The following is a 72,089-nucleotide window of genomic DNA, read 5'->3' as shown; positions in this document are numbered from 1 at the left end:
TCGTTGAGGAGTTTCCATTTTCGTCGACAAACGGTGCGCTTGGACTCTTCGACGAGTCCACGTGTCTCTTCGATGAATCCCTGCCTATAAATAGCGAATCCTTTCATTTTCAGCAAGGATTTTCTACATGTAGCCTCTCTCTCTCTCTCTAGAAAAAACGGACCTCTCACCTTCTCTCTAGGTTTCTGGTCTCATTTCTCCTCGGTTCAACAATCAGAAGCTGCCACGAGATTCTTGGGAAGATTCTCTGCAACATAGGTGGAGTAGAATTTCGAATTGAGAAGTTTGGGAAACATCCCAAAACCAGGGTAAGTGAGATAATCTAAAATTTTATTATTATTTTGAGATATATGAAACCTAAGAAGTATTAAATGGGTATTTTTCTAAGACTTGAGAAAGTTGGGAGTTTTGGAATATAGGGTCTCGTTTTGTTCGGTTTAGGTAGGAATCCCGAGGAGCAAATAAGGGGAAATATTTTATGCTAGCATTTTTATTAATTTTAAATCGGCTAATTTTGGGTATAAATTCTACATATTTAAGTATAATTTTTTGAACCGTGCAGGTATTGAAAATACTATTTTTATATATATAATATTTTGGAAAATTTTGTGTGGCATGAAAATAACTTTGATAATTAAATGGCTGCGGATGCTGCTTGATTTAGATTGATAATCGCTTGTGGATATTGTTTGGATTGTGAATACTGTTTGGTTGTGATGCTATTTGGATGATTAAATTTTGTGAATGGAAATGTGTTGATGTGTTTTCCTATACTGGATGCGTATTGTGCTGTGGTTTATATAAAAGTGTGACATAACGTTGGTAGTGGTATGGGAGGTCATTATGTCGTACCTGAAATAAATTACGATATAACGTTGGCAGTGGTATGAGAAGGTCGTTATATCGTACCTGATATAAATAGCCATATAACGTTGGCAATGGTAAGAGGAGGTCGTTATATGGGCGTTTATATGGGAGGTAAAACATTGGCAGTGGTATGAGGAGTTTGTTTTACCTATTTACCCTGAACAGGGTTATGTGTGTGTTAGTGTGAGTGTGAAGGAAGATTGTGCGAGTAATTCTATGAAGACTGTGATACTTGCGTAGCTATGGACCCTTTGTGGGTGTGATTGAGAAGCTTGTGTTGTAACATGTGTGGTTAAGAAGATTATGTGTGTATCTTGTGTAGATTGGGTGTGGTATTTGTCCATGTGGAATTTGTGAAATGATTAGCGTTGGTTACGTGTAACTTTAATTGTATAAGTATTTATGGTAAAGTAGATTACTCCACCTGAGAGCTTGCTGAGGAAGGCGAATGCTCTAGTAATTATTTGTAGATACCAGAGCAGAGGGAAGCCACTTGTATGAGTGGGTGACCTTCCCTATTCTCGGAGACTTTTCCTGAATACATAACCTGAGGGCTTACTCACCCCGTCGATTTATCAATCTTTTCAGGTCTTCCTGGAGATCGAGCTTAGATAGCTCTAGGGCGGGGTTAGTTTTTGTGAGTTGGATATTGGAACATATATGAATTTAGTTTTATGTTTAATATATTTAATTCTAACTTCGTAATATGAAGAATGAGATTGTATTTTATGGGTTTGCAAATGTAAATATAGAACTCTAGTATTTTGTTTGAAGTTATTTAATTAATTCCGTTGTGTGAATGGTATCAAAGATGTGTGTTTGGTCTCATAACACTCCGGACCCCACGTGGCGGGTCCGGGGTGTTACATTTTCCCCATAATATTTCATTCATAAATATTTGATTGGGAAAAACTCTTGCGTGGCTTAAGATCTTGCATCCTCATTACAAGTTTCATAAGCTCAATTTGTGTTTTGACGAAAACATCTTTAGCAAGCTTAAAAACCCTATTATATACTGTGCTTTATATTTGAGAAATATTTATGTGATATTTGTTTAGGGTTGTAGAGACTATTTGATTGTTTCCACAAGAAGCATATTTGTTTAAAATCAAAGGAACTCTCACACATACATTGATATACATTTAGTTGAGAGTTAACACATGAGTTAACAAAATCTTACTTGAGCTTAATATCCTATCATACGTGAGTGCATTATTTAGTTGAGCTTATTGGTACATATCTGCTTAGGGTAAGAAGCATTTTACGTGTACGCAAATTATCGAATAAATTTGTTGTATTCTAGGCATGGGCCTGAAGAGGGAGACTAGCCCTATTGAATAGTTCCTGATTGACTTAGACCCGGTTAGGAAAGTAAGGTACACCATTCTGGTAAGATGTAGGTTGAGGTCAGCTCCGCTAATTGACCTGGTTGTAACTGGTGTCGTTCCACCCGTTAAGTGAGCCTATAGTGTAATCCTTGTGCTGGTGAGTCAAGGTGGGGACGTAGGCAGTATTAGTTGAACCCCGATAAAATTTATTGTGTCTGCTTTTAATTTCCACATTTTAAATTCCAAACACTTGAATGTTTATGTTTTATTATTGAGATTGATTGGGTTTATAAATATATATAGAAAGATCCTAGGTTTGCGTAATACTGGTTGTGATTTTTTTGGACCAAACCTAGGAGTAATTTTTAAATACCCAATTCACTCCCTTCTTGGGAATACACCAATTCCAACAATTGGTATCAGAGCCTCTAAAACGCCCCGAACCCTTAATCCTGGGTCCGATGCGTTATACCTAATAATCCATAATTAACATAACATACGCAGCGAAAAACATAATCATAATTTCCATATAACATAATACCAGAGTTTACTAATTCTAACTATAATTTATAATAAATCATCCAACACCTGCATTTCCATAAATCCACATAACTCCCAAAATAATTCAGTATGTTCACAAATTTTCTTTTCTCCACAAACTTAAAATATAAGGACGTAAAACATAAATTTTTGCATCTCAAAATTAACATAGAAATATACCCTTTACTTTTTATATTCCCCAATAACGCTATAAAAACCTCGAGCTCTCAAAGCTCGATCTCGAGGAAATCCTGAAAAAAAAAAATACTTTCATATTCGGGTGAGACACATCTTAGTAAGGGAAGAAACCATATATTAAAGCAGTATGTGGCCAACGTGAGTTTATATATAACATAATATTTAACATTTGAAAATCCTTAACATAATTTTCAAAAGCATTCCCTGATCCTAATCAAACACATGCGAATATTTAACTCACGAGATTTCCCGAAGATAGGGGTGATTACCCGCCCATACAAGTAGCACCCCTCTGTTCTGATACATTTGCAACCCGAAGGTCACAATTTAAGCATACCAGGGCACTCACCTTACTCAGTAAGCCCTCAAGTGATAAATTAATCTCGTACTCACGCATTCAACAATAGTTTAGCGGCAAAAGTCCTAAGGGTAGGGAATTCTACCCGCCCATACAAGTAGGTTCCCTCTGCCCTAGTACGTTATGTGGCTACTGCCACATCTGTAGCTACTAGTGCACTTGCCTTACTCAGCAAGCCCTCAGGTGAAAGGTACGCCTCGCCCAATCGTAACATGTTCTACGTACATACGTACTTCTAATATCATAATATATCATTATGTTCTGTCATTATACATTCATGCACATTCATTCCTATTCATAACTTAACTTTGCATTTCGTTTCACTTTAAGTGACTTTTTCCCATTTACATCATTTGCCTTTGTCATTTCATTTCATTGCCATTTCATCAGTTATTTCATTGCATAACATTTTATTTCATTACTTCATACTACAGCTGGTCTTTAGCCATCATCAGTTAGTCTATGTAGAAACGTGCTAAATCTGCTAACACAGTTCCTTTTAGCTGTCATCAGTTAGTCTACACAGAAGTGTGCTAGATCTGCTAACATGGCTTTCTTTCAGCTGTCTTACATTTATATGGTTGCATTTAACATACACAGGCAACATTGTCTATATCATATTTTATTTTTATTGCTTTACTTACTTAGCCTGCATCTCATACATTTAACATATATTTGCACAAAATCTTATGCCACACAATTTAATAGTAAAATTTATACATTGCCTGTAAAATAAGCCAACCAACATTTAATGTTTATATACTAAAAATACCTTTCATTTTTTACTTAATTATCCTGAAAATATTTCCCACTTTCATCAGTTCATTTTCGCATATACATATATAATAAACAACCCTAAACTCGAAAGAAATATAATTTAAATGGCGGGCATTTTACCCATACCGAAACATATACACGTACATATAACACAATTTATTTTTCCATTAAATTCATAAAAATTCTGATTTAATATATATTTTTTCCCTTACCTGATTTCTTGAACTACGCCAATAGGGACTCCGAAAAATACCTGCGGCGCTCACCCGAATCCTGAAATTAAATTCCTAGTTCCAATAAATTATTCATGAATAAAATATTAATTTAATACTTGCTAGGACCATAATTCTTAAATAAATAATAATATCCTTAAATTTAGCCAAATTCTCAAATCCCACTCTCGCTTTGGAGTAGGGCTTAGAAAACCCCAATTGACAAATTACCTACGTCAAAATGACGATTACGACGACTAGGACCCCGTGGTGGTGTCCATTCGTCGATTTAACCACATATTAACGGCGAAATTGAGAAAATAGAGAAAAATTACTTTCCCCAAGGAGCAGTACCTAAGCCGTTCTCATGAAAAATCTGCTCCAATAGAAATGTCGGCAGGGGAACCAGGAATCCAACAGCACCTTCCGCTTTTCGATCCGCTACTAATTCGCCGAGTAATTGAGAGAAGAAGAGAGACGGACACGGAGCGCCGCACCGGCGTACGCAGGAGATTGCAGAGAGGGGGGGTGGCGTCTGACTATTCTCTTTCTTCTTTCTTCTTTCTTCTTTCTTCTTCTTTACTTATCCTTCCATCAGTACTTTATATATATATATATATATACATATATACATATATATATTTATATATTATATTAACCATATATATATTTCTCTTATTTCAATTAGTTTTTTTTTTTTAAATCCAATGTAAAAATATTTAATTTAATAACTAATTATTTAATTATTTAATTTATCTTAATTTAATTTAATTTCTTTAATTTTAATTTTTTTTTCTTTTCCCACATCATTCCTTTTATTTATTTATCTGTTATTTTATTTATTATTTTTTTTCTAAATTATTTTAATCCTTTTTAAATTTTCGGGTCTTTACAGCCTCGTTGCACTAGGCTTAACATCTTTTATATAAGATCGCAATGGTTCTCATTGGTGTATCCCCATTCGGAGAGGGACGATCACCTTCCAGTCTTCCATTGTTTTGTGGTGTTAACTACAACCACTAAAAAATTAGAATGTGCCTTTTTATAAAATCTATGGATTGGAGGGCCTGGCAGGTGATTAATAAAGGAATTTGTATGGCAGTAGAAAATGATAATAATTTGATGCATGCAAATTCATATGTCATGGACTTCCATATAGCTCTTTAGATTTTGATATTTTGCTTGAGTTTGTGACCTGTAAGAGTGCACAGGAAATCTCAGTTGAGCTCGAAAAGAAGTATGGAGTGACCCAGGAAAATGAGATTGTCACTCCAAATGTTCTGAGCCAAAATGATTTGGTAGTGGCCAATCATGATCCAATTGCATTGGTAAACAATGAGGTACATGATTTTTTCTCGGCTTCGCTTACTGATTCGTGCAATATTTTTTATGATGCATGTTGTGATGATTCGTATGCAAAATTATGTGACACATGTTATGGTGAATCATCTGTTGATAATACTGCCAATAATGCATGCAATGATTCAAGCAAAAAATATTGCAATTCATTGACTGCTAAATCGTCTGACAAACTTTGCGATAATCCTCTAAATGATTCATGTGATGTGTATTGTGATAAGTCTGGTGATGAATCACATATTGAAGTTATTGATGAATGCATGCCCTCAAATGGAGAACTAGATCGTACTTTATTTAAACTGCATAAGTTTCTAGTTAAGTTGTCTAAGCAGAAAATAGTTTTGAAAATTGAGAATAGAAGGTTGGCAAAACAAGTAGAAGACCTAAGAAAATATCATACCATTATAATGAAGAAAAAGGTTAAGAAGATATGGAACTTCATCTGTCTAAAGGAAGAGATAAAGGAGGATAAACCCTTAGAAATCAATAGAAATAAGTCTTTGAAAAAGGGTTCATACTTTAAATCCCACAGTTATAAAAATTCAAAAGCCTCTTCTGAACAAAATAAAACAAATAAGCAAACACATTCGTATGAATGTAATGCTCGCTTAGGACACATCGATTTTGCTTATTTATGTAAGAGTGTCAGAGGTTTAAATAAGGAAATGATGTGGGTAATCTTGGTAGCAAATTCCTCAGAGAGAGAGTGTGACAACCCGAATAAAAATGGAATTTAAATAATAAAGAGGAAGGGAAATGGAAAACAGTAACAGAAGGAGGAGGTCGACTTCTTTGACAAGGGTATAAGAGAATTCGTCGACAAATACAGGGGATTCGTCGACGAGAGTACAAGAGAATTCGTCGACGAATACGGGGGATTCGTCGATGAGGAAATATCGAGAGAGGTTTTGAGCTGACTGAATTTCGTCGACGAGGACTGAATTTCGTCAACGAAATTATTAAAGGATTCGTCGACGAATGACATGGCTCATCGATGAATTCCCTGCTCTATAAATATCAAAATACAAATTTTTAACTTTCTAATGAAGCTAACACTTTTCTCTCTCTCTCTCTCCCCTTCGGTTCTCTCTCTCTCTCTCTTTCGTCGATTTTGGGCTAAATTTACGCTAGATCGACAATCCGAAGCCACCACGACGCTCTTGGGGAAGTTCTCTCCAAATCTGCCGAAGCGGATCGTTGGTGAAAGCAAGTTGGAAATCATTCCTGCGTTAAGGTAAGGCTTTTTAAGCCAAATTTGGTCTTACGATAGTTATAGGAAATGATATACACGTGGAAATACTGAAGTTTAATACTGGGAGTTTTTATTTTCAGGGTATTAGCCAGGAAATCCTTCGAGTGTTAGACTAGAATATTTTGGGAGTTTTCTCAGTAGCCAGGTAAAGGATAAAATAAGCTAGTATTTTATGAAAAATGTATGTATATTATTATAGAATTTGATCTCAGGGAAATGAATATATTTATATATGATTTATATTTGGGAAAATACGGTTAAAATGATGATATGTTAAATATGCGGAAAATCTGTTCAGTGTGGCATGAGTATAAAATGTTATGAAATACTATTTTCTAGAATGGGATTATGATACGGATTTTAAAAATGTGTAATACCGGCGTACGGGCCGAGATTTTTATATATGTTTGTCGGTGTACAGGCTGTGCTATGATGTGATTTGTCAGCGTACGGGTTATGCTATGATGTGATTTGCCAACGTACGGGCTGTGCTATGATGTGATTTGCCAGCGTACGGGCTGTGCTATGATATGTTTGCCGGCGTACGGTCCGTGCTATGATGTGATTTGCTAGCATACAGGCTGTGCTATGATTTGCCGACGTACGGGTCGAGCTATGATAAAATGTGTAATACCAGCGTACAGGCCGATGATTTTCATGGTATACGTATATATGAAAAATGATATGATTAATGTGAAAATTAATGATATGAAATATCCATGTATCACAATTTCAATATATGTTATATGGTATCAGAACCTGGTTGGCTTGGTCTAGGCTAGCACTTGCACGATACCGTTGCTATGTGTCCATGGTCTTCGTGATCATGATATTTGTGTTAACGCCACTGTACGGAGTGGTGTGAGATTGGATGGTCGATGTGGTTTTTAAGAAGTGTGTGATTGCCCATGGTGTACGGACCAGGTTTGGCAGACCCATCTGACTTACATACTGTACTTTTGACTTGATAGTGGTTGGCCAACCATTGTCAGGCTCTGCCTTCGAGCCACACCATCCAGTCATGTGAGGGTAATACATGACAACAGCCAGCTAACCTACCAGGAATGTTTTTGTATTATATTTTATGAGATGAAATATGATTATGAAAATGCAGTATGTTCTACCATGTTTTGATATATATGTTTTCCCGGATTTGACAAACAGTTACTGAATATGTTATGTATGGTATATATAGAACACGGAATACTCATGTTGCCACACAGTGGTATTAGTTTATTTCCCTTACTAAGAGGTGTCTCACCCCAAAATTTCATAAACTTTTCAAGAACCCCTGATAGGAGAGCAGGAAAGGCCCCGTTGATCTAGAGCTGTTGTCTGCCCTTTTTGAAGGGTAAGTTTTAGTAGGGACAGTTGGATTTTTGTGGGAAGTGTCCCTAGATTTTATTTCTTTTGGGATGTATATACTGAAATACAGTGGATGTAGTGACTCTAGTATTTGTAATAATGTGATGGATGTCTTTGTATTTATGATATTGTGATTGTATGTTTCCCATTACTTAGGCTTCCGTTATGTGTTCTGAGGTATCTCTGGTACCCACGGGTCCAGGTAGATTATAATCTGCTAGTCTAGGATTTGTGATATTGAATATATATATATATATATATATATATATATATATAAAGAAAAATATATATATAGAAATTAAGTAGGTCGTCACAGAGAGGGAGGAAGAAATCAAACTGAGTCATAGGATAAGCTATAGTGGGGTAGATGTAACTGACAGCTTGGGAAGTAGTCAGGCTTAGAAAACATCAAAATTGATCCCCCCCCCCCCTAAGTTGAAAAGTCATGTGTTACCCTGAAAGAAAGTTTAGGTCAAAATTTGGTAAAAATTGAAAAGTTGACCGAGTTCGGTCGACCATCCACAAATGAACTATAATCTTCGATCAATCATGCAGTTGATTTTGACTCTTTGGTCGACCGACCATTTTTCAACTGGCAAACTTTAGTCAACCAAACTCACTTCGGTCAACCCCTCGGTCAACCAAACTTGAAACTAAATGCTCTTCGGTCGACCAACCATTTCATAACAAAATCTTCTTAGTCAACCAATCCTCAAAAACCGAAACATCATTTCAAGTTTTGGTCGACCATGCCTTGCTTTGGTCGACCGAATATGTACGGTTTGTGAAGAATTTGAAGTTTCAGTCGACCGAACTTCCCCCTGATCAACCGAACCTCGTGGGTCTATATATATTTTTTGCAAAAAGAAGCTCATTTTCACTGTGAAACTAAGAGCTTTTCCTCTATTTCTTCAGGCATTCTCTTACATCCTTACTCTAGCACCAAAACTACTTCTACCAACCTCCATGGCCAGACCAGATAGGCGTGATGATGCTCAGGATATTGCCTACGCTCAGGATAATTGGTTCCTATCAGAACGAGCTAGGATTAAATACATGCGGGAGTTTCGCCCTGAGGAAGTAATATTGGGTAAGATTCTCGACCTTCAATTTATGGAACAATACTTTAGCAACATTATGGATATGTTCTGATTTCAGGGGTAGGATTCATTTATCACATATCAGCCCAATGGGCACTATCTCACATTTGTTTGATTATTTTACGCCAACCTTGGAAATGATGAGAATGGGTATTATTCTAGGGTTTTGGAGACCAACATTAGATTCGACGCTAAGTATTTGTCGGATATTCTGGACATAGGGCGGGGTGATTTTGAGTGCCCTGATTTAGTGACCTCCTGGATAAATGAACAGGAGTTTACTCTTGCGACATTCGCAAACCTAGCTATTACTGATCCACTTGCTGCTAACCCCAATCACCCTCCAAACTACAGATCCTTCATCTTAGAGGCCAAGATAGTTCACCACCTGATTACGTACAATATTCTGCCTAAGGCAGGATCCAGGGTGCATGTTTCTTTTCTTGACTACTTCATTATGTGGTGTCTGTTTGCGCGAAAGAAACTTGACATGCCCAACTTGATGATTCGATGGATGATGGCCAAGGCTATTAGGCGTAGGATCATTATGCCCTATGGGGGAATCCTGAACAGACTATTCTTAGTAATAGACATTACCCGATCCAACATTGTTGTGCTAAAGAGGAGGAAGAGCGTAGACATGTTCTCCTCAGTTACCCTAAGGTTGATGGGGTATAAGCTAGTTGGCAACATGTGGTTGCCCTCGGGTGCTAGGAAACTAGCAGATCAGGAGGAGGCCCCACAGGAGATGCCCCCACAGCCTGCACAGCTGACGAACGCTGATTTGATAGCAGCCATCACTGGGTTTACAGGCTCTTTTGCTCAGTACTGAGATTCTTAGTCTCAGATTACTCAATCCATTCAGTCAGGCATCAGGGAGCTGAGGGACATGGCATCGTCATCTAGTGCTTAATACTCTGTTCTTCGTGATGAGTTTAGAGAGTTCTCGATCTCCTTAGAGAACAGGTACAAAGAGCTTGAGAGGGTCACAGTTGTTAATTTCAGTGAGCTAAATGACCGCATCCATGAGTGTTAAGATGATAGAGATCGGATGACGATGGACTTTGACCTGTATGGAGGAGATGGCACTGATGATAGGGGTGACATATAGACACCAAGAGAGCACCATGCAGGATCAGAGATTTTTTTGTTACTATTATCATTATTATCCCATGGTCTGTATCTATAAACAACTTACCTTACTTTTATTTTTCTTTCACTGACTACACTGTACTCACACCCACTATCTATTTTGGTTTCTTCTGATAGTTGGGTCATTTGCAGCTATTTATATTTATCGGTAGTTATTAGTTGAGGGGGAGCACTGGTTGTTCATGATTGATGCATTTTGTATGCTCCCATGATCATGTTATTACATATATATCCGGCAACTATTCTCTGTTCTTTCTATGTATACTTCTTGATGGATGGCATATTTATATGGATTGTTGACTACCTGATTGCATGCTTAGTTTAGAATGCCTCTTGCATGATGGATGCAGTGGATGTGAAATTGCATGTTGGTAGATGATCATAGGTTCTCGTATGCTCAAACTGAGATATAAAATGCTTGTTTGAACTTTTTAGGTACCTGTCTTTATGTTAAAATGTTCAAACTACAGACGATATGCTGCCAAAATTTTGAAAAAAACTTTCCCAAAATAAAACAAGTACATTGAAATGCATTGTGGGAAGTGCTTATTTGTTTTGATTATTGAATATCTTCAGTGAAAAATGTAGGGACTTGAATCCGAAAAATAAATAAAGAAAAAAGAAGGGAAATTAAAAAGGATAAAACAGTAGACCTCGTCAACGAGACTCCTTTTCTCGTTGACGAAGTCTCTTCTGTGGCTCGGCAACGAGACGCAGGGGCCCATCGACAAGAAGATATCGAGAGATTTTCAGAGATTTTGAAATCTCGGGCTCATTGACGAGGTCACTCTCTCAGCGACGAATGCCCTTCTTCGGCTCGTCAATGAGAACTCCAACTCGTCGACGAGGCTGGCCAGGTCAACCTAGTTATAAACAGAATATTCATTACTTCATTGCTAAGGTATCTTAAATCTCTCTCTCTCTCTCTCTCTCTCTCTCTCTAAGATCTTTTGTCGTCTATTGCCGAAATCAACGATCCAACGTCACTACAGATTAGGAGGAGAATCTCTACAGTTATAGAGGATCAAATCTTCGTTTTGAGGATTTTCAGGTTTTTCCCTAAAATCGAGGTAAGGATCTGATTTCATTTTTGGTTCAGTAGATATGTAGTAGCTGGGATTGTAGTGAAGTATTGTTCTTCGATTTTTAGGTTTCGGGGATCCCGTGTCGTTGTTTTGGATCGATTCGTTCGTCTTTCGATTTTCAGGATTAAGATAAGGGGATTTGTTTACATTAGTTGTTTTTGAAATGTAAACCGGTAGAACGGTAGCCTATGCTATTATGTATGTTATGACTGTTTATTTGTAAAGTTTCACCGGGTAGATATGTCGGTTCTTCAGTTTTATGATTTTTGGCAAAAATGAGGTTTTTGGCATATGATCCCCAAATTTCTTAAAATTACTTTATTTGCATTAAAACTAAAGTAGGAGATGCTTGAAACTCTTAATAGCAGCAGAAATGATATTTTACGAACCAGTTTATGTGAAATGTATATTTGACCAAATGAGTGTGACGTATGATATAAATTAAATCTATACTGAGTTGAGATTTATGTATATGAACTATGGAAGCTAAGGTTTCAGGTGGTTATCAGAAAATGCAGAAAACAAGTGCTGGTTAGATACAGTGCCAGGTATGAGAAAAGGGTAAAACCGAGAGGTTACGAGCCAATTTTTACCACAGAATGAAAGTACGCATGAATGAGATTGTGAAAATATTAGAATTGCACAGATTATTATGTTTTAATGTAAATCATATATATGATATTGGGACTACAGCTTGTTACCCAGAGCATAAGAAGCTCAATAGTATATGAAGCCTTAAAAGGCTTATATTATGTAAGCACGGTATCGTTGCTAAAACATATAGGTACAGTGCAATCACACGCAGTTATTTTTCAGTATGGGTATCTAGTAGTCAACTTGGTATGAAGGGCCACTAGTCAAAAGGGATCAGGGTGGTGATGGTCAAGTCGAGCTATAGTATGTTATGATGTCTGACAACACCAACACGAACAGGGCTCGATCAGTACAGTTATTGCACAACCCTTGCTACAAGGAGTTACTAGCATAGTTATGATAGTTTCAAGCTGGACGGTGTTCTAAATATGCATATACATGAATTAAAAGCTTTAATGGGCAAAGTCACAGGTTTGAGTACCAGGTAGAGGGACTGTGCAGTGTATGGCCCTGTACCCTACCGTAACCTCGGGGACTCTCACTTGTAATGATGTCGAGTTATCTATTATCAGGAATTGATATATGTACTATATATATTACAGTATTGAGAATGTGCAATCTATGTAGCTGCTTTAAAACAAGAATAAAACTGAACAGTCACACACTGATATAATATCTTCCTCTTTACTGAGAAGTGTCTCACCCCAATCTTACAACTTTTGTTTCAGGAGTTACAGGGAGTCAGTCCTAGTCTTCTAGAAAGACTTTGGAGCGTGGAGTCTGGTTAGCTGACGTAAGTTTTGTATGAGTCTTGGGTTTTTAGCCATGATAGATTTTTTTGGGAATGTAATACAGTTTATGTTTTATGTACGGATGAATGTATGTAAGGAACAGTTAGATACTCTGGTACGTCTACTAGAATCTATATGAATGTTTATATTTTTACGCAATATATGAGAGTACAGATCAGTATGATATACCTGTATGTCCCTGTTTAGGGCGGGTATTTGATGTATATTATTGTACATGTTATATATGTATAGTAGCACTCTAGGGTCGTACAAAGGGCCGGGCCGTTACAAAAAATATAATACTTGCCACAGTCATCTAATTTGCCACATGATTTTGTATGTCATTGTTAACTCTTTAGGATCACTGTGGTAGTGCATTTCTAGTTATATTTCTATGTGCTTAAGTGGTAAACCAGAAAATTTGTATTTGCCTACATTCAATTAAAGTTTTTTTTTAGCAAGCACACCCCCAGTACTTCTTAATTGCAATTCAATTGGAATATACATTTACATACATATATATATACATATTTATAATTTTATCCAGCAAGAAATAGTTTTTACGTTAACTATATTTTTGTTTCTTGCTTGTGGACCAAAATGCTATTTTTTTCAAAAAGGGGGAGAATTTCCTTTTGAACTTATATGGCTAGCAGGGGAAAGTATTTCAAATTGGGGGAGAGTGTTTTTTAAGCTAAGGTTTACTCTAAAATGAACAACTATTTTTTTACTTAACCGTTTTGCTGATGCCAAAAGGGGGAGAAGTTTTCTTAAGCAAAATGCATGTCTTACATTCTAAATGCAATTAATGTCATTTTATGTCTTATGTCTTCTTTATGCATATTCTTAGGGGGGGAGCCTATTTCAGGCTAGACCAATTTTACTCATGTATGTTTGTTATCATCAAAAGGGGGAGATTGTTGACTCTGTGAGTCCGATATCTGTTTTGATACTGATGAAACACCGGGAACTTATGTGTGTATTTAGCATGTGCAAAAATCTATGATTGAGATCACACATAAGGGTTAGAGAGCATAGAGGCCAAAACGGATTATATACATTCATTTGGCGTATCTCGTTCAGTGAAGAGCATGAAGACTGAAGACTTTTTAGTTTTTCATTGCAATTGCATTTTAGATTTAGGGTATGTTATAATGGACTGTGTCATTTGCATAACATGCTTGATATGGTTTAAGCTCAAAGGACTTAGACTGACCTTAGGACCCTCTTGTTTGCATAAAAATGTGTCATATTACTTTAAAATTAATCATCATATGTATAGGGACATCATTATAAGTGGAATAGAACCGAAATGCCCTAAAAGGGCATGTTCGGTCGACCGAACAACGCTCTGGTCGACCAAACCACCTCGGGGATGTCCCAACGCTTTGGTCGACCGAACCTTCAAGTTCAAAAGACCTTAGTCGACCAAACTTCGGAGATTAGAAATCGCCTCAAGTCTGGTCAACCAAACTCGTAGTTCAAATAATCCCTAGTCGACCGAACTGAGAACCACGGTCGACCGAACCATCAAGATGGTCGACCGACCCTCTCAGGTTGCCTAACTTTTATCAAGTTTAAACTGAGTTAATTTTAATTAAACTCACTTAATCTTTTTTCTAAAATACCCAGTGTGTCCCCAACAGCTATAATTTTTCCCAATTCTATATATAGCCCTTCATTTGCAAAATTAAAAATTATTAGGGTTTGAGATTAGAAAAAATTCTCTAAAAATCTATTTGGCCAAAATCACCCATATTTTCATATCTCTTCAATCCTATTGCCAAAGTCTACCTCTCATACTCATCTAGTCACTTATTTTGAAAGAAGGTAGTGTTTTCATATTCTTTGTATAAGCTAAACTCTCTCTTAGTCTTATTTGATTGTGTGTTGATTTTTGGGAGTTAGCTAAGATTTTTCCTATAATATTTCATTCATAAATATTTGATTGGGAAAAACTCTTATGCGGCTTAAGATCTTGCATCCTCATTGCAAGTTTCATAAGCTCGATTTGTGTTTTGACGAAAACATCTTTAGCAAGCTTAAAAATCTTATTATCTACTGTGCTTTATATTTGAGAAATATTTATGTGATATTTGTTTAGGGTTGTAGAGACTATTTGATTGTTTCCACAAGAAGCATATATGTTTAAGATCAAAGGTTTTACTCTCACACATACATTAATATACATTTAGCTAAGAGTTAACACCTGAGTTAAAAAAATCTTACTTAGGCTTAATATCCTATCATATGTGAGTGCCTTATTCAGTTGAGCTTATTGGCACATATCTGCTTAGGGTAAGAAGCATTTTACGTGTACGCAAATTATCGGTTAAATTTGTTGTATTCCAGGCACGAGCCTGAAGAGGGAGACTAGCCCTATTGAATAGTCCCGGATTGGCTTAGACCCGGTTAGGAAAGTTAGGTGCACCATCCTAGTAAGGTGTAGGTTGAGGTCAACCCCGCTAATTGACCTGGTTGTAACCGGTGCCCCTCCACCCGTTAAGTGAGCCCATAGTGAAACGCCCCGAACCCTTAAACCCGGGCTCGGTGCATTATACCTAATCATATCCCTGATAAATCATGATCCATAACTTACGCAGCAGAAAATATAAACAAAATCTCCATATAACATAATACCAAAGTTTACTAATTCTAACTATAATCTATATTAAATCATCCAACAGCTGCATTTCCATAAATCTGCATGACTCCCAAAATAATTCAGTATTTTCACAATCATTCCTTACTCAATAACCTTAAAACATAAGACATAAAACTTAAATATTTACTTTACCCTTTTTCTTATATCTCCCAATAATGCTATAAAAACCTCGAACTCTCTAAGCTCAATCTCGAAGAAATCCTGAAAAAAAAGATAAATTCATATTTGGGTGAGACACATCTCAATAAGGGAAGAAATCATATACTAAAACAGTGTGTGGCCAACATGAGTTTATATATGACATATTATTTAACATTTGAAAATCGTTAACATAATTTCTGAAATCATTTCCTAAACCTAATCAAACACATGCAAATGTTTAACCCACTAGATTACCCGAGGATAGGGGTGTTTACCCGCCCATACAAGTAGCACCCCTCTGCTATGATATTTAGGCAACCCAAAGATCGCAACTAAAGCATACCAGGGCACTCACCTTACTTAGTAAGCCCTCAAGTGATAAATTGATCTCGTACTCACACAGTTCATACAAAAGTTTATCGGCAAAGGCCCTAAGGATAGGGAAATCTACCCATCCATACAAGTAGGTTCCCTCTGCCCTAATACGTTATGCAGCTACTGCCACATCTGTAACTACTAGTGCACTCGCCTTACTCAGCAAGCCCTCATGAGAAAGGTACGCCTCGCCCAATCGTAATATGTTCTACGTATATACATACTTCTAATATCATAATACATCATTCTTTTCTATCATTATACATTCATGCACATTTATTCATGTTCATAACTTTGCATTTCGTTTTACTTTAAGTGACCCTTTCCTATTTACATCATTTACTTTTGTCATTTCATTTCATCATCGTTTCATTGCATAACATTTCATTTCATTATTTCGTACTACAGTTAGTCTTTAGTCATCATTAGTTAGTTTACGTAGAAACATGCTAAATCTGCTAATACAGCTCCTTTTAACTATCATCAGTTAGTTTACACAGAAGTGTGTTAGATCTGCTAACATGACTGTCTTTTAGCTGTCTTACATTTACATGGTTGCATTTAACATACACAGGCAACATTGTCCATATCATATTTTATTTTCATTGCTTTACTTACTTAACCTGCATCTCATATATTTAACATATATTTGCATAGAATCACATGCTACACAATTTAGTAATAAAATTCATACACTGCCTGCAAAATAAGTCAACCAACATTTAATGTTTATATACTGAAAATACCTTTCATTTCTTATTTAATTATCCTGAAAATATTTCTCACTTTCATCAGTTCATTTTCGGATATACATAATTATATCGACAATCCTAGGCTTAGAAAACATAAATTTCATGAATGACATTTTAAACCCATATAAAAAAAAACATATATACATAAATAACACATGGTCATTTTTAATTCATGAAAAATCTGATTTAATATATAAATTTTCCCCTTACTTGGTTTCTGAACTACGCCACCAAGGACTCCGAAAAATACCTGCGTCACTTACCCGGATCCTGAAATTAAATTCCTAATTCCAATAAATTACTCCTGAATAAAATATTATTTAAATATTTTTTAGGGTCATAATTCCAAAATAAATAATAATACCATTAAATTTAGCCAAATTGTCAAATTTTTCAAATCCCACTCTCGCTTTGGAGTAGGGCCTAGAAAACCCTAATTGAAAAATTACCTACGTCAAAATGACGACGACGACGACTAGGATCCCGTGGTGGTATCCGTTCGTCGATTTAATCACATATTAACGGCAAAATTAAGAAAATGAGAAAAAATTACCTTTCCCTAGGAGCAGTGTCTAAGCCGTTCCCATAAAAAATATGCTCAAGTAGAAATGTCGGCAGCCGAACCAGGATTCCAACGGCACCTTCCGTTTTTCGATTCGTCGCAAACTCGCTGAGTAATTGAGAAAAGGAGAGAGACGGAGACAGAGTGGCTAGCACGCAAAAATATTTTTTAGAGGGGGGTGGCGTGCAGTTCCTGTCTTCTTCTTTCTTCTGCTTCCTTCTTCTTTCTTCTTATCTCTCTGTCCATAACTTAACTTTATATATATATATATATCTTATTTTAATTATTATTATTTTTAAATCCAATACAATAATATTTAATTTAACAACTAGTTATTTAATTATTTAATTAAACTTAATTTAATTTAATTTCATTAATTTTTATTTTTTTAATTTAATTTTTTTTCTTTTTCCCACGTCATTCCTTTTATTTATTTATTTGTTATTTTATTTATTATTTTTTTCCCAAATTATTTTAATCCTTTTAAATTTTTGGGTCTTTACATTTATATACATAAATAACACATAGTCATTTTTAATTCATGAAAAACCTGATTTAATATATAAATTTCTCCCTTACTTAGTTTCTTGAACTACGCCAACAGGGACTCCGAAAAATACCTGCGAGGCTCACCCGGACTCTGAAATTAAATTTCTAGTTCTAATAAATTATTCCTGAATAAAATATTATTTAAATATTTCCTAAAGTTATAATTCCTAAATAAATAATAATACCATTAAATTTAGCCAAATTGTTAAATTTTTCAAATTTCACTCTCGCTTTGAGTAGGGCCTAGAAAACCCCAATTGAAAAACTACCTACGCCAAAATGACGACGACGACGACTAGGACCCCGTGGTGGTGTCCGTTCGTCGATTTAACCACATATTAACAGTAAAATTGAGAAAATAGGGAAAAATTACCTTTCCCCAAGAGCAGTGCCTAAGTCGTTCCCATGAAAAATCTACTCCAATAGAAATGTCGGCAGCGAAACCAGGATTCCAATGGCACCTTCCGTTTCCCGATCCGTCGCAAACTCGACGAGTAATTGAGAGAATGAGAGAGACAGAGACAGAGTGGCTGACACGCAAAAATATTTTTCAGAGGGGGGTGGCGTGAAGCTCCTGTCTTCATCTTTCTTCTTCTTCCTTCTTTCTTCCTATCTCTCTGTCAGTAACTTAACTTTACATATATATATTATTTTAATTATTATTATTTTTAAATCCAATACAATAATATTTAATTTAACAACTAGTTATTTAATTATTTAATTTATCTTAATTTAATATAATTTCTTTAATATTTATTTTTTTTAATTTAATTTTTTTTCTTTTTCTCACGTCATTCCTTTTATTTATTTATTTATTATTTTATTTATTTTTTTTAAAATTATTTTAATCCTTTTAAATTTCCGAGTCTTTACATTTATATACATAAATAACACATAGTCATTTTTAATTCATGTAAACCTGATTTAATATATAAATTTTCCCCTTACCTGATTTCTTGAACTACGCCAACAGGGACTCCAAAAAATACCTGCGGCGCTCACTCGGACCCTGAAATTAAATTCCTAGTTCCAATAAATTACTCCTGAATAAAATATTATTTAAATATTTCCTAGGGTCATAATTCCTAAATAAATAATAATACCCTTAAATTTAGCAAATTTGCCAAAATTTTCAAATCTCACTCTCGTTTTGGAGTAGAGTTTAGAAAACCTCAATTGAAAAATTACCTACGCCAAAATGACGACGACTAGGACCATGTGGTGGTGTTCGTTCGTCGATTTAACCACATATTAATGGCAAAATTGAGAAAATGGGGAAAAATTACCTTTCCCCAGGAGCAGTGCCTAAGCCGTTCCCATGAAAAATTTGTTTCAGTAGAAATGTCGGCAGCGGAATCAGGATTCTAACGGCACCTTCCGTTTCCCAATCCGTCACAAACTCACCGAATAATTGAGAGAAGGAGAGAGACAGAGACGGAGTGGCTAGCATGCAAAAATATTTTTCAGAGGGGGGTGGCGTGCAGCTCCTGTCTTCTTCTTTCTTCTTTCTTCTTATCTCTCTGTCAGTAACTTAACTTTACATATATAATATATATATATATATATATATATATATATATATCTTATTTTAATTATTATTATTTTTAAATCCAATACAATAATATTTAATTTAACAACTAGTTATTTAATTATTTAATTTATCTTAATTTAATTTAATTCCTTTAATTTTTATTTTTTTTAATTTAATTTATTTTTCTTTTTCCCACATCATTCCTTTTATTTATTTATTTGTTATTTTATTTTATTTTTTAAATTATTTTAATCCTTTTAAATTTTCGGGTCTTTACATTTATATACATAAATAACACATAGTCATTTTTAATTCATGAAAAACCTGATTTAATATATAAATTTTTCCCTTACCTGGTTTCTTGAACTACTCTAACAGGGACTCCGAAAAGTACCTGCGGCGCTCACTCGGATCCTGAAATTAAATTCCTAATTTCAATAAATTATTCCTGAATAAAATATTATTTAAATATTTCCTAGGATAATAATTTATAAATAAATAATAATACCCTTAAATTTAGTTAAATTGTCAAAATTTTTAAATCTCACTCTCGCTTTGGAGTGGGGCCTAAAAAATCCCAATTAGAAAATTACCTACGCCAAAATGACGACGACAACGACTAGGACCCCGTGGTGGTGTCCGTTCGTCGATTTAACCACATATTAACAGTAAAATTGAGAAAATGTGAAAAAATTACTTTTCCTCAAGAGCAGTGCCTAAGCCGTTCCCATGAAAAATCTGCTCCAATAAAAATGTCGACAGCGGAACCAGGATTCCAATGACACCGAATAATTGAGAGTAGGAGAGAGACGGAGACGGATTGGCTAGCACGCAGAAATATTTTTCCCGATCCGTCGCAAACTCACCGAATAATTGAGAGTAGGAGAGAGACGGAGACGGATTGGCTAGCACGCAGAAATATTTTTCAGATGGGGGGTGGCGTGCAGCTCCTGTCTTCTTCTTCCTTCTTCTTTTTTCTTTCTTCTTATCTCTCTATCAGTAACTTAACTTTACATACATATATATATATATATATATATATATATATATCTTATTTTAATTATTATTATTTTTAAATCCAATACAATAATATTTAATTTAACAACTAATTATTTAATTATTTAATTTATCTTAATTTAATTTAATTTCTTTAATTTTTATTTTTTTTAATTTTATTTTTTTTCTTTTTCCCACATCATTCCTTTTATTTATTTGTTTGTTATTGTATTTAATATTTTTTTTCCCAATTATTTTAATCCTTTTAAATTTTTGGGTCTTTACACATAGCGTAATCCCTATGTTGGTGAGCCAAGGCGGGGACGTAGACAGTATTAGCCGAACCTTGATAACATTTATTGTGTCTACTTTTAATTTTCGCATTTTAAATTCCAAACACTTGAAAGTTTATGTTTTATTATTGAGATTGATTGGGTTTATGAATGTATAGAAAGACCCTAGGTTTGCATAATATTGGTTGTGATTTTTTTGAACCAAATCTAGGAGTAATTTTTAAATACCCAATTCACCCCCCCCTCCTTGGGAATACACCAATTCCATAATTTAGAAATCTTTCTGGTGGTTTAACATGAAAAGAGAGATCGCCCGTTTCGTAGAATAGTGTCTGATATGCCAGCAGGTGAAGGCCGAGCATCAGAGGTCAGCGGGACCATTGCAACCACTTATTATTCCTAAATGAAAGTGGGAGCACATCTCCATGTATTTTGTCACGGGATTGCCATTAGCACTTTATGGATAGAATGCGATTTAGGTTGTGGTTGACAGATTGACGAAGACAACTCATTTCATCCCAGTGAAAGTCAGTCATTCCATGGATAAGTTGGTTGAGTTATATGTTCAGGAGATAGTCAGATCGCACGAGGTGTCGGTGTTCAGCACTGTGTTTCACCCACAGACCGATGGTCAGTCAGAGAGGACCATCTAAACTTTAGAAGATATGCTGAGCGCATGTGTACTGTATTTTGGGGACAGTTGGATCAGATATCTATTGTTAGTTAAGTTTGCCTACAACAACAGTTATCAGACCAGTATCAGGATAGCACCGTATGAGGTACTATATGGTCGGAGGTATCGATCTCCGTTATATTGGGATGAGATTGGTGAACGTCAGATTTTAGGGCCAGAGTTGGTCCAATAGACTTCAAAAAAGGTCAAGCTTATTAGGGAACGGATTAAAGTATCTCAGAGTCGACAGAAGAGTTATGCAGATACACGCCGACGGGAGTTAGAATTCGAGGTGGGTGATGCTGTGTTCTAAGAATTGCTCTAATGAAAGGAGTGATGAGGTTTGGTAGGAAGGGCAAGTTGAACCCTAGATATGTCAGGTCGTTCAAGATTCTGGAGAGAGTCGGTTCGGTGGCATACATGATAGCATTACCACCTGCATTGTCTAGGACTCACGACGTGTTCCACGTGTCCATGCTTAGGAGGTATGTTCCAGATTCTTCGCATGTGATCAGTTACGAGTCATTGGAACTCAGGGACACATTAGCATATGAGGAGATACTAGTTCAGATCCTAGATCATAAAGAGCAGGAGCTACGTACGAAGATAATTCCGTTAGTAAAGGTACTGTGGCATAATCGCGCAGTGGATGAGGTTTCATGGGAGCTAGAGTCAGAGATACATCAGAAGTATCCTCATCTTTTTAGAGACGCTCAAAGTTAGATAGGTAAACATAATGGTAAGTAAGTGGTTTATGTGTATGTTTGGTAGTGTAGGTTTGTTTATGATTTAGAGTATGTTTGGTCTTCGGGAGAGTTTATTTGGATATTGTAATCTCCCGAGACATTATGTGTAACCATGGTATTCCTCCGCCATATGTGAGGGCAGGAAATAAATTTGGGACGGGACTGTTATGTGGGTGGCTGCCGGCTCTTCATAGAGTCAGAGCAGTGATGGTTTAGATGATGTGATAGAAAGAAGTTAGCAAATTTGGAGAGCAAAATTTTATAAGGAGGGGAGATTGTAAAGACCCGAACTAGGAAAATAAGGAATTTAAATAAGAAAGGAAAAATGGGATTTCAACGGGCTTCGTCGACGAATTCAAGGTTCTTGTCGACGAAGGCCCTTCTGAGGTTCGTCGCCGAAATTCAAAGTTTCATCGACGAAGAGATCCAGAACGTCCAAAAAATATCAGGCTTAGGGTTCATCAACGAGACCCTTTTTTGTCAACGAACGGCCTTATGTGGTTCATCAGCGAACCGTTCGTCGATGAAGGCATCATTTCGTCGATGAATTTGATTGGGTCAAGGGGTCTATAAATAGATTTTCAATTGCTTCATGGTTAAGAAATCAAAATATCTCTCCCTCCCTCCCTCCCTCTCTCTCTCTCTCTCTCTCTCTCTCTCTCTCTCTCTCTCTCTCTCTCTCACTTCGATCCTTTGACATTCGTTGCCCGTTTCAACGATTGGAAGTTACCATGAGGATTAGGGAACGAATATCTACAAATCTAGCGAAGTGGATTCTTGATTTCAAGGAAAAAACTAGGGTTCAATTTTCGAGCGTCTCAGGTGCTTTTCAGGAAATAGGCAAAGGGATTATATTATGTTAGTTGTGTTTATGAGTTCTAACAGTATGGAATGCTAAAATGATTTTTAGATATAAAGTTACGATTTTTCTAGGGTTTCCGGGCCTAGGGTTCAGTTAACCGACTTTGTTTTCAAAACCAACTATTTAAATTTAAGTATGATATTATTAAAGTATAGTATTGTTCTTTATGAACGTTTTTACCTATTGGAAGATTGTTATTTCAAACCATAGACTTGTTTTAAAACCAACCAAAGATGGTAGGGTTGATTTTCTCCATTTTTCCCGTATTTAACTATATATCTATATTTAGTAAATAACCACCCGATGATATTCATACCCCCGTTTTAGCAGCAGTATTTATGTTCTTAAGCAGATAAGTTATGTGTGAGTTGTCAGATGAAAATTGTGTGGCATGAGTATAATTTTTAATTGACATTAAATAAGCAAGTTTTGTGTAATACTGAACCGTAATTGTTTTAAGCCGAGATGAGAGATATGATGGCTATATGCCAAGAGATGAGATGAGATGAGATGTGATGGCTAAATGCCAAGTTTATGATACATCGATTTTTACCGAGTCAGTATCAAGCAAACATTTTCACAGAATTATGTACAAAGTATGTCATATTACAGTTTTATAAAATGAATGATGATTACAATTTTATATGATGTAAATTGCCATATATGATAGCAAAGACATATTATGATGATCTCATGGTTAGAGCACGATACTGTAGCTATATGTATGTAGGGGTGCAACCACACAGCTCAGTTAAAGTGTGGATGGGAAAGGCGATTGGTGGCCTAGGTAAAGTACTCCCCGAAGGAGTGATTCCGGGGCCCCATCCGACAGAGTATTCTGGATGACTCAGCCTTCGGGCGGCCTTCGGGTAGAGATTGAGTAGGCACCATCGTACTACTTTATGTTTGACTTGGTATTAGTCGACTAGTTATTTCTTAGGTCCAACCTTCGGGCCACACAACCCGTCATAGGAGGGAGCATGTCGCACGTGTATGTGATGGCATAATGACGCTAGTCCTATAGACCAGGTTGTATCTTCTAGGCATATATGGGCATATTTACTATAGAAATGGCTATATTGAGCCAGCAGTATGTATTTTCAGATTTACATAGCAGCAGTACAGATTTTAAAATGTCAATTAAATGTATTTAAATGTTAACAGTATATGTACACATGAAATCTCATGTTAGCCACACACATAATAATATAATCCGTCTTACTGAGAGGTGTCTCACCCTAGCATACAAATGTTGTTTCAGGTCCTCTAAGGGATCGAGCCTAGCATGTTGCTAGGCAGAGTTAGATAGTAGACAGTCCTTGTGATGACCCAAAAATATATATATATATATGATTAAAGTACAATAATAATAAAATAATAAAAATAGTCATTAAGTTAATATCAATACAGAAGTGTTTTTCTGTAGGATCCTTGATTCCATGTTTGATGCCTAAGAAAGACCTTGTCTTAGCGAGTGCTCAGAAACCATTGCGGCTCAGTCGCTCCCTGGAGGTCGGCCTGGTCAAAATGGAATTTCATAAGATAAACAGGATAGACACTATTTGTACACGTAAATAAGTATATATACATAAAATAGTGTTTTGACAGACATAATTTGTCGAAATACATAATAAGATAATAATAATATAGGTATCATATGTGGGGGCCCACAAGACTATGTGGGGTCCACATGAGTCCCGGAGCCACAAGACACTGTTTATATACGTAAATAAGTACATAAAATAATGTTTTAACTAATATAATTTGTAGAAATATATGATAAAATAATAATAATATAGGTATCCTATGCGGGGCCCACAAGACTGTGTGGGGCCCACATGAGTCCCGAAGCCGTATGGAGGTTTTCACAAGTCTCAAAGTTATGTAGGATGCATAAAATCGTATAAGAGTTATTCGAGTTACGTAGGATCCATTCGGGTCTCGAAGTTATGTAGGGCCCACAAGACCATGTGGGGCCCACATGAGTTTTTAAAATTTAAATTTAATTCTTGTTTAAAAATAAATAATAAAATAAAGAAATACTAAAAGTAGTTTAAAATTAATAACAATGATAATAATAATGATAATAATGATTAGAAAAAAAAATAATAAAATAATAGAATAATTAATTAAGTTATTGATTAATTAATTAGGTAAGTAATTAATTAAAAAAAATTATTTAGTGGGAATGGTGGCAAGCACTCCCACATGGCCTCCATCCCTATCCCATACTCAACCCATACCTTGCCCATCCCTTGCCCATTCTTTAATTTTTAAAAATTATAATTTCACCCATCTCCCCACACTTTTATAAATTCCATTTCTTCCCCAAAATTTTCCTATAAATAGGGAGCTCTCAACCTTCATTTTTCACAACAATTTTCTAAGGAAGAGAAGGATTAGTGAGTGAAAGAATTTGTGGTGGAGTGAGAATTTTGAGTAAGTTCTCACTCACCCACTCTTTCCGATCTCATATCTTAAAGATAGTTATTGTGTTTGTAGCACACGGTAAAAGAAGAAGGTAAGTAAATTTTGATTATGTTAGTTTCTTTTTATTTTAAATTCATACCCGAGTTTATTTTGTACGTAAATTTTAATTATGTCAATTAGTTCCAAAAAATTTTCATGAGTTTATTTTCACGCATATTTAATTATACCAGTTCTATCTTTAATATACTTGCATCTATTTTTGGGTTAAGAAATGTTCCAATCTCCTCGGGTAAATTTTCAGCATTTCTTTCTATTCAAAAATAAAATTATATATATTTTTAACACAAAAATTGTGTGGCATGAGTTTATTTCTACGTTACATTTTTTATGTAAATATGAGTAAAGATGAGATTTTCACGATATTATTTTAAATTGCATAAATGATAATAAGATGATTTTCAAACCCCTTATGGCAACGAAAGTTCAAAGTTACAGATGCTCGGTACCGCAGCTTAAAGTTTATACGGATCAGAGTGCACCCACACTGTTTACAGAGTGGTTATTTATGTTAGTGGATTTCTCCTGAGTGCACACCTGGTTCCGGATCAGGACTTAATAAGGAAAATCTCACTTAAAGTTTACGTACGTTGATTTAGTTTGGTCGGCCAGCCAGCTAAGTCCAGTCTTCGGACCGCACAACCCAGTCATAGGGGTAAACATGACTTACGGCAAACAGGCCTAAGGGTGATTTTTATAATATATGTTTATACATATTTAATTACGTGTACAAAGTTACTGATAATTTGAAGGAAAAGTGTAAGTTTACGTGAAAAGGATCATTTTGGTACTTAAATGACGATCTAAGGAACACGTATAAGGAAAAGTATATGTTTATCATTAAATATTTTTACAGTTTTAAAGTTAAAAGTTTAATTTAGCAGTTATAGTATATGATTGTAAAAATTTACTGTTGAAATTGATGACAAAAGTTTTATGCAGAAATCTTTAAAGTTATGTTTATTCTAAAAGCAGTCTTGAAATTATAGTATTAAATATTATTTTACGAAATTCTTTAAAAGCTCATTTTGGCCACACACTAATAATAATCTTATTTACTTACTGAGCGTCGTCTCACCCCAATCATATTTTATTTCAGATAACTCTGAAGGACATGTCGGAAATCAGGCTTAGCAAGCATGCGGGTGGGGATTAGAAAAATAAAGATTGACTAGAAATATTAGTATGATTTCAGATATTTACGTTTGTGTAATTTTCTTATTTTGAAATAAGTGATTGTAATATGAATAATTAGCGCTCTAGTTTAATAAGAATCGAGTTTATTTGCTTCCGCTGTAAATCAGTAGTAAAGAGTTAATATCCCAGGCCCCTTGGGGTCGGGGTGTTATAGTCCTTTTCAGAGCTAGTGAGATTTTATGTAGTGTCTATCTTTTGGGGATTGTATATATAGCAGATTATGTTTTCAGTTATGTATAGATGTATATAGGAAACAATTAGAGACTCTGGTAAGTATTAGATGATGTATGTTTTCCGTTGTATATGTTTATGTAGCTCAATATGAAACACCCGATTTTTCCTTGTTTGGGCGAGTTGTATATGTATGGTATCAGAGAGATGTATGTATGTATGTATGATTAGTGGCACTTCGGGCCCACCAAGAGGGTCGAGGCGCTACAGGGAAATTGTTGTATTTAAAATTAACTAGACTTAATCTTGCATTTTCAGTCCAAGTTCTCAATCAGTCTTTGGCCAAACCAGTTGTGAGTCATTTCCAAGCTGCCATTCGAGTTCTCAGTTATCTAAAGGCAACTCCTGGTTAAGGCTTGTTCTTTCCAGCTTCCTCAAAACTGTAGCTCAAAGCTTTCTCCGATAGTGATCGGGCAAGATGTATTGACACTCGAAGAAGTGTCACTGGTTTTGCTATCTTCTTAGGTGATTCCCTGATTTCCTGGAAGAGTAAAAAGCAAGCAACCATCAGCAGACCCTCTACCGAAACAGAATACAGGGCACTTGCCTCAACAACTTGTGAAATTCAATGGCTTCTTTATGCACTACAAGATTTGCATATTCCCCACCAGCAGCCAGTTTTGGTTTACCCCAATAGTAAATCAACATTGTCCATTGCTACCAACTCAGTCCAACATGAGAGAACCAATCATATACAGATCGACTGTCATCTTATTAGAGAAAAATTACAACAAAATATCATAAAGTTATTCCATGTTCCTTCACGATTGCAATTAGCAGACATTTTCACTAAGCCTCTCGGTTCTCCATTTCATTATAGTCTTCGCAAGATGAACATTCAAAATATACACGTTCATCTTGAGGGGGGGGGGGGGGGGTGTTGGAATATTGCCACATGGATTGAACAACTAGAGCTAAAATCCAAGGCTAAGTTAGAAGAGGAGAAGATGAGTTAATTAATATAGTTTTTAATCAGTTATCATAGTTAGTTAAGTTGTTAGTTTCATTTTCTTATTTCTTGTGTTATATAAATACAACCATGTACTCTATATTTTGTATTGAATAGAAGTATTTTTCAATTCATACAAAACTCGACACAAGTCTCATTTTTAGGTTCAACCAGTTTGATTCCATTTTGGAAACACTACTAAGACAAAGAAGCCCTAATTTCCTATGTACTGGGACCAAAAATGATCACCTAAAGAACAAAGGTACAAAAGAGGGATAGGGGGAGGGGTGGGTGAGGAGCTGACCCATTCCCAACCCAATAGTCCATTTTTAGTGTATATATATATACACACATGTGCAGCAAAAGTAAATTAAAAACCCACAAAGAGACATGCACTGACGAACTTGTAATCAACACAAATGGCACAAAAGTTCATAACCAAGTTTTCATGTCTAACACTTTCACTCTTCAAGCTGCTCAAAATGAAATTATTTGTATTATTAGAGAGAGAGAGAGAGAGAGAATTAGAAAATTGGAGGATTAGAAAAATGGAGATGCAGTGATTAATTATTGGTAGTGTCTGTTGATTGGGGTAGCTTTAGGTGTATTTAGCAATCTGGTATGCCCAACAAAGACAAATAAAGAAGAAAAATAGTAAAACACTTGGCTTCAAGAATCCAACATGACTGATTTTTGAGATTTTTCAATGACCTGACAGCTCAGAAACACGAGCTTGGCATGTATTTTATAACCAAAAAAATGCAGTAATCTCATGACCTTTGTGAGCGTATAATATATATTTGGGTAAAAGACATTGACATTTCAAAAATATTATAGGCTTTCCTTAAAATTTGTCAAAAAGAAACAAATCCTTCTAAAGAAACTTAGTTTTTTGTAAAATAAAAAGAGAAATTTTTATTTTTTTGTCAAATTTCAGTATCTTTTGCCCTAAAAATAAGGACTACACAAAGCTCCCGCTTATGTAGAATCTAGGAAAGGGACAACTATAATGGGTCTTTATATTATATTTAAATAATATAAAGGTTATTGTTGCAATTGAGTCATGGACACTGGCATCCTCCACTGACTTTACAAACACTTACCAGATGCGAAAGAACAAGAAATTCAATTCAATGAACTAATAAAACCCAGTTCAGTGACCTCAAGAACTAAGCTCAGTTTGATCATCAATGCCCTGCAAGACCATGCCAAGAGAAGAACTGCACAGATTCAATTCCCAAATCCCATCATGCATGTACACATACAATTCTCCGAAAAAAAAAAAAAAAAAACCCATTTCATGAAAATTAAAGGTAAAACTGAAACTAAAACCAGGAGAAACTAAAGCTCAACCCACTCAATGCCAATGGCTAGATCACTTTTCTAGCTACCCTCCCGACCCCAAAACCAATGTAGCACATGTAGGAAATGAGAGAATACTTTAGGAAGAAGCTAGTTGAAGACCCTCGCTAGCTAGCTCACATGCCTCTAGCCAGCATCTCTTGGTATCTCCTATAGGACTCTTGCTTCTCCAACCTGAACTTCTCATGGCAGTTAGCGATGAACATATCGGCACGCCGATCGATCTCGTTGATCTCTCTCTCGGTAGCAGCAGCACCGGAATTCTCATCAACCTTTGCCTCCTCGAGCCATTCGAGGTACCCGGAGAGCTGTGGCGACTGATCCTCGCATGAAATGAAAGAATTCCATGCAGAATCATAGTACAAATGACGCTTTGAAAGCCCTTCCAGGACCGGGGCAGGCACGGGCAGCACGTGGGAAGAGGAGCACCAATTATAGTGAAGTCTGAATGAACCAAAGAATGCCTTTCTGTTCTTGTTCTTGTTCTTGTTCTTTGGAGGGTGCATGAAGTGGAGGAATTGGAGTTCTTTGAGGATCTCAATGAGAATGGATTTCGTCTTGGAGAGAGCCCGGGCGACGCGGCACACGTGGGAAAGGATGAGAGTATGAATTAGGGTTTTGAGCTTCATGGAGCTCAAGGTGGAAGATGGAGACTTCATTGAGAAAACATGAAGAGCATGGAGGGGAGATCTTTGGGGAGGAGATGGGCCAGCCATTTTGTGTGGGGATCATGGGTCTTGTTGGAATGGGATTTATAAAGGATCTTGAATACCAATTTGCCACTGGGAACAGAGTAATTTGAAAAAAGTGCCATCTGCTCTGATGATTTTAAGTGAAGGGGACCCTTTTCCCTATTGGCTTGTTTGGCGGACAAGGCCTTCAAATTGAGAGCTGGGACTTGTTTGGTAGTGGGAATAAGGGAAGATTTTGAAAAAATTCACCTCAATTCAGATTCAAGCAGTGTCAAAAATGGGCTGTTCAGTAAATGAGGCTCAAAGTTCAGCCTTGTCTCGTGGATTCAGTAAATCTTTTTTCCCCTGTATTTGCCAAGGTTATGACTGTTGAAGCAAATGGTTTCCATTTTTAAATTCCAGCAGCCAAACATATCCTACTGTTGTTTTCTACAGCAAATTGAAATACCCACCAGCTTACCCTTTTTTTTTTGGAAAAAAATAAAATGGGGGCATTCATGTGTAATTCAGAAAGAACACAGGGTCATGTTTGGCAACGTGGTTCACGTGAAGAGGTCAACAAGGCTCATTCCTCGCTGAGCCCATGGTCCCAACCACATAACATAATGCAACTGCTGATATTGTGATTAGAACTATAGCAGCTGCTATCTTGGGAGCTTAAAACTTCATAACAAGTTCAAAATCTCATCATGATCCGCCAGTACTTTCTCCCAAACCCTAATTTTAAATTCACAGAAAGGTTTTTATCTTAATTCTTAAATCAAAAGGGCATCTTTCCAATCTGCCTGCACATGAACTTGCGACCTTGCTCAATTTGAAGTGGGATTTGAACAGCCTGAATTTTTTTTGAGTGGATTCTGTCTAATTTTCTATATTTCCATGGAAATTATGAACTGTTTGGATGCTAAGACTTGAAATTTTTTAATCGGGTTTGGCTTAAACTCATCATTTGGATTCATAAAACGCCATGCCTGTAGATATCATTTTTGCTTAGATATTCAGTATTTCCACAAAAAATTTGGAACTGTTTGAAAGAAAAGTTTGAACCTTAAATTATGTTTGGTTCACGAGAATATGATAGATATTACCAGAAAAAGTGTTGTTGAGCAAAGAATAAATAACACAAATTTTACAAATCAATAAATAGACGAGCAAAGATTATTTTGAAAATTTCACAATATCTATTTCCAGCATGTTAAAATAGAAATGAATTTTTTTCCTAAATTGTTATATTCTTATATAATTTTTATTAAATTCTCACCTTATTTCATTATATCCTTAAGAATAGACACTTTGCAAACCAATTATAACCTAAAAATTCATTGTATGGGCCAATAAGATGTTTGCGAATTCAAATTTGCTTAAAATCAAAAGGGTTTTTTTCTGCTCGTTTGAACTCGAACTTCATGCTTCCAAACACGCCATAAGAATTTCAAATCCAAACCATGAATCCTGTGGAATTTTGGATGGAAAAATATCAGCATCAATGGCTGCCTACAGCCGGCACTCAATTATTTTTTAAATCTGAGGTCAAACTAGGATGAGGTTTATTAAGTCTTTGGTTTATTTTAGTGGTTAAGCCTGGAAAGAACACAAAAGCAACCATAATTATAAAAGAAAAATCCAAAATAACCCTGTTTATTGAAAGAGATTTGAGCAAGATATAATCAATATTTTTAAAAGTGTCATTTTCCCCAGACTGCAAAAGCAACCATAATTACAAAGTAAACGTCCAAATTCAGTTCTCACCATTCAAATTTGTACTCCATTCATTTTTCTATCCCATACGATTCCACAAACCAAACATATTGTAAAATGATGGGGACAACTACGATTTTTTTTCAATAGGAAAATGAATATAGGAAGCCCTTGTTTGCTCAGGCAATGAAAAGTAAAGGGAAACATGGTCCTGACATTAGCAGATGTGCAGAGCTGGAAACAAAGGAAATAAAGCAAAGGGAGTAACATTAGGAGAAACCCTAAGCCAACTTTAGTCTGTACCAAAAGATGCATTCAATCACATCGGAAGATTGGAAGACATCACCTTTCCTTTATGATATTCCCTAAGAATCACTTGTCATCATCACAGAAAGTCACCCCTGTAATTCAACATTTAAACTTTATAGGTTTTGTGAAATTTTGAATTTCTGTTTCTGATTTCTTACTTTGAATTGAGAAAATCTTCAAAATGTTCTCTAGGAAGTACAGATGAGCTACTATCAGTCATATAGCTGCAGTACCAGTCACTCTCATGCCATGGAAATTGGCAAAGTACATGACAACAGCTTAGACAGACAGAACCTGGACTAACGCTAAGAAATTGTACAATTGATCATACTACCACAAACATAAAGCAAAACCCTCCTTGAAAAAATTCTTTTGCTGCATTTAGGGGCAAGGAGTTTGAGCCTTGAATTTGAAATTGAGTGGAATTTGACAAAACGCAGCGCATGTGTATAGAACTTCGTTGAACTCTACACAACTTCAAATCAAGGCTCGAGCCCCATGACCAGGGCAATCATTTTTTAAAGATATAGGGTTGAACCTGATCTGCATCAAACAGCCCAGCCAACCATAACAATCTCACCCTTCTAATCGTTTAACTTCACATTTCTTTTTCTTTTTTACTGATATGCTGTATCAATGCTCATGATGTGATCAAAATTAAAATATGTGGGTTCGTATCTTCTGTGCAATGCATAAACATGCAGCAGGGAGTGTTCGTTGAAGATGATAAAGATTTCTGATGACATTTTTACATAAAATAAAAAAATAAAAATCAGGAATGCTAAGTAGGGTTGAGATCATTATCAGATTTTCATTATCTTCTCACATTCTGCAGATAGCCAAATGCAGTTGCTAAGCCATTCAAGATATGGGGTTAACTAATATAACTCGGTTAACAAGGACAAAGACACTCTTGTAAACCATCCTTAATAATTAGTGGATGGTCAATCAAAATTATTATCGTACAGATAGAAGAAACGTGGTTTTCAGAAAATCATATCCAAAGTAAAGTCCACCAATGATCAATGCATATGAAGTTGCTTACCATACACAACAAAAGGTCCATCCAGAAGAATGAGAGGGGCAGATTTGTACGTGTACTCAAAATTATAACTAAAGAAGATCTCACCTTTTTCGTTCGCAAAGCTCAGAAGATCTTCTCAAATATTTTTCTTCTGCAATGCAAACAGAGCAAGAATATTATTAAGCATTTCGATGATTGGGAGCCTTACATTCAAGCTACCTTTTTGCCACCAACTTGTTTTTCTTCTGGTTCTGTACGTAAGCAGTAGGCTATTCACACTTTGGCACAATTAGAAATGCTACCAAAGAGAGAAAGTGTCCATAATCATTGATAGTTTCAACAACTTCACCCCCAATAATCATTTACACATGGGACAGCAAGGGAGGATCCTAGCATGACATATATGGTCCAGACCCCACACTGTTTTCATCTATGAGTTCAATGCATTTATTAACATGAATGTATCACAAGAATGAGCACTCATGTGCATCAAAATATGACCTAGATTTCGTGTGCAGTGGCAATATGTCAAAACAAATAAAACATCGACCAAATCAATGTAGCCTTGCTACAAAATACAAATCATGGTTCACAGACACTTCTGGGTAAAATGCACTAATGATCACTAAACTATTGACTAAAACTTATTGAGGTCACGAAGTCTTAAGTTGTTGCAATTAGGTCACTGCACTTGGAGTGGAGCAACGTCCATCCAGGGAAAATACACTGTTGAAAAATTGCTTACGTGGCAGCTCTGAGATCCACGCAAGTGACTTATTTTTTTTTTTTTTCAATCTATAATATAAATAATAATTCAATTTTTCCTAAACCCATAATGTAGCCCAAGATGATGAGGTTAACAGAGCCCCGGTCCGCCAGTATCATGGTCATCTGGGTTTTGGTTCACAAGGACATCTCCGAGGTGAACATCCTCAAGCAGGTAAACCACAACATATGATCAGGCTATCTGGGTTCTGCATTCACAAAGGCTACACCTACCTCATGTAGGAGTACGCCAAGAATGGTTCTGCAACGGGCATTAAAGATTCTGAGTGGATTGCTAGAGCTCCAGGATTGGGAGTTCCTGAGATAGGAAGGGGGTTGCTTAAGGGAACAGAGATGAGAAGGAGAATCTTGGTGAAGTGTAAGCAAATTTGAAAAAAAAAAAAAAAGATTGAGAGAGAAAAAGAGATAGAGAGAGATAAAAGTTATTGCTATTATTATAGATAAAAATTTCAAAAAAAGAGAAAAAAAAAAGTGGCATAAGTGGATCCTAGAGCTCCCACATGAGCATTTTTTATGTAGGAACATTTCCCTAGACAGAAAAGGAGACATTGCTACTAAATCACAAAAATTGAAAGTTTAGTTCAATGAGCATGGGTTCACCTTACCCTCATTGGGACTGTCATTAAAGTTTGTCATTGTTATCTTAATCAAACGTGTTATCCATGAATCACTTATAATTTAACATCTTCATGTTTTTGGCACAATGAAAAGCAGCATACTTAAGTCCCTCTAGGCAGGTGACATCCTCCCAGCGTCATTCTAGTGTGATCAGCGCATGGGATATCGCAAGATTAGGTCATATCAAAGATATAATATGGTAACATTCTCTTCACTCCTTTCTAAAATTAATTGTGTTTATATGTACATGCTGTTCTACCTTCATATTGATAGCCCTTCTTAAGACTTTATTGTCCTAGTAGAAAAAAGAACAAAGTAAAGCTTTCAACCATGGGGAAAGCATAAGAATAATATACAAAAAGATGTGTAAATTTTACTTTTCTAACAGTACAATAAAAGACATTTTGAAAGTATTTAGAATGAGATTAATGTGAAATCTCCTGTACAACAACAAAAAAACCAAGCCTTAAGTCCCACTAGGTGGGGTCGGCTACATGAATCATTTTTTGCCAATTTATGCAACTATGGGCAATTTCTTTCGACAAATTAAGGACTATTAAATCCTTACTCAATATCTTATTCTAAGTTATTTTAGGTCTACCCCTACCCCTTCTACTGTCCCTCACAATAATTAACTCACTCTTTCTCACTGGTGCACTGCGCCTACATTGCAAGTGCTCAAACAATTTGAGTCGTCCCACTCTCATCTTATCTTCTACAAGAGCTACACCTTAACTTGTCGCAAATATGTTCCATTTCTTAATTTATCTTTCATCTTGGTAAATAATCCTATCATTGGATAAGACCAATAGCCAAGCTAAAAATGCATCCACTTAACCATTGTCTAAGAGGGTCTCAACCTGTTGGGCTTTTGTGGAGCTTAGTTGTGTTTTAATTTGGATGCCGACCCGACCCCTATTTAATTAGAGATTTCTATCCTAAGGCTTAGTCCATGGAGCGAAGGCTTGGGCCGTAAGGCGCAACATATAAAAAGGATTGCTTTCGGATGATTAGGGTTTGAGTGGTTGTACTTGCGAGAGAGCGAGAGGGAGAGCATTGTATCGCCGCACTCTCTGTGTTTTCTTCCTGATAATATTGAAATCCCTGCAACTCCATGGACGTAGGCAAAATTGCCAAACCACGTAAATATTGTCTTGTGCGTGTGATTGATTTTTCTTTGGCGTTATTTTTTCTCTATTTTGTTTCTCACAGGTTTCGGGAATTTGTTCTTTATTCCCAACACAACCAGCAAAGTGCCAAAGTGGAAGACAAAGCTTTCTGGAAATGGGACCTGCAAGCCTGCAACCAACCTAAACAAGGCAGTTGCTTGAACCAAGAAATGTGAACTTAAATTTTGCACCTAGTTTATAGTTTATAGCTTTGTGCAAATATAAATGCAGATGTTCTGCCACTTAACTAGGAACACTGAATCCATCACTTATGTCCAAACTACAATCTGACAGAAAGTGTTTCATGATTCATAACATGATGAGACATTTGCACTCCTTTTGGCTGAAAAGAAGTAGAGAGAAGAAAAGAAGCTTATGTGAGAGAAGAAAAGATACAAGAAACTAGTTTCTATATTTTCTGTTTGTTTCAACAGGTGAGAAAACAAAGGTCAAACCTGATTCACAATAATGCTTCCTACAGGCTCTCCCTCTCTCTCTCTCTCTCTCTCTTTTCCTAGTAATACCTCCCCTATAACCACTTCTAAAAGTTGTCTAACGCTGCATTTGGAAGCATGAATTTCGGACCTTAGATTTGGATTAGGGTGGATTTGGAAAAATTTCAATACAATTTTGTATTATATCTTATCCAAATCCAATACAAGTCCAAATTCAAGGTCTCTCCAAACATAGGGTAAGGGTGTTTCAGCCTTTTTTAAGTTGAGTAGTATTCCTCCCTTTGTTCTATTCTCTCCTCTCCAGTTCATGTGAAACAAACAAGGAAATGGAGAGAATCCATTTCATTTCTCCTCCTCTCCACTTCTCCCCAATCGAATGGAGTGAAAGAACTAAGACCTGGTTCTACTCTTTTATTCATTTTCACTTGAATTTTTGAAAAGCAACATCTTGAGGTAAAGAAAGGAACTTATATAGACCTGTTTTAGACTTTAAAGACTGAAGAACTAACCTCCTGAATCCCAATGTCTTTCTGACCCAAAATATCAAATCAACTATGCAAGAGAATTGGCAGTAAAGGACATGTCTAATCACCATATCTTCGAATTACCTTCTCCCAACAACAAAGGTTACACTATTTTTAAATGATTAAGATCAGGTAAACAGACTAGTTCATTTGACTGCTGTGTCATTAACTCAATTCCACATTTCATGACTGGGTAACCTGAGCAAGATGTAAAGTCAAACCAACCATACAGCTAACCATACATGTTGAAAACTTTGTTGAGATGTCAATTTTCATGCATTCTGCTACAAACCCATGACCATCAATATCAAATATTAAGGTTTTTTACTTGACAAGCCCTCAGCACCCTGGTCTATTGAACAGAGGATGGGCTGATAGGTGTCACAATCCTACAACATATGTGTACTAGGTTGGTTTGGACTCCAACTATGTGAGACACCTTTTATAAGACAAAACCATAAGGTTAGTGGGTCAAAGCAGATAATACCTGATTGGAGTTGGGTCAAGATCATTACATTTGGTATCAAAGCCATCCTAGGAATACTTTCATGTAGATTTGGATACTACACAAAGGTGTGGCCGCTTTGACGAAGGCATCAGAGAATAGATAGGAGAGCATGTCATGGTCTCACATCAGATGTGTACTAAAGAGATCTCGGGCTTGTAAGGGTGGTCTGGGCTCCAACTATATGAGGTGTCTTTTATATGACAAAACCATAAGCCCAGTGGGCCAAAGCGGACAACATTTCACCATAATTGGGCCGAGACTGTTACAGTAGGCCTCCTGCTCTATTATGAATTTCTTAGCCATTCTAATTTGTAAATAAAGGCTATAAACGAATTCACATGACTATGTGGTTGTCATGTGATTGTTTTCATCTTTTATCTGTCTCTTGTTCCCTAATCAGGATTTATTTGAGGCTTTTCGTCCTGAACCCAAGTCCATCCATAGAGCAGATGGATGGGCTGGTAGGCCTCCTGCTCTCTAGTGGATTTCTTCTTGCTTGTGGCGATGGCTATAAAACAAACCACATAAATGTGTGGTGGCTGTGTGATAGTTTTCATATTTTATCACTTACTCTTGTTCTTAAATATTGTTTTGTCATGACAAAGTGCACCCATAAGACTAGCAAATTCAAGCTTCAAAACAAAAAAAAAACAAAAAAAAAAGAACAATAACAAGAGGAATGAAATCACTAAGCTCTTTGTGTGTAGAAGTAAAGCCATTTCATAGCGTAAGCAACAAGAAGCAATTTCAGAAGTACTTCGAATAGTTTGCTGACATTTCAAGAAATTGATACAGGGTGCTGTTGAGATAAATTTGACAATGATATCTGCAGTATTTAGCAAAAGTGTCCGCGAACAACCTTTTCCCCAGATTAATACACAATTTTCAGAAACCCAGAGCAAGAAATTTCTTTATCAAATACACCCCTGAAACAAGTAATGTTGGGAGTAAAATGGAAACATATAAGAGCTGCACAAGAAGTCCTGCAATCTCAAAAGAGTAATGGTAAGGTGGTGTTTGGTTCATGAACAAAGCAGCAATCAAAATCAAAATGGTGTCACTTCATACCCAGACACAGTTGATAGAATCTAACTATTCACAATTCAGTTCGTACGATTCATATCAGTTCCATACAAATCAATTTGAATCTAACTAGTGAATCTAAAACAACTGAGTCATTGCCAAATCTATTGATTCACCTTGTGTATCTAAAGAATCGATCCGAATCTATCAATCACACAATTTTAGAGCTGACATATCTTGACAGAACCGCTAGTTTAAATTCCAAAAACAACATTTTTTTTTTCAATTGCTTTTATTTTTACAGAGAGACCTTGGATCAATAGTAAGGTTGCTCATTTGTGACCGGTTGGTCATGGATTCAAGTCAAAGGAAACAGCCTCTCTGCATTAAAATAAGGGAAAATGCTACCTACACTGTGACAACCCTCTCCCTACCCTTGCAAAGCAGGGAGCCTTCGTGGCTCGAGGACTCCCTTTTTCTTTTTATTTTATTTTTACACAATCACCTTTGATTCCTATGCCAGTTTTGCTCTAAAAAAAGAGGAGAATATAGAGCTTTAGGTCTTATGTTTCCTTCACAAAACCATTCTTCATTCTAGGAGTATAGTGCTCTGAGATTGAGAAAAAGGGGCAGAGCACTCGTTCACCAAGGTGGTACACATGTTTCTTTGTGTTGTTAAGATTCAAAGTTAGTTTTTTCAGTAGTTTGTTCAATTATTACCACTATTTTAGCTTAATCATTTTTTAAAAAAAATCCAAGAAAGAATGTGCATGAAATATTATTTTTAATTGCTGAAATATCAAAAGTTTTTTTTTTTTTTCTTTGATTCCTTCCCTTAAACAACATCAAATTCATTTTCTTATTAATATTTCCCAACTCATTCCCTTACTTTTCATTTGTTTAGGAAAGCATACACATGAAAAATTTTTACTGCCAAAATTAAATATATTTTACATTTTGCTTATTGTTCATACACCAATATATGCATGCCATTTATAATTGATTTTGGAAATTTGTACCGAATCTTATGATTCAATCCTTGTTGGGAATTAACAACAAATTCCCGGAACCTGTGAGAAACAAAATAAAGAAAGAATACACGCCAAAGAAAAATCAATCACACGCACAAGACAATATTTACGTAATTCGGCAATTTTGCTTATGTCTACGGAGTTGCAGGGATTTTACTATTATCAGGAAGAAAATACAGAGAGTGCGGCGGTACAATACTCTCTCTCTCTCGCTCTCTCGCGAAGTGTGACCACTTGACCTAATCACCCAAAAAACAATCATTTTATATGTTGCACAAAGGATTCCGAATGGGCTACAAAACGGGTCCAAAAAAAAAATTTTCCCGAGGGCGTTGCCCCCGGACCCCCACAAGTACGGCCTAGGCTTACAGTCCAATCCTTCGCTCCATGGACTAAGTCTTAGGATAGAAATCTCTCATTAAAGAAAAGTCGGGTCATCATCCAGATCTAACGCAACTAGACTCCACAAAAACCCAACAAATCTCCCACTTGAAGACTAGCTCAATCGCCAATATCAACCGCAATCCTCCAAATGAACAATTCCATCCCTACAACTCATCCTCCTGTCCTCAAGCTAGAAGACCAACTGAAGCTGCACACAGCTTCAACTTCTCAATAGTGACACCCTTAGTCAACATGTCTACTGAGTTCTTAGATCCATAGATATTCTCAAGTATTACCAACTTATCTTCAACAAGGTAACAGATAAAGTGATATTTTGTCTGTATATGCTTTAACTTTGAATGGAAAGCTGAATTTTTAGCAAGAAAATTGGCACTCTAACTGTCACTATGTAGAATGTCCATCTTCTGCTTCTTACCTAATTCGTCTAAGAAACCATGTAACCAAATCATCTCCTTTCCAACTTCAGTTGCTGCAGTATACTCAGCTTCTATAGTAGACAAAGTAACAATCTTTTGCAGATTTGAAGCCCAAGATATAGTTGTACCACCCAAAGTAAATACAAACCCAGTAGTACTCTTTCTACTATCATTATCACCAGCAAAATTAGCGTCTACATAACTCCATAGTTTCAAACTTGTACCTGTGCAACAAAGACATGTATCTGATGAACCCCTCAGATATCTCAGAATCCACTTGACTGCCTCCCAATACTGCTTTCCTAGTCTACTCATGAATCTGCTCACAGCTTCCACTGCATGTGCAATGTTTGGCCTTGTACCATAGCATACATCAAGCTGCCAATAGTTGAGGCATAGGTCACCTTGCTCATATGGTCCCTTTCTTCTTCTGTATTCGGTGATTGTTCCTTGCTTAGTTTGAAATGACTACCCAAGGGTGTGCTCACTGGTTTAGCTTCATTCATGTTGCTGAGAATTTTCTTCACATACTCTGACTGTGAAAGCTTCAATATACCATTAGCCTTGTCTTTAATGATTCTCATTCCAATGATTTACTTTGCAGCTCCCAAATCCTTCATTGCAAACTGTTTTGACAATTGTTTCTTCTGATTATTAATCTCCTCAATGCTAGACCCTACAATGAGCATATCATCCACATTTAACAGTAAAATGATGTAAGAATTGTCAAAGAACTTAACATAACAACAGTGATCAGCTTCACATCTCTTGAACCCAATTTTATGCATAAAACTGTCAAATTTCTTATACCATTGTCTTGGAGCTTATTTTAGACCATACAAGCTCTTTCTCAGTTTGCAGACTAAATTCTCTTGTCCCTAGACAATGAACCCTTCTGACTGAATCATGTAGATGTCTTCCTCCAAGTCACTATGAAGGAATGCCGTTTTCACATCTAACTGCTCAAGATGTAGATTTTATGCAGCCACCATTCTCAGTACCAGTCTAATTGTCGACATCTTCACAATTAGAGAAAATATTTCTGTGAAGTCAATGCCCTCCTTCTGCTGGAACCCTTTGACCTAATCTAACTTTGTAACGCTTGCTACCATCATGTTCATGCTTTATTCTGTATACTCACTTGTTGTGCAAAGTTTTCTCCCCTACTGGCAATTCAGTCAATTCCCATGTTTGATTCCCCAACAAGGAATCCATCTCATCCTTCATGGTTAACTCCCACTTGCTTGAACTTTCATCCTGCAAGGCTTCATCATAACACTCTGGCTCACCACCATCAATTAACAGGAGATAATTTAGAGCAGGAATAACGCTGTGGAGGTCTAATGGTCCTGGAAGATCTACGGACCGCGGCTACAAGTGTACTTTGATTTACCTGTGATTCAACATTCTCCCGATCCTCTTCACCCCTTTCCTGGACAGTACTTTCAGTCAACTCATCTAAGTTAACAAACTCAGATTTCTTCTCATCTATCTCTGTGACATCTGACACTACAGTTGACCTATCCTTGTACATAACCTATTCATTAAATATCACATTTCTACTTCTGATGATTTTCTTGTTTTGTTCATCCCAAAACCGATAGCCAAATTTCTCATCACCATAGTCAATGAAATAACATATTTTAAACTTTGCATCAAGTTTACTACAAGCATCATAATCAATATGAACATAACACAACCAAAAACTTTTAAGTGAGAAAACTTTACCTCTTTATCGCTCCAAACCTCTTCAGGAAGTCTGAACTCCATGGGAACAGAAGGTCCTCGGTTTATCAGGTAAGCTGCAGTACTAACAGCATCAGCCCAGAAAGTTTTTGGTAGTTCAGCATGCAAACTCATACTCCTAACACGCTCGTTGAGATGTTCTGTTCATGCGCTCAGTCACACCATTTTGCTGTGGTGTCCCAGGAATGGTCTTTTCCATTCTGATTCCATGTGCAGCACATTACTCTTTGAACCCTCCATCTATGTACTCTCCTCCATTGTCCGACCTCAAACACTTTACTTTCAAACCTGTCTCTATCTCAACCATAGCCTTCCACTTCTTAAAAGTTTCAAATACATCATATTTATTTTTCAGAAAATAAACTCATACCTTTCTAGTAGAGTCATCAATGAAAATAACGTAGTACCTTGAACCTCCAAGGGATGCAATGGGAGAAGGCCCCCACAAATCTGTGTGCACTCACTCCAATTTTTTAGCCTTCGATGTCCTGCCACTTTTCAAGAAACTCACCCTTTTCTGCTTTCCTAAGATGCAGCTTTCACACATGTCAAAATCAACGGACTTCAATTCTGGTAGTTTCCCTTTTGATGGCAGCATCTTCATCCCTTTCTCACTCATGTGACCAAGTCTATGGTGCCATAAGCTTGTATCAGCACTTGCTTCAGCAACTGCAATTGTGTCTCTTGGACTTGAGGTCATGTATAGAGTACCAGATTTTTTTCCACGAGCCAATACTCTGACTCCCTTTGTAACCTTCCAAGTGCCACCAACAAACAACATTGCACGCCCTTCATCATCAAGTTGTCCGACAGAAATCAGATTCCTTCTCAAGTCAGGAATATGTCCTACCTTCTCCGATAACCAAACAGACCCATTGGACAACGACATCCGAACATTTCCCATACCCACAACATCCAAGGTTGTACCATCAGCCAAATACACCTTACCAAAATCTCTTGCTACATAGTTCTGTATGATTTCATAGTGTGAAGTGGTATGAAACGAAGCTCCTGAGTCCCAAACCCAATCATCAAGTGGACTGTCTACTGCAAGAAGTAATGCATCCTGTACCTCTTCTGTTACAACATTAGCAAAATCATCCTCATTCTTCTTCTTAAGACTTTTGCATTGTCTCCTAAAGTGACCCATTTTCCCACAGTTCCAACATTGTCCTTTTTGTCCACATCTAGATTTACTTCTGCTCCAATTATAATTTTTGGATTTTGATTTGCGCCGATCTGAATTTCGGTCATTGCCTCTACCTCTTGTCTCAAGATTTAGGGCAAAACCAGATCATGAGGTTTCACCCACATCTCTTCTACGAATCTCCTTAGCCGAAATTAAATCTCGTATATCATTGTACTTCAGTTTTTCTTTTCTAGTAGAGTTGCTTACCGCCATCCTCATTGCCTCCTAACTGTTTGGCAACGAAGCCAAAACAATCAGTGCACGAATCTCATCATCAAAATCAATTTCTACAAACGATAATTGATTTGTGATAGTGTTAAACTCATTCAGATGTTGTGCTACTGATGCATTCTCTACCATCTTCAAATTAAACAGTTTCTTCATCAGATGTACCTTGTTATTTGCTGACGATTTTTCATACATACCAGACAAAGCCTTCATCAGATCTGTTGTAGTCTTCTCCTTCACAACGTTGTGTGCAACGGACCTAGACAGAGTTAATCTTATAACTCCCAGTACCTTTCTGTCAAGGAGACTCCATTCCTCGTCCTTCATAGTAGCAGGTTTTTCTCCTAGAGATAATCATCGATCTGCATCCTCTAGAATCCAAAGTCTGTGTCATCAAACTTTTCTATTCCAGACATCTTTCTTGCTTCCTCTGCCATTGCTCCCACTCGAACATAACCCTAGGCTCTGATAGCAGTTGTTGGGAATTAACAACAAATTCCCGAAATCTGTGAGAAACAAAATAGAGAAAGAATACACGCCAAAGAAAAATCAATCACACGCACAAGAGAGTATTTACGTGGTTCGGCAATGTTGCCTACATCCATGGAGTTGCAGGGATTTCACTATTATCAGGAAGAAAATATAAAGAGTGCAGCGGTACAATACTCTCTCTCTCGCAAAGTGTGACCACTTGACCTAATCACCCAAAAACAATCATTTTATATGCTGCGCACAGGGCTCCGAATAGGCTACAAAATAGGGCCTAAAAAAAATTTTCCCGGGCCATTGCCCCCGGACCCCCACGAGTACGGCTTGGGCTTACGGCCCAATCCTTCGCTCCATGGACTAAGCCTTAGGATAGAAATCTCTCATTAAAGAAAAGTCAGGTCATCATCCAAATCGAACGCAACTAGGCTTCACAAAAGCCCAACAATCCTTGATTCCCAAATTCATAATTTTGATTCACGAATTGAATCTCGATTTGACAACAATGACTAAACATCAGAATCAAGGACCTACTTTTCCAATTTTACCCGTATGTTTAAAATATAAAAGAATATGCTTTTCTTAACCGATCTTCTTACCTTACTTAGCTTGCCAAGGAAAATTGAAACCAACAAAACTTCAATTATTATTTTTTTAATTTAGTAAAATTCTGCAAAAGGAACAACTAAATTATGACAGAGGCTCCATTTCCTTTTTTCTTTTTCTTTTTTTAAATCCATAAACAAAGTGGCTCAGCCACAACATAACAACACATGCATTACCTAATTTTCTGTCATTCCATGGAAGTTGAAAAAATAAGAGTACAATTATTAATTCTTTTATTTTGGATTTTAGCCCCTGCAAAAAAATTATGATAGAGGTTCCATCTACCAACAAAAAATAAAAATAAAAATAAAATCCATAAAAAAAGTGGCCTAAACACAACTGGATTAATAAATACAAAATATCATAAACATCATTTTCACCATAACATCCAAAAGTAAGACAACAGACATAGAGCATCCAAAGTAACAACTCTCAATAACATCTAACCAAAATAACATAAAACGCATCAAAAATAACACATCGATAATAAGTTAACCAAGTTTACTTGACTCACATTAAATCCATCAATGTTACGCTAGCTCCATCAATGTTACAATCAAGCAGTGCAATTACATATCGTCACTTGAGATTAGTAGGAAGGGAGAAAAATATTGAAGCTCTACTTGGCTCAAGAGCAAATATATCAGCTGCCTTATGATTTCAGTTCAAGTTAGTCCCTCCAATTTAAACAGCTCTGCTACCGCCTTGTTGCTCCTATCAGCCATTTCATTCTCATGTACCATCACTCTAGCCATTGTGGCAAAGTGTGGGACTATGTCATGAACAAAGGATCCAAAAATTTTAGACGAATTCTCTAAGTGTTTTAACATTGGATCATTAGAAGCTTTGCCACCCTTTTCCATCCCTGCACCTCTTCCCATCATCCTTTTTATGTCTTTTGAAGCTATAAGATGGTGTCCCAAATGAGTGATGAGGTTGGGTAATTGACTCACCATCTTCTTGAACAGGCCTAAGCCTCAGCCACTTTCTCTTCTTCCCGAATACCAATTGGTGCCTCATGAGACACATAAACCCCAAACTATACCTTAGGACATGCATGAAAAAAATCAACATCAACAAGGTGCAAAGAATATGAACTAAATCCCTTTGCCTCATCCTCCTCCTCAAAGCTACAGCAGGACATGTCATTTTCTGTGCAGTGTGCACACATGAGAGTAAATTAAATAGATACGTCCAATAGTAAAAAATAAAAGGTAATATTAAGTCACTTTATATGTGTGGGTTATTTTACAGAAAGCGTGTTAAAATGGAAGAAAGGATGAAAAAGAAAAAAGAAAAAGAAAAATCATCAAATAATAGAAGCCATAGCCCATGTAATCTTTGTGAATGTCAAAAATAGAGAGGGGAAAAAAAACAAAGGAAAAAAATGTAAAAGATAAAATAATATACATTTTGTACAGCTAAGCCAATCTAATTTTTTTTCTTCTTCTTTCTTTTTGATAGGCAGAAGTGGTATCAAAACAAGATAAAAAATCTAATAAATTATCAATCAGCGTGCTAACCTAAATGATCTAGCCCATCAAACCATGCAGTAAGTTCTTGAACCACTTATCCATAAGAATAACAACAGAAATTTCAACACCTTAAAAACCCTTCTATTTCTATCTGTCAACACAGCCCAAAAAATGGTGAGGGGGTCAAAGTTGAGGCCATTTTCATCTCCATACAAGTATTAATACCACAAGTCCATATTTAGTTCTCACTTGACCAAGTAGTTGCTCGAGAAATTAGAAATTGACAATGCCAACTCCCACAAATTCCATTTCCGAGAACAGTGTAATAAGATGTCTTCACTAATTTAGCTGCATTTTTACAAAGGAAACATATGCTAACAACAGATTTTCCTCCTTTTAAGGTTTTCAAATGACAATAATCAACAACCCATTTCATGTTGCTTTATGCAAATGCATAAATTATCATTTTGCCCCATACTATGAAATTGTCTCACGTTGTACTTAAATGTACACAATTATGAATTAATTCTTAATTATCTTATTTTTGCACTTTTGCAAGAGTTCAAAATGACAATGTGCGCATGGGATTGATCACAAAACACATGGTGAATCTCTTCACCAATCTCGTTCCTAGCATGTTTTAGAGAGTCTTGGGCTCTTGGCGTGGTGATATTGAGTCACAAATTGTTATGGGAGTCTTAACCTTTTCCTATGTGGCTATGCTGCTCAAGTGTCTGCCATGTGTTGTGTGTGACATGTTCCTTTTTATTTTCTCTCACCCTGACCATGTGTCACCACTCTATTCAGCGAACAATTCATCACTTTCTTATTGTTGAGTTGTGGTGTAGGATTTCTCTCCCCCCTCCACCCAAATCTTTGGATTCCCACTAGCTTACAGAATCTCTCTCTCTCTCTCTCTCTCTCTCTCTCTCTCCAATCTTTGGATTCCCACTAGGTTACGGAATCCATTTTCCTTCATCTACCACCTTTCACGCTTGTGCTTCTTGAAAATTGCTTGGTTCTCCTCTTTAGGCCCTCTCAAGAACATCCATTACTTTTGTACAATCCATTACCCCACCCCACTACACTTCCCAAACAAAAACAAAAAACAAAAAACAAAAAAAAAAAACAAACAAACAAACTAATTAAGGTAGAGCACTTGTAAGTTGTAAGAAGATTCAAATTTTCATACTCTTTGTCTTTCCCACAAATTTGCATCACCCACATTATGCCTTAACTTGCCCTTGTTAATTAGCAAAATGCAACGATAATCAGCAACATAATTTGAGACAATATAAACTAAAATTTGGCATGATTAACTAAAATGAACTGAAATACAATATATAGTACAAAAAATAGTCAAGAGTTAAATATAGAAATGCCATAAGTAACTCAAAATTATGAATACAAATTATGCCAAATCCCATTCCTTGCATTAGTCAATTCAATCCTCTCTCGATGACATCAAATTTTTTTTATAAATGGAAATTAGTTCTTGCCAAGTCCGATTGCTTAAAGAAATTTTGACTCCAATTCCCACTAAAAAAGTTCATTTTTCAGCACAAAAATCTATACAAGCTACGGCAACAAGAGTTCAATTCTGACAGAGCAATACATAAAAGGAAACAGGAACTACTAGCCATTGCAATAATGAAAATCAACTTACTCAAAAGAACTACTTCTTCTCTGTTCCTCAATTCGATACCATGATAATAATAATAATAATAATAATGCAAGTATAAACTCTCAGACAAGAGAAACGATAATTTATAAATAAAATAAAATAAGCGCACCTGTTTGGTTCTATTTACATCATGCGATTACAGTTCAGTACCCTCCGATCAAACATTGTAACTTTTGCAAATCTTTTCTAGGGTTTTAAATCCGAACAACTCTCAACTCCAACGGACGAGAGAGAGGGAGAGATAGAGATGAACCGTAGGAACTGAATGAACTGAGAGGGAAATCAGAAGGATGAAAGAGAGAGAGGAATGAAAATGGAAGGGGCTGGGTCGGGTTACGACAAAGCCCAAGCTCGGCCCAAAAAACATTGCCCAAATGAAATTTAACCAAATTCACTTCAAGCCGAGCCCAAAACTTTACAAACCTCCTTTTGAACTATCACAATTGCATACTTTCTCTAATATTTGTCGAAAATACAAATTGGGAGGAGATATAAGTGTAAAAATATTAATGTTATATTACATCACATTTTTAAATATATAATAAATTATTATAATAATAGCTCAATAGTAATATTATATTATAATAAAAAAATTTGTTTTAAATGACTAAATATTTGTGACGTTTCGATTTCCAAGTTTAGATGAGTGTGGATCTGTGAGTAGGGAAGGCAAAATGGCCTCGAGCTCCGGTCAACAACCAAAATTTATGAGTTAAAGTGAATTTGGGCTTATTCAAACTTTTACCAGATTGGGTTTGTGCTGACCTGATTTATATACGTTAGTATTACCAATATTCATACATAATTTAAATAAATGGAATTCCCTAGAAAGGCTTGACCCATTTTGCTAACCCTAATTTTGAGAATTTCACATTAGCTAAAATGAGAAATGAAAATATAAAATTACTCTATCTTATCACGAATGTAAGATTTTGAGGAATCCTGATCACTCGGCTCTATGAAAAAATTTCACAATAAATTAAAATTATCTTAGACATTACATTTTCAAAAATTCTAGAAGGCTTTCGCAAACCAAACATCGTCTTCCCATTATACCCAAAAAATAAAAAAGAAAAAAACAAATTGAACAACATAAAAATTCACATTTAGCCCCTCTCTCTCTCTCTCCTAAAGGTGGCAAAACGGGTCAAAACTTGACGGACGACTCATAACCCACCTGTTTAAACTGGGTTTAGGTTTAATACAAGTCAGCCTAGACCCGGCCCTTTTATTAAACGAATTAGATGGGTTCAGATTGGATCACCTATTTTAAAAAAATGAATGAGTTTTTTTTTTTTAAATGTCATTTTATGTGATATGTTTTAAAAAATTTAAAAATAAATAAATTGTATTTTTTAAACATGTGACCCATTCATGACCCATTTATTAAATGAGTGGGTTTGAGTTTACATAATAGTCACTCATTAATAAACAGGTCAATCCGAATTCATTTAACCCCGACCCGTTTATGACCTATCCGAACCCAACCTGCTAACCCTCTCTCTCTCTCTCTCTCTCTCTCTCTCTCTCTCTCTCTCTCTCTCTCTCTCTCTCTCTCTCTCTCTCTCTCTCTCTCTCTCACTCATTTGACTCCCAACTTGGCATAGGAAGGACATGAAAAGGTCCAACTTGTCTTACAAATTGGCATCCAATTGTTCTCCTTCTATAATTTATTCCCATCTTTAGGTGAACGACAAATGCTTGGAATGTTTGGCTTGATATATGCATTCTTCCTTCCTTTATTTCTAGACCACTAAATGTACAATGTCATTTTTTAGGGGAATTGTTCCTCCATGAAGTTGGGAAATGCCATTTGGCAGCATATCAAGAAGAAAATGAAAAAGAAATAAACAAAATATGCAATGAATGAGTGAAATAAAAAATTTCTTTGACCCGCGCAATCGAATGTTGATTTTTTTTTAATAAAATTTTAACCATATTTGAATAATTTTTTGTTTAATAACATTCAATATTGTGATGAAATAGAAAAAGAAGATTCGTTTCTATATTGTTTTTTTTCCCCTCTAACAAAGTCCTTAATCGAAATAGAATCTTAAATAATAATAATAATAATAATAATAATAATAATAAATATAAGAAGTGGTACAAAGGTTAGGTTTAATTTGGGTTTTATTGATTATATATATATTCCAATTATAAATAAATGGATCGACTCTTACAATTCAAATTTTGTTTGCAAGATACTTGAACAAAAAACTTGAAAAAAAAAAAAAAAAGGTTCAATATTTATGAATTGTCTTGTAAGAAAAAAAAAAGTAAAAAAAAAAATGTAGTTAGAATGAGTTTTATTTCAATGATGGCTTAACACTTCACGTGATTTTTTAAGAACAATTTTTCAGAGTAGTCTATAAATCATCCTTCAAGAGCCAAATTGGATGATTACTTGTTTTTGCTGCAAAAATATAATAGAATATAATGAAATTGCTTAAGGATTGCTTCGTATTACTGTTAAAATTATGAAAATGAAAAATAAAAATATCTATAATTTTTTTTAAATATAAAATAACAATAGCTCATTACAAAATATTTTTACTATTTTTAATTGTCATAGAGTAGATTGTTGTTGCAAAGTGAATTTTAAAAATATAACAATTAAGTAACATAATTATAATAATTTTTATTTTTATTATAGTACTTTTTAGTTTGTATTATTTTACATTTTATCATCTAAATAGTAATTTTTAAAAATATTATAAATTTTAAAGATTAAAATGAATATTTCTAATTAATTTTTTTATTTGAAGAATATTAACCAAACATAATTTTTGGTATTTATTTTTTGCTTCTAATTTTTATTTTCATAATTTTTGACAATAATAATAATAATCTTGAGGTTTCATAATTATAATAATTTTTATTTTTATTATAGTATTTTGTATTATTTTACATTTTATCATCAAAATTATAATTTTTAAAAATATTATTTATTTTAAAGATTAAAATGAATATTTATAATTAATTTTTTTATTTGAAAAATATTAACCAAACATAATTTTTGGTATTTAATTTTTGCTTCTAATTTTTATTTTCATAATTTTTTATAATAATACTAATAACCTTGAGGTTTTAAATTGTCATAAAATTCAAATACGTACTAAGGATAAAATGATATTAAATAGAGGAATGGTCGCTCACATCCCTTAATAGGGATTAGGGTTGACAAAGGGGGGAAAGGTGCGGGAGGCAATTCGGTATAACATATATAAGTCAACTGTAGTGTAATATTTTGGTATATAAGGGTAATTTGGAAATTTTACATAAACATAATATACATATTTTTTAGTGGATTGCTGAAATTATAATATTTGTTTGATAAGATAATAGAAATTAGAATAGTTCTATAATTATCGTACTTTTTTTTATTTTTATTTCTCTATTTGCTTTGTTGTGTGTGTGAAACTTTAAAGCATACTTTGCCGATACAAGAATTAACTACTCTCGTTTTTTTTTTTACTATGAAAATATTTTTAAAATTTTTATTATTTTTTTTCTTATTCCAAAGAATAACTATTCTATAGGCTTAACCTACTTATATTTTTTAACTATCTTATTTCTCTTATATTAAAATACTCAAACTCGAGACGTCTACAAAAATCTCATTCTTTAATCACTAGGTGAGGCGCCCTTTGAAACTTGAAAGATATTAAGACAAAATATCAAGGAATCCATGCCTTCATATTTGATTATTGAGAAAAGTAAAAAGAAAAACAAAAAACAAAATTTGATTTTATACTACTTAGTTTTCTTTAATTTTTAATTATATAAAATAAACTTTATTTTTAATAAAATGATTCCTCTTTCCAATTATCTAAATTAGGGTTGTAACTCAGTCAACTTGTTTTCTAATTTCATTCGTTTAAATGATCGAGTTCGAGTTCTAGTAATCGACTATTTTACAGATTGGTTTGACTCAAGCATACTTCCGAATCCAAGAAACCCCTTTCCCTCATTTTCCCTCCATTCCCTCCTTCCTCCAAAATGCCCGGCACAGTGAAAGATAATCCAGAAATGAAAGTGTCTCCACTATGGAGGTTGGTGGAGGAATTGGACCTTGTCACGGAACAGGGTTCCGGCATCGGGTGACTGTGCTTTCGTGCAGTTGCGGTCTCCGTCAGTCTCCACAAACCTCCTAACTTGTCTCCTTTCCCCATTTTCATCTCATCATCTCAGCTTTGATTTCAATTTTCAAGATGCAGGATTGCAGATCGTTCCCGAAATTAAAAGTGGGCGGTGGGGAACGATGCGATTCAAAGCTAGATCGTTTTTTCGACCAGCGTGGGGGACCAAAGTCACCCCTTATTTATTCGTTTTCCAATTGTGATCATCAAGAGGCCCTAAACCCCACAAAGCCATTCATCTTTTCTTCCCCGAATCTCTGCAGCCAACGCGTGGGATTTATGCATTCCTTCTGATATCGACATTTTTATAGGCAAGCAACAAGTGCGATTATCGTTTTTTGACCCATAGTAAAAATTTATAAATCTATGTGTGTGTGTGTGTGTGTGTGTGTGTACACTTGTTCGTTCCTTTCCTGGTCAGGTTTTTCTTTATTTTACCCCAACCGCCTCACTCCAAAGAAAAGAAAAGAAAAAAAATGTGGATCATTGTTTGAGAGTTCACTTTTTCGGTGGTGGAATGGGTAAATCTTTCCAACTCTTGAATTTTTCGAAAACGTTTTCGAATCTGACGTTGAATTTAGTGTGTTTTCAGGATACCCACATGATTTTTTCTCAACTTTGAGGGAAAGGAGGAAGACCCATAGCCTTTTTCTTTTTGGGAATGAAGATATGTTGCTTTATTTCGCCTATTTTTTTTTTTATTTGTTTTTTTAAAAATTATTATGGTATGTACCTAACCTGGAATTCGTCCACATTCATCGTAGAATGACGATTTTTGCTGTGAATTAGTTCTGTTATCAGGCATTAAACTACTAAGCTATAGTTTCTGATACCAGTGTTGTCCAAATTCTGAAGATATATTAGATTATGTTTTTCTCTTTTGAAGTTGTACTTTTTTGTGTCTTTTATCCATGTTAGTAATTTTTTTCCTTTGGTTGGGTGCCCACCAAACATTTCCATTTCCATTTCCATCTTGATATAAAGGACAAAATCATATCAACTGTTTTTTTGCATTAAAATGTTGGAAAGACTTGTCTTTTCATAAATTTCATAGGCTTTGGTATCGAAACGTTTTCATCCCGTCCTTCATAGGAATAATTAAAAGGCCTGCCTAGGATTTTATGAATTCATATTCATATCTTATTTCTGAAGTTTTAGAGAATATAAGATAGAATTTTGTGAGAAACTTTTGAATTCAGGATTGCTATTCTTTCTATCCTAGCATATTCCTTAACATTATTTTGCGTTCATTTTGCGTGTATTGAACTTCTTTTGAGGAATTCAAACCAGAATGGAGTTTATGCATCAATCAAGAAAAAATTGGATGTAAGTTTTAGTTGCAGCTCTTGTTTGGACATTTGGACTACAGTTTTGATCTTATTGTAAATGAACTCTGAGAAGATTGATCTTCAAGAGCAAGTTCAGCAAAACCATGGATTGATTACTGAGTATTCTTGCGACTCTGTTAATTGCTCTTCCCCATTTTTCGGTGCCCAACAGCATTGGAGCATGGGAATTTGCACGCAGGCCATGGATGGTGGCTTTCAATATCAAAATTTTGAGACTACTAATCTATCCAGCCCCAAAATGAGTTGTTTGGAATCACCAGTTTCTGCTTTTTATGCAACTGAACACTTTATGGATCTTCCACAGTATGAGTACCAGTTTGGTAATCCTCCTTCAGAACTGTCCAAGAATTATGATCCCAAAATCCCGTCATACCAACCTTCTGGGGAAAGCTTTTTCATTGATTCACCCCAGCTAGATGGCCCAAATTTCCAGTCCAGAGACACCCAGCAATCAATTGCAAGATCCAACAGCTCCAGCCAGCAGTACTATAGTTCTGGAAAATCCTATAAAGTTCCATGCAGCAATCTTCAAGGGAATAAGCATGCTCTGGACTTGCAAAGTCATTTGTTGGATGATTTTGAATCTTCGGACAGGAGGCAATCTACAATTTATATAGATCAAGATCAAGATCAAGATCTTAGAGTTAAGTACTCTGACATTTGAATGGTTGTTTAATTATTTATTCATGTATGTTTGTGTTGTTATTGTTGTTTCTCTGCATTAATTAACCTGTTATACTTTCTTCTCGTGAAGAACATGGTCCTGTACATTGCTACTCATATCTTTTTGGTTGTTTGTTTTGTTTTTCTTATACAGGTCAGTCACAATTTGTACAGTTCTTCATATGCACAGGTGAGGCAGTCTACTAGACCCTCTGGGTTGTCCATTGTTCCTGGGAGCTCTGTTTCTTCTGGAGCAGTTTTCCCAACTAAGACACGCATTAGATGGACACAAGATCTTCATGAGCGGTTTGTCAAGTGTGTCAATTGCCTTGGTGGTGCGGAGAGTAAGTAATTCAAAATAAAATTTTCTCAATCATGGAAAGAACTGCTTACTAAGTTATTTATTTATTTTTCATTTGTTGAGCAATTACAGAGGCTACGCCAAAGGCAATCCTGAAGTTGATGGAATCAGATGGATTGACTATCTTTCACGTGAAAAGTCATTTGCAGGTACTAATGCCATTCAAGGAATATTAGATGTTTAATTTATTTTTTCTAATTCTTTCCATAGTCTTATCAGTTGATTTATTTTGTAGAAATATCGGATTGCAAAGTACATGCCGGATCCGACAGGAGGTAAATCCTTGTTTTACATCTCTTAAAATTCTTGAAATGATATTACTAAGTGAGTCAGTTACAGTTTCCACAAGAACAGTATCAAAGTGCATGTGCTTTGGGTTTTTCATGGTGCATGCTTGTATGAGTGCTGACATTAAATCGTTATTATGTTGAGTTGTGTGTTCCTTACTGAAGATTTATAAATTCAAATATAATGTGATTACAAACAGTTGATTGAAGCCAGAACTGAATTATGATTTCAATTTCCTATAGATTAAAAGGAATCTTTAATGCTTTCATCTCCATTCAGACACATTCTGAGAAGGGGAAATTTCAATAATAGAATGCCTTTATTTCTTCTAAACACCAAGGTACCAAAAATCTTAGGGCATCAATTCACTTCAAGAAATTATAAGCATGGAAATTATTCTCATTTTACTTGCTTGTTTGGAAGCATGAATGTGGAACCTCTTTCTTGAGTTTTTGATGCACTAATTGGGAGGACTCAAACATCTTTCCAAGAACAATGAAGAACTAACTTGTCATTTCATCTTACATGCCTACGGTTATTTGTCATGAGATCAATGCTATTGCCATTTTCTTGTATCTCCTAATCTTTTTATGTAAAAGTTTATTCATCAATACAAGGAGTTCTCCTAGCATGATAGAGTTGTAAGTTGATCATCCATACTGTGATAGAAACAGGTAGGTTTCATCTTGTGTCCTATGTAGAAAATTACTTCTTATTTGCAATTTGCAATTTGCAATTTGCCACTACATGCTATGTAGGTGACTTTGGATAGCACATGATTTTAAATCATCCCACCACCAACATGAGTCTATTTGAGGTAAGTTTCATATATTAGCACTACAAGGAACACAGTACAAAGGCTAACAAGCCTTACAATCGATCAGTCAACACCGTATCTTATAATCCCTGAACATCTGCTCCTTAGATCCAAAACTGTTTTTTGTACTGTTGCCTCTGTTAAACAGAACATTTTCATCTGGCATGGTATTTCTAGCCTTTTTCCAAGGTATTGATAGATTGTAGATGTCCAAACTAGCTTGCTGATTACATCTGTAGAAGAAATTTCTCCAAAACATACCATTTTGTTGACTTAGTTGATAATTTACTTCACTGATGAACTTGGACTTTGGATGTTGTGATTCCTGTGAAGTCTTGAATTAAATCACTGTTATATTGGTAAAGAACCAACTTGTGCAGTATAGAAACGGCTCTGTCAATTATCTTTTTGAGCTGCATCATCAAAGAATTTGCCACTGACTGGTCTAGATCATGGATTTTTTTAGCTCTTCTGTACAGCCTGGCTCAAAATGCTTGATGCTACAATTTTCCTTCTTGTAGTTTACATTTTTTATTCCTTTCTTAGCAGTTAGCAAGGATCATTCTTCATTCTGTTTTTGATCGTTTCTGCAGAATTGATCTTCATTCTGTTTTTGATCATTTCTGCAGAATTGATCTAACCCCATTACCCCAGCATCTGAGGTCATCCAAATGAAAAAACATCATTGTTTAATTTTTATTTATTTTTTATTTTTTTAACGAAAAAGTATACAATGAGGTCATCCAAATGATCACTTTTTGACATTACTATTTAAATGAATACGGCACAACCACATTTCTTGAAAATCCATACTGGGAGTATACTGGGAAGGTGCAGGGTGCGGTGGGGCCCGCATCCGGTTTTTTTTTTTTTTTTTGTGGGGGGTGGGTTTTGTCCATCCATGCCTGAATCCAGGGTCCACCCACACATTATGTCTTCTCCTGTATGGATTGTTCAGGAAACTTATTATTTCCCAGAAGAATGGTCTCCATTTGACAGATAAGTTTGGTCCTCAGCATAGCTTAGGTCAACAATTACATGAAATATAATAATATTTTTAAAAATAATTCTTTAGTCCTTAACATGTGTTGTTATAGGAAATATTTTGGATGGTCCTGGACTACCAACTATCCTGGTGATTGTCTCCACCCAGTACGAAGTTTCCCCTTGCAAGTATCAAACCCCATCATATAGCCTTAAAAATTTTTGTAATTAGATTTCTACTGCTAAATTCTTAGTTCCCTTTCATGTACTACAAAATAATAATAATAATAATAATTATAATAATAATAATAAAAATATAGTAAATATATCCCTGAGCCAACTGGTTAAAATAGGCTGTATAAAACTTGTAAAGTTATCTTGTAAAAAATTTCTTGCTAGGGGAAGAATTTTCTTGTGAACGTACAGGACATAGTCCTCATATTGTCACTGTTTCTCAGTTGAGTGAGGGGTCAGAGAAGAGATAAGCATGCAGTAAAACACTGTGCTGTGTCTATGCCACTTTTAATTTTGATGGGAAGAAATTTTACAGTGATATGTTTAGCAGCAAATACTATTCTGATCAAAATGTTACATGTCAGAAGATACGTGAACATTTTGTTTAGGTTTGCTTTACTGTTATCATTTTATTGTGCTCAATCATCTCTGTGAAGGTACAATAATTTGATTTAGGAAGTTTATTAGTGGAGTATGACCTTATCCATTTTACTTATTTTTTTGGGCATTGCAGGAAAAACTGAGAAAATAGCTCCTAAGAATGATGCAACACAGCTCAACATCAGAACGTAAACTCTGTCTCTCAACTCTCCACTATTTTAATTCCTACTCATTTTAGAAATCTGGAAACGTCTTCTTTTTCTATAGGCATTCACCTTTCTCTTTTCCTGTTTGTGTAATACACTACTCACTCATATAAGCACTTCTTACGCAACTTAGCTTCTCTGACAGTGGCATGCAAATCACGGAGGCACTGCAACTGCAGCTAGATGTCCAGAGGCGTCTTCATGAACAGTTAGAGGTATGCACATAGATTTACTTCCTTCAATTTAGCTTATGACTTCCTTGAATTTGGCTCATCTCTGGTCAGACAACCAAACTGAGTTCCAACATCCACTTGATGGAGAGACTGCATTATTCCAGGCATTCATATTCTACTCAAAGATTTATGAATTAGAGATTTTATATTAGTTTGGGAACATTCTATTGAAAATAAGATTAATTTGGGGATATTTGCTCATTTCAATAACTTCGGATTATTTTCTAATTTTTGACCGTGTGTAGTTATTTTGTATTTTTAACAGTTTTATCTTGAGTTTCTTAGTTGCGTATAAATATAGGCTTGTGATGTAAGAATAAGCAACCTTTCAATGATTAATTGAGTCTCATGTTCTCTCTCTCGCTCACAGAGAACCTTCATGTCTGGTTCTCTGTTCTTTTTCCTCTTCTTCTTTGCTTTTTCTTTCTATTCTCTCCTCTTCTCCGTTTAGTCTCTCTTTTCTTCCTTTTTACTCTCTCTAATCTGCCTATTTCTCTATCTCTTCTCTTTCTCCGTCATTGTCCTACGTCACTGCCCAAATCTCATTGTGTCTGCATCAAGAAAGAAAGCTTTAGGTTCTACTTCTACCACCTAATGTGTCTCAGTGAACAGCAAAATCCAACTTTTATGCCTTCTTTTTTTTAAGTGCTGCTCCATTCTGTTAGCATTCCTTGTTCATTATCCTGTTTCTGAGTTTCTTCCGCAGATGTTCATTTTTTGCATCATTGTATGTGTACAACTGGTTCCACTGAAAAATGAAGATGAAAATGATCAAGGTTAATACAATTCATCACTTTTTCTAATAGCGAGTGTAAAAACGAGCATGCTGTAGAAGATAAGTTGATCTTCAAGAAAAACCAACATAATGAAGAACATGTGCATGGAAGCATGGGCACCCATTAAAACTCTAATCTAGGCTAATGCAATTCATCACTTTTTTCTAACAGCAAGGATAAATACAACAGCATGCTATAGAAGATAGATTGAACTTAAAGAGAAACCAACATAATAAAAAACATGTGCGTCGAAACATGAACACCCTCTAAAACTCTAATCTAGGAATTGCATTCTACTCAAAATCTCCCCTCTCAAACAATGTGGAGTGGCATCATCATTTGTCTTCCAATGAAAGGGGATGCCAAAAGCTATGGGTGACATCATTACAAGAGCTTTTCAATTCATGGTCTTTAAGCATTGGTTGTGTGTTTCAGATTCCCGACTATAAAACTCATGTTTCCCTTTCTGGGTAGATTCAGCGCAATTTACAACTGCGGATTGAAGAACAAGGAAGGCAGCTAAAGATGATGTTTGAGCAGCAACACAGGAACAAGAGCCCTTCTAAGATTCAGAACTTTGACGATGTTGTGTCTCCAGCTGACCCTTCTACCTGCATAGAAGACGTTCAGGATTCGATTGCAGATGGTTCTGGAAATACCCACTTCCCATCGAAGATAAGTTAGCTAGCTCCAGTAGGGTTAGAGCATGCACTTGGTCTCATCATCCACGAGAGACTACAACTTAGGACACTATTGCATATACCATTTTAGAACTTGTATTTCCATACTAGCTGTTAAACACTATATTGTATAATACTTGGGTCTTATATTCATTCAATGGCACATTAATATGCTCTTTTTATTTATTTATTAATTTTATTGTCATTTTTGTACATATTTGATGTGGAATGCACCTAACAGGGTATGGTAGAGAGCCCTAACAAATGTTTATATTCACCAGCTTTCTTTTCAAATGGAGATGCTAACTTTATCATCAATTCCAAAAGCAAATGTGACAATTGTTCTAGGAGGTAAAAACCAGAGGGTTATTTATATGCACAACTGAAGGGTTAGTGACTTAAGAGTACCTAAAAAAAGGGATTAGCTTTTGCAAAGGTAAGGGGCTTGGCCACCCCAAGTTTCCCAAGATGTCAAAAAAGGTGGGGGGGGGGGAGTGATCAGAATGGCATAGATGACAAGGCATGATCTTTGGATTGAGTTGGGCAGATGTTTATAATTTTAATTGAAACAATGAAAGACATATGCTTACCAATCTTCTTGAGTCGAGTTGTACAATTAGCAACTGCATATAATGTTTTTTTACTGTAATTACAAATTAAAACTATTAAGATGTCTTTTAATAGAATTGAAAGAGATTTGTATAAATGCTGGAGTCGAGGTTTTATAAGCATGATTTTTAATGATCACTTTGGATCAATGATTTTTCTAGATGAAAGAGAAAAAAAAAATAATAAGAAAGTTTATTTTTTTTGCTATATTTTTTCTTATATCAAATATCATTAAAAATGAAAAATTATTAAAAATTAAGAATAATTAAATGGATGTGTAAATTAAAATTTTGTTCATTGATTTGATATATTTTTTATTTTCTTTCTCACTTGATAGCCAAACATGAACAAGTGGAATTCTTCCTTCTTTTTTTTCAATATTTTTGAAGTTCCAAACGGGCCGTTAAGTTGATAACTTTGTGAAAATAGGGTGAAAAAGTTGAAAATTAAAGGGCTCTAATGTTGCAAGTTATGTGAACCCTACTTTTTTATATAAACATTAGCAAATTTAAGGTTTTAAATCTTGAATTTAATGAAAAATTTTGTTGCAAAAAATTTGTAAGTACATGTTCTTAGTTACACTAATTTAAAGTGCAGTGATTGAAATAGATTTTTCTTAAAAGTATAGGGCCTAAGTAAGTATGTCATTCATAATAAAATAAATTATTGTTTTAAGTACTTGTAAATTGGTTTTCTCCAACTTTACTTTTGTTTGAATATCATCGCTCAATTTTTTGCCCAAAACATAAATTAGAATAAAATTTCCCTTGTTAAATGGGCTTCTTATGAGCATGAGTCGGGCGACTAAGTGTTCTAGTGCATAAAGTAGAGTCAAAGAAGTATTAAATACATAGTTAAAAATTTACGACTCGAATCATCCCATGCTACTTTCCAAAATGATCTTAACCTTATATAGAATAAAAAAATTAAAAGATTGTAGTGAACTTGTACTAGGATTGAAAAAGTGTTTGTGGATCATTTTATCATATATTAATTTAACTCTTTTATTATGTTCTAAATTATTTCAATAGTAGACTTTGCACTTATCTATTACAACTTGTCGACTAGAAAGAGATGTGTTTTTTGAGCATTAACAAAATTATAGAGTCTAATTTCTTTTTGAGTTCATTGTTATTTAATAGATGCTTCAAATACTATTGTTAAAGTCGGGAATAAAAATTAGTATACTATAATATTTTATGATAATAATGACGTCGGCGACTTTGATAGTAATCTCAATGGTATTAAGAAGCAAATAGCAAATTTCATGGCTTGTATGATAAAATTATATTGAGAAGGTAGCTTGATAATATTATATTGAGAAGGTAGCTTGATAATTTGACTTAATTATTTGTCTGCTGATTTCTTTTTGAAAAAATTTTAGGCGTTTATATTATATGATTGTTTGATTTAATTGCTAAAAGATTTTTTTTCCCTTAAACTTGAGCAATACAAAGGAATATAAACAATTTCCATCCCGTAGCCTTTTTATGAGGTTTGAACTTCCAACTTGAGAGGCTGACCTCCAACATAGAAATCTCAAACTCTAACGGTTAGGATGTTTGTTTACTAAAATTTGTTAAATGCACAATCTAAATCTAAGACCATGTTTGGGAGTATGAATTTTGAATTTTGGATTTAGATTTGTTTGGATTTGATTTAAAATAAATATGATTTTACTGTCTACTTTTTTCATATATATATAAAATTCAAAACGTAAGCTTCCAAACATAGGATAAGTCTTAAGCTCTATCCCTTTGTTGCAGCAAAAAATTGAACGGCCTTCACGATCCCTGATCACGACCACTTGAAAAGAGATAAATAAGTAAGACTTGAAGGACCCGGGGTGTACTCTGAGGGATCTCTCTGATGCCTAAGTCAGGGATTGACTTGAGAGGTTTTTATGCAACAGTAAAGATGGGTTTAGAATGAGATACCTTAGCCTCTTCTCGGAATCCCCATTTATAGTGATGGAGTTTGATCCGAGGGTGATGTCATTTATTGGCGAATTATGGTGCGAGCGTGAATCGCTCCTGTTATTATAACGTTGGCGTAAATTACTTTGGTCATCATGGCACTGGTGTCAATTGCTCTGACCAAGCAATTGACTTAGGTGGTAACTGCCCTCATCAATGTTGGGCTCTAGTCTCCTCTTGACTTATGGTAGGTGATATATTTGGGGTATATCAGTTGCCCCCCCCTCCCTTTAGTTTCTAATTTTTGAAGCTTGTTTCCAAAGTTTGAAAGTTGTCTTGTCTGGTTTTTTTTTTTGGCGAGCTGTCTCCCTATATTTGGCTTCCCGAGCCAAAGGGCTCTTCGAGCTAATGTTGGTGGGTAGTCGGCTTATCCGAGTCGGTCTTATTGTAATTTCGGCTCAACCGAGCCAATTGATTGCTTGTTATGTGGCTTGCCGAGCCGATGTTGGTGGGTAGTCGGCTTACCCAAGCTGGTTATTGATGAATATGCCGCTTCCGAGTACCCGAGCTGACTTTTTTGTGTATGTGGCTTCCCGAGCTGATTTGAGCAGAGTTGGCTTTTTCGAGTCAATTGTTGCTGGGTATTTTGTGTTGAACCATTTTTTTAGGGGTATTTCGTGCTGAGCAGCTCTTCAAGGGAATTTTGTGCCGAGCATTTCTTTGCGATGCTTTTTGTGCCGAGCAGCTCTTTGCAAGGCTTTTTGTGCTAAGCAGCTTTCGAACCAATTTTACCTTACCTTCGTGAGTTTTTGCCCATCATTTGGGCTAGTTTTTCTTTGTCTAATGAGTTGTGCTCATCTTTTGTTCCGAACAGCTCTTTGCGATGCTTTTTATGCCGAGCAGCTTCTTTGAGAGGCTTTTTGGGTTGTTTCTGGCTTAATGAGCTGTGCTCATCTTTTTTTTCGTTTCTGGTGTAATGAGCTTTGCTCATATTTTGGGCAGTTTCTAGGCCTCACGAGCATTGCTCGTCAATTAGGCCAACTCTTCTTTGCCTAATGAGTTGTGCTTATCTTTTGGGCAGTGTTCGGGCCTCAGCGTTGCTAGTCAGTTGGGACGGTTTTTCTTTGCCTAATGAGCTGTGCTCATTTTTTGGGCAGTCTTCGGGCTTCATGAGAGTTGCTCGTCAATTGGGCCGATTCTTCTTTGCCTAGTGAGTTGTGCTCATCTTTTGGGCAATCTTCGGGCCTCACGAGCGTTGCTTGTCAGTTGGGCCAGTTCTTCTTTGCCTAATGAGTTGTTCTCATCTTTTCGCTAGTCTTCGGGCCTCGCAAGCGTTGCTCGTTAGTTGGGCCAATTCTACTTTGCCTAATGAGTTGTGCTCATTTTTTGGGCAGCCTTTGGGTCTCACGAGTGTTGCTTGTCAGTTGGACTGATTCTTCTTTGCCTAGTGAGTTGTGTTCATATTTTAGGCAAGCTTCGGGCCTCATGAGTGTTGCTCGTCAATTGGGCCGATTCTTCTTTACCTAATGAGTTGTGCTCATTTTTTGAGCAGTCTTCGGGCGTCATGAGCGTTGCTCATTAGTTGGGCCGATTTCACTTTACCCAATGAGTTGTGCTCATCTTATGAATTGTGCTCCAAAAACATGCAAAATCGAAGAGATCATTCCTCGTAGATTTCCTTCCACGCAACTCTTTAGATGCTGAATTTTCCGTTTGAAGTAGTCAAAAACATATAACTGGAGTTGAAGTCCAAGCATGGAGCCAACAAGGAATAATATCCCCCGCAGTTCTGTTTTGTTCTTCAGCATTACAATCTCACATTTGAAGAATTTTAGCGTTAATGCAGTGATCTGTCCTAATGGACTATCCATAGGCACCATTTTTCTAAATTAAAGCTCCATTGATGCACTGACCCACAGTAGTACAGGGCAAAATCTTCAATTATTCATGTCGCAAATGGTGCCTTGCCCAGTTGTTGGTTTAATGCAAACCTTCCCTAACCATGGAATAATATCACTCCATGCAAAATAATTTTAGTTTTGTAGTATCTATAGCTTCACAGTCAAAAGAATCTAGGTTCTAATACTCCACTATTTTTATCCATAAGAGCCCAGAACCTTTTTTCCTGTCGCCTGCTTTGTAAATCAAAGATTCATTGATGTCCTAGCCCACATTAGGCCATGGCTAGATCCTCGTTATTATTGTCGGTGATGATGTTTTGTGCAGCTCTAAATCATGACTTCTCATGAGGCACGGGCACTCAGAAACAAAATTATCTTTCACCTCAAGAAAACTTTTATAAACATCAAAAACCACCCGAAAGCTGCCATATATGTCAATTTTCAAGGAGCATACTCCCTAGGAGTTCAACCATTTGCGACAAGGGGTTATTCAGTAGGGGTTGGAATATGGTTTTGGCTGGATTTGCTTCAAATGGTTTGGATGTGAGTGCACCAAGTGTTTGACCTTTTACGGCAAGGATTTTGCAGGTGTTACAATTTCTTTTGGAATTATTTAATTCCGATTGATTATTGTACCTTTTTATGGTTGCTCAGATTTTGTTTCTGATCGGAGGCTATTAACTGGTTGGATTTTCTTTGATTCCGATTGGTGATTCAGTTGCCTCCATCACTGTTCGACGATTCGATACTGTTTAGTAAACTCAAACGCAGTGTCATTTTTTCATAAGGGTTTTGGAGCGTTGATGGTCTATTAGAACTATTTGACGTGTAGTGTCTTCTTATTGTCAACAACTCTTTCAACCAATTTGATTTTCAAATCTAAATTTCAAATTTGTCTTGATGTTTCCCACTCTTGGATTTTGAGTGAAAGTAATGGTGGGAATTCGACTACGCCACTTTTGGCGTGGGTTTGATTTAATTGTCCTATGTTGGAGCGGTCTCTTGTCTTTTCGGTTAGCCCACATCATCATATGGGCGGTTTTTGATTTTGCAGCTGTTGGATTTCTTACAAGCTGTCTTTGGGTTTACAGTTGTGGGTTTCTTGTGACCAATTTGGTTTTTCAAATTTTGGATTGCCTATGCGTAGCAATGTGCTCCATAAGAGGCTGACAGTGGACCATGTTGGCTTCTGATTGAAAGTAACTTGAAATAATTGCTTAGTTTTTTGGAGTGTGTGGGTGGGTTGCGTGATTTGTTGACTTGTGTTTAACAGACGTCATTTTGGCTATCCCTGTAACAACCCAAAAATTATACCATTTTTTTTACTCTAATACCCCTGGTTTATTTGCTATAACCTCCCAGAGCCCTAATTGAGCACTGAGGAAACCCTGCTCATTTACATACCTAAGCAATGGAAAATATAAAAACATACATCCATAATTACAATACCAAATCCATTTTTTCCCAACACATAATTACATAATTACACATCATCCCAGTATCAAATTCCCATACTCCTGATTACTACCTAAAAGTAACACCACCTATTAAAAACTTACCCTACAGATAGGGTAGTGCACTCGCCCTCACTATTTGCGAGTCTGATCCGCTCGCCTAACTGGATCTCCTGAAAAATATTAAACCATTTGGATGAGACAACGCTCAGTAAGACGAAATATGCTATCACTAGTGTGTGGAAACTGAGCTACATAAATAATTTACTGATAAATAACTGAACTGAGGTATCATGTAAATACCGTGTAACACACGCACACACACCTACATGGCTTAAAATATAATTGCATCATCTGAGCTTTATCTTTAACCATACTAATAGGAATATAATATATATGGATATATCTATTGTTCCACTGCAAATCTATATATTTAAAAATAACTGTGATAATACCTAGGAAAAACTGTATATTCTGATTAATTTTTTACCACGCCTCAGTCCCGGTCCTGACACAAACTTCGTGGCACTGTAACTGGAAAACTGAACTCCACCAATTCCTCAGCCCGACCTTGACACAAACTTCGTGGCACAGTAGCTGGAAAACTGATTTGAAATAGCAACGGTACCGTGCTTGCTGATAACTGATCTATTTCATCAGGGTCTAATATTGTACATATGTATTATCTTAATATTTCGTCACGATTTCAAAATAACCATAACACTATAAATCTAATCTAAAATACTGAAATATCTGACTGAAATAACTGTAATATTTGACTAAAATATCTGACTAAATAATCTGTAATGTCCGTGTGTTATGGTTTTGGAAATCATGAAATTCTGTAAATGTTATAATATAACTTTCTATAAAATATCTGTCTACATATATTTACACTGAAATTTATAATTTTGCAAAATCTGATAATACATATTTTTGTGCATAAATTCTGATAAGTCATGGTATTTTGAAAACTATATAAATGTTATACTGAACAAATATCTACTCAGGTCACACAGCTAATAAAATACATGTTCTGAAATCCATAAAATTATATATAAATAGTATCCCATACTCTGTTAAATAAATACCATATTTTACTGATATAATTCCTGAATTTCCTAACATAGCATATTTTCCCTACCTAACTAGCTGGAAGACTCGCCTCCAATCCTGTTTCCACGCTCACAGCGCACTATCCTCAAAATCCTAAAATAACATAGTTATATAAATTCTACAGTAAATTACTGAATTCCCTAGAAGATCATCTCACTCATATTTCCTACACCTGCCCATTCACAATTTCTTAAATTTTAATATACCGGGGCTTCTGGGAAAAATATCTACTAGGCTTCTCAATCCATATCTGTAGAGTCCCAAAAACACTCTAACCCTGAAAATATATAACACCCTAATTTTATTCCACAAAACACCAGTATCTACCCTCACAACACAAAATCCAAGCTTAGATAAAAATGGTAATATTAGAAATACCTAAAAATCTACTTACCCTGATTTTGGGATGATTACCAAACTTTCCAAATCGAATTTCTGCTCTAACTATGTTGTAGAGAATCTTCCCACGATCACCGTGGTAGCTTTTGATCGTCGAACCGGGGAGAATCGGAGCTGAAATCCAGAGAGAAGTGAGAGAAACCGTGTAGAGAGAGAGAGAAACTGACAAAAATGAATTTTTCTTCGCTGAAATTGATTTTGGGCTATAAATAAAGTGTTGTCCACGTGGCCTGTCGACGAGCCATAACGCCTCGTCGACGAGTCCAAGAAGGGAGTTCGTCAACAAACTCCCAACCCTCGTCGATGAGTTGCAGACCCCGAAATCAACCCCCTCAATAAGTTCTCGTCGACAAGACACATGTCCACGTTGACAAGCCCAAGAAAGATGCTCATCGAAGAGCGCCTTGCGTTCGTCGACGAGACCCTGTAAGTCCCATTTAAAATTTTTTTATTTCTCTCTTTTCTTTTATTATTTAATTACTATAATTCTGCGAGTCTCTACATTCTCCCCTCTTTATAAAAATTCGTCATCGAAATTTGTTATCTGCATTGAACATTATCCATTTGAGAAAAATGGGCTACTTATTTTATTAATTATCCTCATTTATGGCAAAGGAATATCATGGTTACATAAGCAGTTTTGGGAGATTACAAATATACCTATAAAATAAAAATTCTCCCAAAACCAAAACACTAACTAACCTATAACCTAAAATACAATTATACATTCATCACTCTATACTGAATAAAATAAAACTATTGTTATCTGAACAGTACTGACTCCTACTGTGTCCCACTAAATAGGTGTGGACATTACTGTTTGATTTCTTCTTCAAGCTCCCACGAAACTTCCTCTATGACATGATTCCTCCACAGTACTTTTACTAACTGAATTTTCTTGGTAAGCAATTCTTGTTCCTTCTTGTCCAAGATCTGCACTGATGCTTCCTCATACGCCAATGAATCTCCAAGCTCTATCTCTGCATAACTGATCACGTGGAATGAGTCTGAGACGTATTTCCTCAGAATGGAAACATGAAATACGTCATGTATTCTAAATAGGCCTGGTGGTAGAGCTAGCCTGTAGGCAACTGACCCCACTCTCTCAAGTATCTCAAATGGGCCAATGTGCCTAGGGCTTACCCTTTTTCCTAAACCTCATAACTCCTCTTAGTGGATCTACCTTAAAAAATAACTGATCTCTCACATCAAAATCAAACTCGCGGCAGCGTGTATCTGCATAACTTTTTTGCCGACTCTAAGTTATACTGATTCTTTCTTTAATAAGTCAGACTTTATCACACGCCAGCTACACCAACTCTGGTCCCAATACTCGCCTTTCTTCCACTTCATCCTAGTATAATGGAGAACGGCACCTCCTACCATATAAAGCCTCGTACGGTGTCATCTCAATGCTGGTCTGATAGCTGTTATTATATGCAAACTCAACCAGTGACAGATACTGGGTCCAATTACCCCCGAAATCTAGCACACATGCACGTAGCATATCCTCAAGTATTTGTATTGTCTTCTTTGTTTGCCCATCTGTCTAAGGATGAAAAGTTGTGTTGAATGCTAACTATGACCCCATAACCTCCTAAAACTCCTGCAAATTGGGAAGTAAATCGAGGGTCTCGATCTAAGACTATAGATATTGGCACACCATGTGAGCGTACTATCTCTTGAATATATAACTCTGCTAGTCTATCCATAGAATAATTGACTTTGATAGGGATGAAGTGAGTGGTCTTCGTCAGCCGATCTAAATCACCCATATAGCATTTTGTCACTGTCATGCTGGTGGTAGCCCTATTACAAAATTCATCGAGACATGATCCCATTTCCACTCAGGGATGTAGAGTGGCTGCAACTGCCTCGCAGGTCTTTGGTGCTTAGCCTTTATCTGCTGGCACGTCAAACATTATTTTATGAATTCACCAATCTCCTTCTTCATGCTGCTTCACCAAAAGGATTCCCATAGATCCTGATACATTTTAGTACTACCTGGATGTACAGTGTATAGGGATCTGTGAGCCTTCTCCAAGATAACTCTCCTAATCTGAGTATTTGCAGGAACGCATAATTTGGTACAAAACCGTAGGACTCCATCATCTGATATACTGAACTCTTCCTCCTGCTCGTCTTGCACTTTCTCTATCAATTATGCTAATTCTAGATTAGTTCTCTAGGCAGCTTTAATCCTTTCTTGCAATGTAGGTTGTAACACCAGGTTGGAAATGAATGTCTGGTGATCACCTTCTACTATCTTTACTCCAAGTCTCTCTAGATCCATCTGGATAGGGTGCTGAATCTCAACTACTGACACCACTGCTCCTGTTGTTTTCCTGTTCAGTGCATCAGCCACCACATTTACTTTCCCTAGGTGGTAGCTGATAGTACAATCATAATCCTTGATAAGCTCCAACCATCTTTTATGTCGCATATTCAAATCTTTCTGGGTGAAGAAATACTTTAAGCTTTTATAATCTGTGAAAATCTTGCATTTCCCACCATAAAGATATTGCCTCCAGATCTTCAGAACATACACCACTGCAGCCAATTCCAAATCTTGCACAAGATAGTTTTTCTTATATTCTTTAAGTTGCTTGGATGCATAAGCAATAACTCTCTTGTGTTGCATCAACATGCACCCGAGCCCCTTCTGAGACGCATCACTATAAATAACAAATTCATCCTCTCCTGATGGAATAGCCAACACCGGGACAGTTACCAACTGTTGTTTCAATTCCTGAAAACTTTGCTTACATTCATTGCTTACATTCATCAGACCATTCAAACTTTGCATTCTTTCTCGTGAGCCGTGTCAAGGGACCTGACAGTTTGGAAAAACCATCTACAAAGCATTGGTAGTAACCTGCCAAACCCAGAAAACTCTTGACCTCCTGGACATTTCTTGACCTCACCCAACTCACCACTGCCTTTATTTTACTCGGGTCAATTGATATGTCGTCCCTAGAAATCACATGTCCGAGAAAAGTAACCTGCCTTAACCAAAATTCACATTTCTTGAATTTCGTGTACTATTCCCTTTCCCTCAATACCTGCAACACCAGCCTCAGATGATGTTCATGCTCCTCAAAACTCTTTGAATAGACCAGTATATCATCTATAAAAACCGCAACAAACTGGTCTAGATACTAATGGAACACTCGATTCATTAGGTCCATAAATGCTGCCGCTGCATTCGTCAGATCAAACGGCATAATGAGAAACTCGTAATGCCCATATCGAGTCCTGAAAGCCGTCTTCGAAATGTCCTCTATTTTAACTCTCACCTAGTGATAACCTGACTGAAGGTCAATCTTGGAGTAGACAATAGTCCCCTGGAGCTGATCAAATAGATCATCAATTTTGGGAAGAGGATATTTATTCTTTATCGTCACTTTGTTTATCTCTCCGTAATCAGTGCACATCCTCATAGTCTCATCTTTCTTCTTCACAAATAAAACTGATGCCCCCCAAGGCGATACACTAAGTCTGATAAAACCTTTTTCTAACAACTCCTACAACTAGTCTTTTAACTCTTTTAATTTTTCTAGAGCCATTCTGTAAGACGCTTTAGATATTGGTGCCATCCTTGGAAGTAGATCAATTGCAAAATCTATCTTTTGGTCTGGCGGTAAGTCAGGTAATTCTTTTGGAAAAACATCTTGAAATTCCCTAACCACTGGAATATCAGCTTGTTTCAATTCTTCCTTTGATAACTCTTTTATGTAAGCAACATATCCCTGACAATCATCCTGAAGCAACCTCCTCGCCTGTAAAGCCGAAACTAACTGCGGTGGGGCACACACACGCGATCCCACAAATCTGTATTCTTGCTCACCTGGGGGTCTGAAAATTACTTCTTTCTGATGACAATCAATGCTGGCATGATTAGCTGCCAACCAGTCCATACCCAATATCATGTCAAACCCCTGCAGATCTAGTACCATGAGATCACCTGGTAATACTTTTCCCTGAACGGCCACTGAAAAATTCTTAAGTAATTTTCTACACCTCACTATAGATCTAGTCGGTGTAGCTACAACTAACTCAACATCTAATAACTGTTCTTCAATCCCAGCTAACTTAGCATATCCCGACAATACAAACGAATGAGTGACACCTATGTCAAACAAAACAACCGCTTTATATGAAAAAGAAGTAAAATTATATGCAACAAAGTCTCTAGTAGCCTCAACATCTCCCGGTGTCAAAGCATATACCCTTGCCGGTACTGTGTTCCTCTGCTGGCCCCCAGAGGGTGCCTGATAACCACCTTGAAGTGGTCTCTGCGTTGGTGTATGGATCATCGGTTCCCAGCATGATCGTACCATATGACCAGGTTTCCCACAACGACAACAAACATTTTCTCCCATTTTTCATTCACCTAGATGCCTCTGGCCACATTCAAGATAGGTAGGAAAAGTATGCCCACTTTGAAAACTGCTATGCCTCATCGCCTGTCCCTGACCTCCTCCATACCAGTCTCCTCTCCATGGGCCCCGGCTTGGAAACCCTGGCGTGGGCCTCTTCCTCTGACTCTGAGCTGCAGTGCCCCTCTGCATGCCACTCTCAATAACTGCAGCTCTGTCCACAATCTTCGTGAATGTATGAGCTCGAAAATCGATAACTTGCTCAAACAAATTCTACCTCAGGCTTTCCTCAAACTTCCTTGCCTTCTTCTCCTCATCCAATGCTAAATGTGGGCAAACTGAGACAACTCTATGAAATGGGCTGCATATTGTTGTACTGTCATCTGTTCTTGAGTCAGGTGCAGAAATTTTGTTGCCTTTACTCTCCTAATGGTGGCAAGGAAGTACCGGTCAAAAAATAACTCCCGAAAACGGCTTCACGTCACCTCTACCAGATCAGGCCTATGTTCTTCAATCAGCCTCACTGATCTTCACCAACGTTTTGCCTCCCTGGTCAGCTTAAATTTCGCAAACAATACCTTTTGCTCATTAGTACACGAGAGGATCATCATCATATCCTCAATATCCTAAATCCAATTCTCGGCCGCTAGTGGGTCTGCTCCTCCAGAAAATAATGAAGGTCTCATCTGCGTAAACTACTCGATCGTGCAGCTACGCTATCCCAATCTTCTGGCCATCTTAGCAATGACCTGTTGGGTGACGCTGCGCAGTACCGCATTGGAATCTCTACCCCCCAAACTGGAGGGTCCTACTCCATCACCCCGGCATTCGTACCACTGCTTCCTGGGTCCATCCTGAAAAGACAATGAACATAATTTAAGGACCCTATCTCCTAAACAGATCTAATTTTTAACTACCCTCCCTGATCTTAATTCAAAATTCAATCCTACAACCTAAAAACACGACCCCGACAATAGTTTACTATGGCTTTCCTGAAATCGTCACCCCAAGAAAGACATAGAAACCACCACGGAAATCTTGTACCCAGACCACAAAACAAAACCTCAAATCCTTTATTATATTCTGGTATTGTTTTCACTACACTCTAGAGTCTACAGAACCTAGCAACATACGCTCCGATACCAAACTGTAAAAACCTAAAAATTATACCATTCTTTTTTACTCTCATACCTTTGATTTATTTGCTATAACCTCCCAAGGCTTTAAGTGAGCACTAAGGAAACCCTACTCATTTACATACCTAAGCAATGGAAAACATAAAAACATACATCCATAATTACAATACCAGAATCAAGTTTTTCACAACACATAATTACATAATTACCCATCATCCCAGTATCAAATTCTCATACTCCTGATTACTACCCAAAAATACAACCACCTATTAAAAACTTACCCTACAGATAGGGTAGTGCACTTGCCCTCACTATCTGCGAGCATGATCCGCTCGCCTAACTGGATCACCTGAAAAATATTAAACCACTGACACGAGACTGCACTCATTAAGAGGAAATATGCTATCACTAGTGTGTAGCAACTCAGCTATATAAATAATTTACTGATAAATAACTGAATTGAGGTATCATGTAAATACTATGTAACCCATGCACACACACCTACATGGCTTAAAATATAATTGCATTATCTGAGCCTTCTATTTAACTATACTAATAAGAATATAATATATATGTATATATCTACTGTTCTACTGTAAATCTATATATTTAAAAATAACTGTGATAATACCCAGGAAAAACTGTAT

General features: G+C 36.1%; 2 protein-coding genes across 7 annotated transcripts; one reads left to right on the top strand and one right to left on the bottom strand.

Moving 5' to 3' along the window:
• Positions 1-29,199: 29,199 nt before the first annotated feature.
• Positions 29,200-47,703, bottom strand: LOC131167692 (uncharacterized). The gene is made up of 2 exons (XM_058126533.1): positions 47,531-47,703; positions 29,200-33,223 (listed from the first exon to the last, which is right to left on the bottom strand). The coding sequence occupies exon 2, from the start codon at positions 30,063-30,065 to the stop codon at positions 29,466-29,468; it is 600 nt and encodes a 199-aa protein (XP_057982516.1). The 5' UTR covers positions 30,066-33,223; positions 47,531-47,703; the 3' UTR covers positions 29,200-29,465.
• Positions 47,704-51,257: 3,554 nt separating this feature from the next.
• Positions 51,258-58,737, top strand: LOC131167690 (myb family transcription factor PHL5). Of its 6 annotated transcripts, XM_058126532.1 has the most exons (9): positions 51,263-51,552; positions 51,633-51,871; positions 53,061-53,552; positions 53,727-53,916; positions 54,006-54,082; positions 54,169-54,208; positions 56,771-56,825; positions 56,989-57,058; positions 58,327-58,737. In XM_058126532.1, the coding sequence occupies exons 3-9, from the start codon at positions 53,070-53,072 to the stop codon at positions 58,534-58,536; spliced, it is 1,125 nt and encodes a 374-aa protein (XP_057982515.1). In that variant the 5' UTR covers positions 51,263-51,552; positions 51,633-51,871; positions 53,061-53,069; the 3' UTR covers positions 58,537-58,737. The 6 variants fall into 6 exon arrangements, with proteins under 6 accessions (XP_057982514.1, XP_057982510.1, XP_057982515.1 ...); XM_058126531.1 differs by having other exon boundaries at positions 51,258-51,871; XM_058126529.1 differs by having other exon boundaries at positions 51,337-51,552; positions 51,639-53,552.
• Positions 58,738-72,089: the final 13,352 nt, after the last annotated feature.

The sequence above is a fragment of the Malania oleifera genome, chromosome 11 (assembly GCF_029873635.1).
Source record: "Malania oleifera isolate guangnan ecotype guangnan chromosome 11, ASM2987363v1, whole genome shotgun sequence".
NCBI lineage: Eukaryota > Viridiplantae > Streptophyta > Magnoliopsida > Santalales > Ximeniaceae > Malania > Malania oleifera.
The sequence above is the reverse complement of the archived record's forward strand: the minus strand, read 5'-3'. Positions and strand labels throughout refer to the sequence as shown.

Excerpts from the sequence above, each read along its gene's own strand:
- LOC131167692 (XM_058126533.1), bottom strand. The coding sequence starts at position 30,065 with ATGGCTGGCCCATCTCCTCCCCAAAGATCTCCCCTCCATGCTCTTCAT.
- LOC131167690 (XM_058126527.1), top strand. The coding sequence starts at position 52,947 with ATGAACTCTGAGAAGATTGATCTTCAAGAGCAAGTTCAGCAAAACCAT. Across the intron at positions 54,209-56,770 it reads CATGCCGGATCCGACAGGAG|GAAAAACTGAGAAAATAGCT; the intron begins GTAAATCCTTGT and ends TGGGCATTGCAG. Across the intron at positions 56,826-56,988 it reads ACACAGCTCAACATCAGAAC|TGGCATGCAAATCACGGAGG; the intron begins GTAAACTCTGTC and ends CTTCTCTGACAG.